Below are 72,089 nucleotides of genomic sequence, written 5' to 3' on the forward strand. Positions count from 1 at the left end.
AGTACAGTACAGTAATGGAAGTGCCCTGCTAGAATAGGGGCTCCATAACATCACCAGAGCCCCTTTAGAACCTCAACAACGGATTGCGTTGCTTGTGGGACATCTGGTGCCTAAGCTCATGCATCGCTTGGTGCTGGGTGAAGTCTATAAGACGCAATTAGCACGCATGGACAGGCAGGTGCGAGTGGAGGTTCGCCGCTGGCTCTGCCTAGCCCATGACGTGCCTTGCGCATACTTCCACTCGGCGGCAGGAGATGGTGGGCTGGGTATACCAGACTTTGTCTCGATCGTCCGGCTGAATAAGCAAGCCAGGTTCGAGAAGTTACTCACCTCGATCGACCCGGTGATTCAGGCGGCTGTCCGGGAGCCTGCAGTGATGAGCAAGCTGCACCGCTGGACTGGACCCGCATGCATGGCTGGTCGGCAGGCGGGGAACAAACTCGAACGCTATCACGCATAGAGGGCCAATCTGGTCAGCTGTGACGGAGCGGGTCTCGCTCCATCTGCTGCCATGCCTCAGGTCAGCAGATGGGTGAATAGCGGGAACCGTTTCCTGTCCGGTTCTGACAACGTGAAGGCCGTCCAAGTGAGGATTGGCGCTTTGCCCACCCCTGCCAGAGCGTCCAGAGGCCGGCCCGAGATCAAGGGCCTCTGCGACACCTGTCAGAAGCCGGGTACGCTCGGGCACATGGCACAGATGTGCCCCCGTACTCACGGCGGGAGGGTAAAGAGGCACAACATCAGTGCCTATTTGGCCGGACGATTGAGACAGAGGAGTTACGAGGCGTCCTGCGAGCCGCGCATTCCGACTGTGGGGTCCTTTAGGAAGCCGGACATCGTGGCTTCCAAAGGCACAGAGGCCTTCATAATAGACACTCAGGTCTCTGGGGTCCATTTCGCACTTTCAGCTGCACACCAATACAAGTGCGTCTATTACGGCACCCCGGAAGTCTTACAGGGCGTACGGGATTTCACCGGCAAAGGCACCTTGCATGTGACATCTGCCACATTGAATTGGCGCGGCGCACGGCGCCATGAAAGTGCGAGTGCTCTCAGAGGGTTAGGGCTGACGTACAAGGACCTTGAGGTGTGCACTGTCAAAGCCCTAACATGGACCCACTCCCTTCACAGGATGTGGTCCAAGAGTACAGGTTGATAATCGGAGCCTGCCTTGTCCATCTGGTGTCGGCCAACAGGTTGTTAGAGATCATCTCCCCCCTTTGTGTGCTTGGAGTGTGTGGGATTAGGCTGTTCTCCCGTGGCTCCAAGGGCAGGTACCAGTTCCTGAGGTCGGGTTGTCGCGACGGACGGTGGACGCCTTGGCGGGGTTGCCCATTGCTTCCGTGCGACAGGCCGTACTGGAAGGTGAGCGGTGCTGGGAAGTCACTGTGTTTTCAGTCGGTAGGTAAGGTATGTTTCGAACCATCATCTGACTGCCACCTCTAAACTTACTTCTGTCTATGCTATCAGCAATCTGATCTTTAAATCTTCCCCTTACTGTGTCCATACACTCTCCCTAAATTAACGACTTCCTTCACTATCTACATGTAGTTAAGTCGCCTACCGACAACCACCCTTGCAGTAGTATATAAAATTACAAAAAAAAAAAAAGAATGCACAGCAGTAGTTGTAGTTAGACTTTCCTGCACGTCCCATCACTAATTGGGATCTATGAAGACAAATCTAGCTTAAACGAAGGTTGGATGTATTCATGGGTTCGGCCGGTTGGTTGTAGGGTGGACACTCTCAGAACCTGCCTAGCATGAGCCCAATAGGCCTGCCTCTTGCCGTGTCCTCACTTCATGTTCTTATCAAAATCATCTACCGGAGTGCCACAAAATTGGACCACTTGCAATAACTAGGCTAGGTTTGGTTATGTTAGGTTACAAATCAAACTTAATCCAAAAGTTTTTTGTTTATTTTTTTCCTTGGGGTTAGTGGGGGTAGGAGGGCATCGTTTGGTGGATCTTACATATATCTGCTTGATATCTAATATACATTCTATTCACAGTATTTTCTAAAACCTCCGCACATTACCTGTTCTTATGTCGAAATGTGAATCGCAAATATTCTACAGACGAAAGAGCTGGTTATCTTCCTTTGGAAATGACACTTAGCATAGAGTGAATGAAAATTAATTACATCATCAGAGTCTACTGCTTGAGTTGTCTCTTGTGTTAGTGTAACTTAGATTTGTCCCTTAGTGTAACAGTATCTATCCTAACCTAACCTACCTTAGCTTAGCCAAATCGTTGAGGGATGAATCTTCAGGTGATCCAGTCATTCACTTTATGGTATAGAGTAACTGCTCTGCTCTTCACTTGAACGTGAAGTTTGAAAACTTCCAAAACATGTAAGATATGCTAAGACTACGTCAGTTTTAAAGCTAAATTCAGTCTGTACCAGTGAGACATGATTGAAAATTAAGCTAGGTATATGTGACGCCTTGAACCTCAAGTGTAATGTGATACAATTATTGCGCATCGCATTCCTCGAGTTAGATTAGTGTCTGAAGAAAGGTTTCAGTAGTCTTCTGACACCATACTGGCTCCATCGCGATCATAAATGTTCTAGTTCCACGCAGTTCCATGGCCAATAGTACGTTAACTATAAAGTGTTTATGAGATAAGTTTCAAGGACATTGTGTGTTTGTTGTGGAAAGTGGGCTTAGGGTAGCTTATGGGATAGTACAACTGCACATAACCAAGTTCTTTAACAGAAGTGAAGAAAACAAGCCATTCATCCATTCCAAATCAAATCCTAGGTGCAATATTTGATCACTTGAACTGTATGGCATCTGCAAAGTCCTTCAGCCAGCTGATGCCTTTCCGACATTATGGTACTGTTAGTACTGACTATAAAGTAGCCCAGTCTTTATCAAACATAAAGGAGTAAATTTGTAATGTAGGAGGTGAATTCTTAGATACATTCGGCACTTGGTTTTGGCTGGGATGTATATTGTTTCATATATATCGCCTAATGAGGTGGCCGAGATTAAGACATCAGTTGCCCGTGCCGTCTCAGCTAGTTAGGTAGAGGTTATCCATCAAAACTCATGGAATAATGGAATATAATGATGGCTGTGATCATTCTGATATTGCTGGCAGTGGTTGGTCAAAATTATGTCGAATAAGTCATGTTTCGTTTTCCACGATATTAGCTGAATTTCTTGACTTTTATATTATGGAAATACATGTAAAAACAAGGGATAATTACAGGAAAGTAAGAGGATAACATGTTTTATATATATGCGTGATGTAACACTGAAATTAGTACATAGGAAGTTGTGTATAGAGCCTGAGTCGTCATTAAGTTGCTACTTAGGCTGTCACGTACGACACAAACCAAAGCCACGTATGATTGATTAGCTGTACAAATGTCATGATACTGTCCTGCGAAGGTTAGGGCTACTGTCACCACTCCCGTCATGTTGGAGGTCATTAGTTTATGAGTTAGTTATTAGGTGTTTTAACCGATCACTGATGTCATGGAATCAGATGATTGCCGTACCTTATGCTCTATACAGTAAGGATTTTGGTATACCTTGTATATTGTTATTATTTAACTGTAGAGTAACGATCATGAAAACTGCAGGGATTTCCCAAACGCATAAAGAAAATTGATTAAGGAAGAATGTTTTGTCTTTTACCGAATAAAGATGCTCTTCAATTATTTTTCCTGGACACACATGCAAATGATAATCACACACACACACACACACACACACACACACACACACACACACACACACACACATACACTGTACAAGTATTACCTAAGTAAGATTATTTGCACCTAAAGCTACAGGGAAACTCCGAAAAACAGGACTAACCATTTCAATCAAAAGTAGTTGCTTGAAAACAGTTCTCTTGATTATAGCAAGTTGTCTTAGACAAAACTGATTTGTTATAACAAGTTCTGTGTGGGCAAATTAATTATGTGGTGTGATATGACATATTCGCCTACAGATTAAGTCTGTTTTACGACAGAACTATTTTAGGTGCTTTGATAAGTCTGTTACTTTTACATGGCATACAACTGGAATATTTGGAATTACATTATAAATTCCTCTTGCAATAGAAAATATGTGTGTGTATATACAACAGATGACAGCTCATGTACAGGAGACCCTGTGTCATTAATTGCAAAGTCACTGATTAACATGGGTGTTTTAAACGTCTTAAATAAAAAGTTTTAGATATTACGACGAATGTTCATAAATTTTCAGTGTCTTCAATTATATGCAGTCCTGAATGTTTTACTTAACTTTGTGAAATGAGTTAACCCACAACTTTGTGAAATGAGTTCACCCACAACTTTGTGAAATGAGTTTACCCACAACTTTGTGAAATGAGTTCACCCACAACTTTGTGAAATGAGTTTACCCACACAACTATCATAGTATCTAGTTAAACTGAGATGAGTTGCTAAAATTTTACGAAGTAGTTTTTTCAAGCAAAGCTGTTGAAACTGTTGTGACGCAGGTGCTTAACTGAACGTGTTTAAATAATCACAAATATTTAGATAAAGGAAGAATCGCGTTTCTCTCTTAATTGTAATTTGTAGATAATGCATGGGAAAACATTAGTATCACCCAAAAGCTGTCAGCATTTTTCTTTGTTTTCTTGAGGGCTAGGCTATGTTTGGTTTGTATTTTCAATGAAAACATAACCTAAACTAATCTAGATTAAAAGAACACTGAAGGGTGGATCTATTGGTGGTCTGCTACCCAGAATTTATTAGTCGGTTATACCCATCACTCGTGTAGCACATGACAGCTGCGTGGTATGTAAACTACAGTGCATTATCTTCATGAATATTGTTTCCCGTCTCCTGTTATATTTCCGTAGTCAGTTAAGATTTTTATGTATATATATGTGCTGTTCCTGAAGTGCAGTGAGGAAGCCCGATTTTGTATACGATCACCTCGAAGAAGAAGACCACGGTGGCGCCTCCAATACCTGCAGGTAGAAGCACATGATAATGGTACTGTACGTCGATAACAGTAATGATAATGATAATAACGATAATAGTAATAATCACTATCATTATCATTATTATTATCATTATTCCTGGGGATAGGGGGGAAAGAATACCTCCCACGTATTCACCGAATGTTGTAAAAGGCGACTAAAAGGGGAGGGAGCGGAGGGATGGAAATCCTCCCCTCCAGTTTTTGATTATCCGAAAGAAGGAACAGAGAAAGGGACCAAGTGAGAATATTCCCTCTAAGGCTCAGTCCTCGCTTCTTAACGCTACCTCGCTAACGCGGGAAATGGCGAACATGTATAAATGATAATGATAATAATGACAATAATAATTCCTTTTTCTCACCTTGGTTACATCCATACACATTTAGACACCCCAGTCTGAGCCTTCGAGGAGGATGAGCACTCCCCGCATGACTCGTTCTGTTTCCCCTTTTAGAAAATTAAAACACAAGGAACGAAGGATTTCTAGCCCCCCCCGCACTCGTCCCCTTTAGTCGCCTTCTACGACACGCGAGGAATGCGTGGGAAGTATTCTTTCTCCCCTGTCCACAGATGAGAAAAAAGGAGAGATAGGTAGTATGTTTGAGGAAAGGAACCTGGATGTTTTGGCTCTGAGTGAAGCGAAACTCAAGGGTAAAGAAGAGTGGTTTGGGAATGTCTTGGGAGTAAAGTCAGGGGTTGGAGAAAGGACAAGAGAAAAGGAAGGCGTAACACTACTCCTGAAGCAGTTGTGGGAGTATGTAATAGAGTGTAAGAAAGTAAACTCTAGATTGATGTGGGTAAAACTAGATGGAGAGAAATGGGTGATTATTGGTGCCTGTGCACCTGGTCATGAGAGGCAAGTGTTTTGGGAGCAGCTGAGTGAGTGTGTTAGTAGTTTTGATGCACGAGACCGGGTTATAGTGATGGGTGATCTGAATGCAAAGGTGATTAATGTGGCAGTTGAGGAAATAATTGGTATACATGGGGTGTTCAGTTTTGTAAATGGAAATTGTGAAGAGCATGTGGATTTGTTTGCTGGAAAAGGACTGGTGATCGGGAATACCTGATTTAAAAAGAGAGATATACATAAGTATACGTATGTGAGTAGGAGAGATGCCCAGAGAGCGCTAATGGACTACGTGTTAATTGATAGGCGCGCGAAAGAGAGACTTTTGGATGTTACTGTGCTGAGAGGGGCAACTGGAGGGATGTCTGATCATTATCTTGTGGAGGCGAAGATGAAGATTTGTAGAGGTTTTCAGGAAAGAAGAGAGAATGTTGGGATGAAGAGAGTGGTGAGAGTAAGTGAGCTTGAAAAGGAGACATGTGTGAGGAAGTACCAGGAGAGATTGAGTGCTGAATGGAAAAAGGTGTGAGCAAATGACGTAAGGGGAGTGGGGGAGGAATGGGATGTATTTAGAGAAGCAGTGATGGCTTGCGCAAAAGATGCATGTGGCATGAGAAAGGTGGGAGGTGGGCAGATTAAGAAGGGTAGTGAGTGGTGGGATGAAGAAGTAAGATTGTTAGTGAAAGAGAAGAGAGAGGCATTTGGACGATTTTTGCGGGGGAATAGTGCAAATGACTGAGAGATGTATAAAAGAGAGAGGCAGGAGGTCAAGAGGAAGGTGCAAGAAGTGAAAAAGAGGGCAAATGAGAGTTAGGTTGAGAGTATCGTTGAATTTATTTTAGGGAGAATAAAAAGATACTTTGTAAGGAGGTAAATAAAGTGCAAAGATAAGAGAACAAATGGGAACATCGGTGAAGTGGCAAATGGGGAGGTAATAACAAGTAGTGGTGAAGTGAGGAGATGGAGTATTTTGAAGGTTTGTTGGATGTGTTTGATGACAGAGTGGCAGATATAGAGTGTTTTGGTCGAGTTGGTGTGCTAAGTAAGAGGGTCAAGGAGAATCACGTTGTTATGAAGTTTATAACCCTACAACTGGGTAGGAATACTTGTAAACTACGTTAGTAGACTGTAGTGACTACATCATGAGAAATAACCTTACATAAATAACCCACTACAGTCAGCCAATGTAGTTTACAAGTATTCATGGGGATAGGGGAGAAAGAACACTGCCCACGTATTCCCTGCGTGTCGTAGAAGATGACTAAAAGGGATGGGAGCGGGGGGCTGGAAATCCTCCCCTCCTGTTTAGTTTTTCCCAAAGAAGGAACAGAGAAGTCGGCCGAGTGAGGATCTTCCCTAAGGCTCAGTCCCCTGTTCTGAACGCTACCTCGCTAACGCGGGAAAAGGCGAATATCTATAAAAAAAAAAAAAAAGAAAATGTATGTTGTAGCTGAAATAAGAATAAATAGTACTCGACAGTTTAAGTAAGCATCTCTGTCATCACTTTCTACCTGTGGCCAAAATCGCGAATATGCCCCACATCTGCTGGATGCTGAGGGGAGTTGGTGGGCGCTGCCCCTCCTCCTGACCGGGCGGGAGGTTGCACACTGTCCCGTTGTTCACCATCTGCCTCACCAGCTGCTGCACCCACCCTCGTTCCTGCAGCTCTTGCAACCTATGCAACAATAATATCCCTCCAAGTAGAAATACAGTTAGGTTAGGTCTTTCTGTCGACTTAGGTATGTTCAGATTACCAAAATTTCAAGCCGATTATAATCTGTTATCGTGGGTTTCAAAACTGGTGCACAAAACGTATAGAACGTAAAATCAGAGGGTGTTAGCAAGCTGAAGGACTGACTGACCAGAAGTTAAGTTTTTCTTTCAGCGGCGACTCCTTCTGCAGGACCATGGAGTATGAGTGGGTCACTATGTTCTCTCGCGGGCTGTAGAAGTCACAGCGGCCCGACACCGAAAAGCTCTTGGCCACCATCATGTCCCCAGCCAACACGTCACACAGACCTAAAGGGGCCAGACATCATCATAGCGTCACTCATTCATCGATAAGGGACGCTCTTAACCTACCGTTATTGTTACTCACCGTCAACGATAATGTAGGGTTTGTCACGCTGTCAAGGAAGCTGTTAGTCACTGCTGTCAGAATCTCAAGTCGGGATGCTCCCTTTATCTTTGACGTATTTCTTCGTACAAAAGAGTACACAGGAAAACTGATAACAGAAGTCCTGCTGCCTCATGACACGGATATGTGTCCCTTTATAATCTAACTAATCTATACTTCTATAGGCGGATGAGGTTAGGATGGCTCAGAAAGAATGCTGAAAGAAAAGAGAAGGAATTCTGCATTTACAGATAAGATTCAGTTTACCTTACCTATATCTATATCAAATGAAATAAAATTCACGGTTGACAAGCCAACACATTAAAAATCCTAACCGAAGAATGTTTTAAAAGCATTGGTTTTACAAGTATACTCTACAAGAAATGTCTCGTTTAATTTACCGTAAGAACTTATGCTGTTTTATCTTGGCCCATGTGTACGCTGCTATGTAAAGCTTAGCCAACCTCGCACTGAACACTAAGTAGCCAATTTACAAAGCCGGATTTAGAGATGTGCATGGCCTGGGGCGGACAACTTGCAGTGGACTCTAACATCAAAATATCATTCCCAAATTATCGATTGGCATAGAATGTAATGCACCTAGTAATTTCAAAGGGCCCCCTGTGTTACGGGGGCCTGGGTTATCGCCATGTGATCCTAACCTACTTAGATCCGGCCCTTACCTGAGCGATCGGTTTTTATACCTAGTTTGGAATCGGAATATGACATCGGTAATCGGTGTGATAGCTCTGAGTTGCTTAAAGCTTTCACAAAATTCAAGCCTTCACGTCGGTTACGTCGGAACAGTTTACGTTTGGGTCCGCAAGGTTCGGTGACGGTGCGAAAGACGTTATATATATATCTATATTTCATTTATTATACTTTGTCGCTGTCTCCCGCGTTTGCGAGGTAGCGCAAGGAAACAGACGAAAGAAATGGCCCCCCCCCCCCCCCATACACATGTATATACATACGTCCACACACGCAAATATACATACCTACACAGCTTTCCATGGTTTACCCCAGACGCTTCACATGCCTTGATTCAATCCACTGACAGCACGTCAACCCCGGTATACCATATCGCTCCAATTCACTCTATTCCTTGCCCTCCTTTCACCCTCCTGCATGTTCAGGCCCCGATCACACAAAATCTTTTTCACTCCATCTTTCCACCTCCAATTTGGTCTCCCTCTTCTCCTCGTTCCCTCCACCTCCGACACATATATCCTCTTGGCCAACCTCCCCCCACTCACTCTCTCCATGCGCCCAAACCACTTCAAAACACCCTCCTCCGCTCTCTCAACCACGCTCCTTCTATTTCCACACATCTCTCCCACCCCCACGCCACTCACTCGATCAAACCACCTCACACCACACAGTCCTCAAACATCCCAAACATGACAGAAGAGACGAATAAAACTATTTCTTGTTGAATAATTTTTGCTCCCGTCATTTCTAACCAATCAAGTTGAAATGAACTGTATTAACGAGAAATATCAGGATCTTGATCACATATTTGATCCGTGTCGGTTAAAAGGTATTTGAAGAAAGCAGCCAATCAGAGAGTCAGGCTAAATATCAACGGTTCCCGGTCGTTAAGAAAACAACAAAGGATCTGCTAGGCATCAAGATATGCCAGTTCATGACTTACCAGTTTTGAATACTATGGCAATGTAGCTCTTTATTCTTTTCACGTATATAAAAAAAGAAAGCTTAATTCGCATCACTTGACGGATCTAAACATTACTATGTTGTTTTCATGTGCCTGTTATGATCACTCACCTGCGAACTTGCCCTGGGCAATGTCCCTCCGGGAGGCGTAGCAGTCGGGGAAGAGTCCATCACTTCCCTTCAACAGGGTCTTGTACAGCCCCACGTCAGCCGTCTAGCCGAATTGAGGTTTGGCATGAAGGATTGAGAACAGAGAACCAGGCCAGATGAACAGAGAATCATGGGGATGAGAATTAACACGAGTAATTGGTGTGAAAAGGAGTCGCTTTTTAAAGAGGAAAATCAAGATGTGAATGAGGAACCTAAGAGAATGGAGACTTGGGATGTGAATGAGAAACGAATATGAGAGTAAGAATCAGAATGTGGATGGAGAATCCAAATGACAATGGAGAATTGAAATGAAAATGGGAATGAAGAATTGAAATAAGAGTGAACAAAAATTATAGAGGAGAATCAAAATGAGAACAAAATCAAAATGAGAATGAAGAATCAGAATGTGAATGGGAATCAAAATGAAAAACACAAATGAGGATATACTTCGGAAATCAAAATAAGAATGGAGATCAGAATGTGAAGGTGAAATTAGACTGGGTAATCAAATGACAATGGTGAATCATAAAGTGAATGGAGTATTGTGACTGAAAAAAAAGATATGGAACATGAGGGAGAGGCATGAGAACTAAACTATGGAAAAAAAAAAAAAGGGTATAAGCTGTGACACATTTCAACCCATACATCCACACTTTCTTACTTTATTTCTTCCGTAAGCCCCCTAACCTGGTTCCATGTTGCTATTATCACAGAAAACATGATTGACAGAATGCCGGTGAATGCGGTCACTTGCCGAGTTGGCTTTATGTATTTACCATATATCACAAGGACCTTGAATTGGTAGTTCTTGTGTAACGCCACTTTTTCCTAAAGATATGCATTTTTCAAAAATTCTTGGCCTGTTTTTAATCGAATACGTGACAATTGCATAACTGACCGCGCAAAACGCCATTACCAGCTTGTTTTTTTCTGTAGGTTTGTTTTGAATTGTAATGTGCACATGCGCACCAAATCCAGTCAACCTGTCCCTTCAGTAAGAAAAAGCAGCGAGACACAAGAGGACTAAGATACCAGTTTAGTAACCCCTCTTGTATATATCATCATCCGTATCCCTCCATCATGGCTTCCTCACTTCCGGTGCGACAGACGGACGCCTCAAACCTTGAAGGTATGGAGGATGATGCCACCCTGCTCAAGACGCCAGGGAATGTCGTCCTGAGACACGAGTTGCTCCACGGACGATATAGGGACGGCGACGCGCGGCACGGTGAGGGTGGCTACCAGGAGTCCGCTGTACGTGTTCATCAGCACCAGCGTCGCCAGGAACCACATGCCCATCAGCCAGCGACCCACGCCACCTCCGCTGACGCTTCTCGCTCCCCAAGCTGGCCAGTATGCAAGGTTAGTACACCCCCGTATTTTACACCATGGAAGCTATGAACCTTCCTTCATGTGTGTGTGTAAGTGTTGCAGAAAGCATTCCAAACCAAACTTGTGAGATAAAACAGGATATCATGTGTCAAAATGATACTCATTGTGTGTGTCTTACGTTATAATTGCTGCCTGAATCATCTAAGACCTGACAAAGAAAATATGTAGAAAACATCAACAGTTCATATTAATCTAACGTCATCCAGCAGCATGATTTGATATCTATGACTAAAAACAATCTATGATGATATTTCTAAACTGGATGATAGTAATTAAAGAAAAAAATATGAACGGTGACCCTATATGAAGCCACTGAAACAGTATCCATCAAGAGTTTCATTCAGCAACGTTGCGGGGCGGAATGAATCAGAACCAAGTAAACAAAACAATGCACAGTACGTGCGGTCGTGTGTGGTGATGGCCATGTTTGACTGATGCATGTTCCGCTTTTTTGGCTTCCTAGTTGGTCTTTGAAGAGCAGTGTATTTTGCATGTGGAGTGGGAATGGATAATATACTCCCGACAGAGTTTATTCCGATCAAAATGATGCAGCGTAAAACGTTAGAAGCGATTTGTCATGTTACTGCATCAACCAACTGGACACAAATGTGACTTTCCCGGGTTAATTTTAATGACGATTAGGATCATTCCTAGGATGCGTGCAGAACCGGCGGGAAAAAAAATATCTAATATCTGGTAGAGAAGACGTTGGGTCCGTGATGTCAGATTCTCATCCCCCACGGCTTAAAATGATCCCTGCTCGACCCCGGAGACATGGAAGGGTCTTGTAACAGCCAATCACGGCTGGGGCGTAGACCTCGCGGAACCAAAGCTTATCCAGTCATTACTGGGTTCGTGAGTGCAGATATCAGTAACGATCCCGAGAAAGAATCAATTGTTTGATACCAGTTACGTGATGTCAGTAAATTCTGGTTGTTACTCAACTTCCGCCTAAGTCCATATCATTGACGTGTAACAGATTGCTATATGCAAACAGCTGTCTGAAGAACATATCTTTGTCATGCATTCTTAGCGTATGTGGATATGTTTTTCACAAAAGATTTTCTTGAAAGAACAAGTAAGGGTTGAAAAATAAGTGGCGGGAAAGAGATGTACATTCATTTAATGGTTCGAAGTTTCGAAACTGTACGGCCGAAATACATGCTGTTCGCTTTGGGTCTAAACGGGCTGTTCGCTTTGGGTCTAATCCCAGTTATAACGATAAACTGAAATCTTTATGAATGGCCTTTAATCTCGGTTCACATATCTTGGGAAAACATAGTTCAGTACCACACACACACACACACACACACACACACACATATATATATATATATATATATATATATATATATATATATATATATATATATATATATATATATATATATATATTCTTTAGAGTCCACGTGGAAAGTGAAACACGATAAATTCCCAAGCGCACTTTCTAGTAATAATCACACCATTAGGGGATACACGAGAGAGAAATATAAGTCAGTTGATATACGACGAAAAGACGCCATTTGGTAAACATGCGATTGTCCAAGACAAACAACTAGCGTATTATAAGATTATGTGGACAAGAAGGTGAATTGTTTACAGATTTTATCAACAATAAAGTTATCCAATTTGTATAGACCATCATTAATATTAAGATTATAGTTCTTTGTGTATTAAGTAATAGCAGATTCAATTATATTTCTCGTGGTACTGGAGTTAGAGTTAATAGCTGAGATGGCATTACTCCAGTCAGTTCAATGATCATACTTTTTAACGAGATTAAACAAGGCATTGGATTCTCGTCCTGTGCTTATACTGTAATTATGTTGCTTAAGCCTGAAAGAAAGATCCTTTCCAGTCTGCTCAACATAAAACTTATCTCAATTTCTACATGGAACTTTATAGATGCATCCATCAGAATTTTCTGGTGAGTTCCTAATTAAGATATTCTTTATAGTATTATTGTTGCTGAAGGCAACATTTACATCATAGGATTTAAGCAACATGGGAATTAAAGTAAAATTATTATTAAAAGGGAGATCTAACAGATTCTTGGTATCAATGGGAGGTTTGGGTTCAACTCTATAAAATGATTCCTTTGCTAACTTGAGGGATTTATCAGTGAAGGATCTAGGGTACTTTAACTTAGATCCAATAGAATATATCTTTTCAAACTCATCATCAATAAACTCTGGACTACAAATACGTAATGTCCTAAGGAACATAGCTTAAAATGATGATTTAATTCTGTCATGTTGAGATGAGTAATAATGGATATGTGAGCATACATTGGTAGGTAGGTTTTCTGTATATGCTAAAGTTAACATGTTCCTTGCCTGTGGATCAAGCAATCTAAAAAATAGTAACATCCGATTATTTTCATTTTCTACTGTAAATTTGATGGAAGGTACTAAATTGTTAAGTAAGGAGAGAAATGTTTGTAAATTTTCATTTGTTGGACAAACACAAAGAACACCATCACAATCAACATACCTAAACCAAATTGCATTGGAAGGTAAGATGTCCTTTAGTAATTCTATTTCAAAAAATTCCATATAAGATTACTTAGTACAGGTGAAAGAGGGTTACCCATTGCCATAACCAATTTTTTTTAGCATAGTATTCTCCATTGAATTTAAATACACGGTCTTTTATACACAATTTTATCAGTTCAATGAAAAACCGACTTTAAAACAGGTAAATGAATATCATCCAAAACATCAAATAGATATTCTAAAAAGTTCATCAACTGGGACTTTTGTGAAATTGGGAAACATCAAAGCTAACAAGTTTTGAAATCAAAATAAACATTGATATTGTTTAGCTTGTCTAAATCTAAATTGTTCATGATATTAGAATCTTTGATATTTTACCCACTAAAAGGCAATTCAATTTGTGATGGAGCCTGCTGAACTCCTATGGGTCTTGCTTGAAAATTTTGTTAATGTGTTTTGATAAGTCCATACATATATGGCAATGAAGGGGACAAAGATGACAAATTTTTGATGAGAGAACCATTCCCTTTCAACAACTTCACTTTTTTTTTGGAATGGGAATTAAAGTAAAATTATTATTAAAAGGGAGATCTAACAGATTCTTGGTATCAATGGGAGGTTTGGGTTCAACTCTATAAAATGATTCCTTTGCTAACTTGAGGGATTTATCAGTGAAGGATCTAGGGTACTTTAACTTAGATCCAATAGAATATATCTTTTCAAACTCATCATCAATAAACTCTGGACTACAAATACGTAATGTCCTAAGGAACATAGCTTAAAATGATGATTTAATTCTGTCATGTTGAGATGAGTAATAATGGATATGTGAGCATACATTGGTAGGTAGGTTTTCTGTATATGCTAAAGTTAAACCTGTTTCCTTGCCTGTGGATCAAGCAATCTAAAAATAGTAACATCCGATTATTTTCATTTTCTACTGTAAATTTGATGGAAGGTACTAAATTGTTAAGTAAGGAGAGAAATGTTTGTAAATTTTCATTTGTTGGACAAACACAAAGAACACCATCAACATACCTAAACCAAATTGCATTGGAAGGTAAGATGTCCTTTAGTAATTCTATTTCAAAAAATTCCATATAAAGATTACTTAGTACAGGTGAAAGAGGGTTACCCATTGCCATACCAATTTTTTTAGCATAGTATTCTCCATTGAATTTAAATACACGGTCTTTTATACACAATTTTATCAGTTCAATGAAAACCGACTTTAAAACAGGTAAATGAATATCATCCAAAACATCAAATAGATATTCTAAAAAGTTCATCAACTGGGACTTTTGTGAAAATTGGGAAACATCAAAGCTAACAAGTTTGAAATCAAAATAAACATTGATATTGTTTAGCTTGTCTAAATCTAAATTGTTCATGATATTAGAATCTTTGATATTTTACCCACTAAAAGGCAATTCATTTGTGATGGAGCCTGCTGAACTCACTATGGGTCTTGCTTGAAAATTTTGTTAATGTGTTTTGATAAGTCCATACATATATGGCAATGAAGGGGACAAAGATGACAAATTTTTGATGAGAGAACCATTCCCTTTCAACAACTTCACTTTTTTTTTGGGAATGGGAATTAACTGCTTCTAGGGAATTCTTACTGAGTCTAGAATATGTTGTGTCATCATTTAAAAGATCTTTTAAATTGTATTGACTGGAATAATGCCATCTCAGTTATTAACTCTAACTCCAGTACCACGAGAAATATCATTGAATCTTCTATCATAAAATACACAAAGAATTATAATCTTGATATTAGTGATGGTCTATACAAATTGGATAACTTTATTGTTGATATGATTTGTAAACAATTCACTTTCTTGTCCACATGATAAGTTTACGTTACGCTCGTTGTCTGTCTTGGACAATCGCATGTTTACCAAATGGCGTCCTAGCTAAGTCTCTTCGTTGTATATCAACTGACTGTTATATTTCTCTCTTGTGTCTCCCCTGATGATGTGATTATTACACGAAAGTGCACTTGGGAACTTATCGTGTTTCATTTTCCCCGTGGACTCGTAGGACTACATGTACATATCAACATATGCATACATATACATACACAGACATAGACATATATTCACATGTACATATTCATAATTGCTTGCCTTCCTCTATTCCTGTCGCTATCCCGCCCCACAGGAAATAGCATCGCTATCCCCCGCTTCAGCGAGGTAGCGCCAGGAAAACAGACAAAAAGGCCACATTCGTTCACGCTCATTCCCTAGCTGCCATGCGTAATGCACCGAAACCACAGCTCCCTATCCACATCCAGTTTCTGAGAGGGAACATAAAGGAGCCAAGCAAGGAGTATTCATCCTCCTCGAAGCCTCAGGTTGGAGTGTCTAAAACGTGAGTTGATGTAACCAAGATGAGAAGCGAGGAGAGATAGGTGAATATTTGAAGTAAGGAACCTGGATAATCTGGCTGTAAGTGACACAAAGCTCAAGGGTAAAGGGGAAGAATGGTTTGGAAATGTCTTAACAGTAAAGTCAGGGATTGGTGTCAGGACAAGAGCTGAGGAAGGTGTAGCACTGCTCTTGAAGCAAGAGTGTAGGAGTGTGTGATAAAGTGTAAGGAAGTAAGTTCTGGATTGATGTAGGTAAAAACGAAAGTGGATTGTTACAGATGGGTAATTTTAAATGCTTATGCACCTGGCCATGAGAAGAAAGATCATGAAAGGCAGTGTTTTTGAAGCAGCTGAATGAGTAGGTCAGTAGTTTTGGTGCACAAGACCGGGTATTATTGATGGGTGATTTATATACGAAGGTGAGTAATTTGGCAGTCGTGGGAAAATTAATGGGCATGGGGTATTCAGTTTTATGAATGGAAATGGTGATCAACTTATAGAGTGCTGAAAAAGGACTGGTGACTGGGAATACCTGGTTTAAAAAGGGATTTTCACACGTATACGTATGTGAGTGGGAAAGATAGTCAGCGGATATTATTGGATTACATAGTAATTGAAAGGAGTGTAAAAGAGAGACTTTTAGATGTAAATGTGCTGAAAGAGAAAGCTGATGAAATGTCTGATCGCTATCTTGAGGAGGCGAGAGTGAATATTTGTAGAGGTTTTCGGAAGAAAGGAAACAACTTCGGTTAGAGGAGAATCGTGAGAGTAAGTGAGCTTGGAAAAGAAACTTATGTTAAGAAATGCAATCAGAGATTAAGTGTAGACTGGCAAAAAATTAGAGTAAATGAAGCAAGGGAAGTGAGTGGGGAATGGAAAGTATTTAGGGAGTCAGTGCTGTCGTGTGCAAGAGATGCACCTAGCATGAAGGTTGGAGATGGGTAGATTAGAAAGGGTAGTGAATGGTAGGATGAAGAAGTAAAGTTGCTAGTGAAGGGGAAAAAAAGAGGTATTTGGGCGGTAATTACAGGGAAAGAGTGCAAATGACTGGCAGGAGATCAAGTGGCGGGTGCAGGAGTTGAAAAAGAGGGCATATTAGAGTTGTGATGAGCAAGTATCAGCACGCCTGAGGTATATTAAGGTGTTTTGGAAGAAGGCAAGTAATGTGCGAAAAAAGGGGGCAAATGGAAATATCGCTGAAGGGGGCAAAAGGGAAGTAGTAACAAGTGAAGTGGAGGAGATTGATTATTTTGAAGGATTGTTGAATGTTTCTGATGATAGAGTGGTAGATATAGGGTGATTAGGTCGCGGTAGTATGCCAACTGAGAGTCCTGGTGAGTAGTTTGGTGAAGAGAGAAGAGTTGGTGAAAGCTTTATGTGCGATGAGCTAGGGCAAGGCGGTGAGAGTGGATGGTACTGCAGTCGAATTTATTAAGAAATGGTATGACTGTGTAACTGATGGGTTGGTAAGGATTTTCAATGTATGTATGAAACATGGAGAGGTGCCTGAGAATTGGGGGAATTCATGTATAGAGCCATTATATACTGGCAAGGGGGGACAAAGGTGAGTGTTCAAACTACAGGGGTATAAGTTTGTTGACTATACTTAGTAAGTTGTATTGGAGGGTATCAACTGAGAGGTGAAGGCATGTACAGAGCATCAGATTGGAGAGAAGCAGTGTGGTTTGAGAAATGGTAAAGGGTGTGTGGATCAGGTGTTTGGTTTAAAGACTGTAGGTGACAAATATTTAGGGCAACAGATTATCTGTATATGGCATTCACGGAACTGGAGAAGGCATATGATAGAGTTGATAGAGATGCTTTGTAGAAGATCTTAAGAATGTATGATGTGGAATATAAGCTGCTAGAAGCAGAGAAATTTTTAGCAGGTGTGTAAAGCCTGTGTACGAGTAGGAAGAGAGGAGAGTGAATGTTTCCCAGTGAAGTTCAGTCTGCGGCAGAGGTGTGATGCCACCATGACTGTTTAATCTGTTTATAGATGGAGAGGTGAAAGAGGTAAATGGGAGAATCTTGAAGGGAGAGGCGAGTATGCAGTCTGTAAAGTATAGAAGGTCTGATGATTCAGCATTTTTGTGGCGGATTCGATTGAAAAACTGCAGAAGTTGGTAACGGTTTGGAAGAGTGTGTGAAAGGAGAAAGATGGAAGTAGATATGGATAAAGCCAATGTTATTAGGGTTAGCAGGGTTGAGGGGCAGGTCATTGGGGTGTGAGTCTGGAGAAAACTTGGAGGAAGTGAAGTGTTTTAGCTACCTGGAAGTGGACAAGTCAATAAAGTGAAAGTTAGTCATAGGGTGGATGAGGGGGCGAAGGTTCTGGTAGTGATGAATAGTTTGTGGAAAGAGAGAACGTTATATGGGAGGGCAAAACTGGGTATGTTTGAAGGAAGAGTGGTCCCAAGAGTATTGTAAAGATGTGAGGCATCGGGTGAGGAGAGTGGATGTGTTGGATATGAAATGTTTGAGGACAATATGTGGTGTGACTGGTTTTATCAAGCAAGTAATGAAAGGGTAAGACAGAGATGTGATAATAAAAAGAGTGTAGTTAAAAGAACTGAAGAAAATGTCCTGAGGTGGTATGGACATGTAGAGAGAAGGCTTGAGGAAAGGTTGACAAAGAGGATATATGTGTCAGAAGTGGAGGGAACGAGATTTTGGTAGACTAATTTGGAGATGGAAGGATGGAGTGAGTAAGATTTTGAGCAATCCGGGCCAGAATATGCAGGAGGGTAAAAGACGTGCACGGAATGGAATGAATTGTAACGATGTGGTATGCCGGGGTCGACGTTCTGTCAGTGGGCTGAATCAGCCTATGTGTATCGTCTAGGAAAAGTCTGTGGGGCCTGGCTGTGGATAGGGAGCTGTGGTGTCGATGCATTACACTTAACATGTATGTATATATATATATATATATATATATATATATATATATATATATATATATATATATATATATATATATATATAATCACTATGTCAACGGATTCGGGATCGTATCTGCAGCTGGGAGAGGACGGGTAACACCGAGTCCTTATTTCATTCTAGGACCATCGCGATGCCGGTAACATTAGCGACGAAAATCATATTTGTGGATGCGTTATAGTTAGTGCAGATACATATAACGAAAAGGCAGTCCCAACTCTCTCAAAAATTGAAAGAAAAAACTGGCCTAGCATAATTTTCACTTAGAATATGATACCTCTCAGGATATTATCATCTTTTATATAATTGATTAAGTCATAATCATAACATTTATCATCCCAGAACTTATTAAAAACCCTGGAGCTTCAAGGGCCGTACCCAACGTGTTTTCCTGGTTTTTCAGTCAACCTGACACAATCGTGAGAGAATGTTTTTTTTTCATCTGTACGGTATTCATGGAAATGTTTTCAAGAGTAGTGTACTACAATCTTTGCGCACACACGAAAATATCCATAAGATATTCAGCATAGCATAATTCATCAAATTTTAAAAGACGTGCTTCGATGCCACGAAAATACGAATATGAAAAAAAAATTTTTTATATATATATATAATCTTTCATCTGACATGAAATACAGAATATTATTTCGGATGAATGATGTAGTGCACAATGGCATCACCTCGAAAACTGTAACGCACCTCAGTTAGACCTAGGAATATTATTAGCTTTGTACTAATGGATAAAATATATCTATACCCTATAACTGAGTCTTGTGTGGCCAAATTCCTGAAAGAATTATAGAAAAAAGTAGGGCAAGCTTGTCCTTTGGTATATTTTTCATTGTTTCTCGGAAGATTCGGAAAGGGGAAAAAAAAAAAAAAAATGGGATGGTTTAGCAGTGTTGGTCAGGCGAGACTATGCACACAATTGTTGGGATTTTGGACATTCCCAACTTCGACTAGTGTACACATTCTTGTGTCAGTGATCCATTTATTCATCTTCAAATTTTAGATTTCCAGAGAATATTCTGTTTGTCTGTGTTAACTGTAGATATGCCATATCAATGCATCTTCATGAAATGCATTAATTTGTGCTTGTGATGTTACATTCAACCATCAGAGAAACTCGCATAATTGTTTAGTGTTTGGAGAGAAATTGGCTGCGTTGCCGAAGGTATTTCTTGCCATGTTGTGTCAGTTGCAAGAGCGCATTTCCTTCAACACCTTTTCATTTAATGACTGTCATCTAACACATAAGATCGCAATAATCTGTGTATAGCCAAAACTTTCACGAGTTCCTGAAAAAAAATTATCATTCATCGTTTCCTGTTGATGTTTGACTGTCACCTGCCCTGCGTCATGTGGTATGGACATGGGGTACTCACACTCCTGCATGAGGGTTCCCCAGACATATAAGAGGATGTATATGGGCGAGGAGGCAGCCATGGTCTTCTTCTGCCCAGGGAAGATCTTGCCCTCCACACTGACTGCCACCCACACCAACAACGCCAGCACCACCGCGCACACCAGCACCATCAACCACACCTGTGAGATAGGAACCAAACGTGCTACATATAATATGGTCATCCACCACTTGCTCTGCACAACACGTAGGGAAGATCCTGTAAGTCAAGTCTTAAATCTATTCACTGAAACACTTTAGATTAAGATCCTGATTAACTTTAAGTGCTTTGTTTCATGCTTTGGAGTTATTGATATTCATCTCATGCTCCATGCTTTTGCTAAAGCTCGCTGAGCATTGAGGAATTTCCGACCGCTTATTGATCCGCTCCGTCTTTCTCATTTCACCTATATATTGCTATTTATTCTCTAGTGATTTGTGAAAGCTGGCTTAGTATTTCTTGTCGTGAACACGGGTGATTCCGCTTCCACCTTTTTTTTTATATTACTCTCAAGTATGTATGTGTGTGTGTGTGATCACCATATTGCGTGTAACAGGGAGAGTTTATATAAATATATATATATATATATATATATATATATATATATATATATATATATATATTTTTTTTTTTTTTTTTTTTTTTTTTGCTTTGTCGCTGTCTCCCGCGTTTTCGAGGTAGCGCAAGGAAACAGACGACAGAAATGGCCCAACCCACCCCCATACACATGTATATACATACGTCCACACACGCAAATATACATACCTACACATCTTTCCATAGTTTACCCCAGACGCTTCACATGCCCTGATTCAATCCACTGACAGCACGTCAACCCCGGTATACCACATCGATCCAATTCGCCCTATTCCTTGCCCTCCTTTCACCCTCCTGCATGTTCAGGCCCCGATCACACAAAATCTTTTTCACTCCATCTTTCCACCTCCAATTTGGTCTCCCACTTCTCCTCGTTCCCTCCACCTCCGACACATATATCCTCTTGGTCAATCTTTCCTCACTCATTCTCTCCATGTGCCCAAACCATTTCAAAACACCCTCTTCTGCTCTCTCAACCACGCTCTTTTTATTTCCACACATCTCTCTTACCCTTACGTTACTTACTCGATCAAACCACCTCACACCACACATTGTCCTCAAACATCTCATTTCCAGCACATCCATCCTCCTGCGCACAACTCTATCCATAGCCCACGCCTCGCAACCATACAACATTGTTGGAACCACTATTCCTTCAAATATACCCATTTTTGCTTTCCGAGATAATGTTCTCGACTTCCACACATTCTTCAAGGCTCCCAGGATTTTCGCCCCCTCCCCCATCCTATGATCCACTTTCGCTTCCATGGTTCCATCCGCTGCCAGATCCACTCCCAGATATCTAAAACACTTTACTTCCTCCAGTTTTTCTCCATTCAAACTTACCTCCCAATTGACTTGACCCTCAACCCTACTGTACCTAATAACCTTGCTCTTATTCACATTTACTCTTAACTTTCTTCTTCCACACACTTTACCAAACTCCGTCACCAGCTTCTGCAGTTTCTCACATGAATCCGCCACCAGCGCTGTATCATCAGCGAACAACAACTGACTCACTTCCCAAGCTCTCTCATCCCCAACAGACTTCATACTTGCCCCTCTTTCCAAGACTCTTGCATTTACCTCCCTAACAACCCCATCCATAAACAAATTAAACAACCATGGAGACATCACACACCCCTGCCGCAAACCTACATTCACTGAGAACCAATCACTTTCCTCTCTTCCTGCACGTACACATGCCTTACATCCTCGATAAAAACCTTTCACTGCTTCTAACAACTTGCCTCCCACACCATATATTCTTAATACCTTCCACAGAGCATCTCTATCAACTCTATCATATGCCTTCTCCAGATCCATAAATGCTACATACAAATCCATTTGCTTTTCTAAGTATTTCTCACATACATTCTTCAAAGCAAACACCTGATCCACACATCCTCTACCACTTCTGAAACCACACTGCTCTTCCCCAATCTGATGCTCTGTACATGCCTTCACCCTCTCAATCAATACCCTCCCATATAATTTACCAGGAATACTCAACAAACTTATACCTCTGTAATTTGAGCACTCACTCTTATCCCCTTTGCCTTTGTACAATGGCACTATGCACGCATTCCGCCAATCCTCAGGCACCTCACCATGAGTCATACACACATTAAATAACCTTACCAACCAGTCAACAACACAGTCACCCCCTTTTTTTAATAAATTCCACTGCAATACCATCCAAACCTGCTGCCTTGCCGGCTTTCATCTTCCGCAAAGCTTTTACTACCTCTTCTCTGTTTACCAAATCATATATATATTTTTTTTTTTTTTTTTTTTTTTTTTTATACTATTCGCTATTTCCCGCGATAGCGAGGTAGCGTTAAGAACAGAGGACTGGGCCTTTGAGGGAATATCCTCACCTGGACCTCTTCTCTGTTCCTTCTTTTGGAAAAAAAAAAAAAAAAAAAAAAAAAAAAAATGAAGAAGTAAGAGTATTAGTGAGAGAGAAGAGAGAGGCATTTGGACGATTTTTGCAGGGAAATAATGCAAATGAGTGGGAGATGTATAAAACAAAGAGGCAGGAGGTCAAGAGAAAGGTGCAAGAGGTGAAAAAGAGGGCAAATGAGAGTTGGGGTGAGAGAGTGTCATTAAATTTTAGGTAGACTAAAAAGATGTTTTGGAAGCAGGCAAATAAAGTGCGTAAGACAAGGGAACAAATGGGAACTTCAGTGAAGGGGGCTAATGGGGAGGTGATAACAAGTAGTGGTGATATGAGAAGGAGATGGAGTGAGTATTTTGAAGGTTTGTTGAATGTGTTTGATGATAAAGTGGCAGATATAGGGTGTTTTGGTCGAGGTGGTGTGCAAAGTGAGAGTGTTAGGGAAAATGATTTGGTAAACAGAGAAGAGGTAGTAAAAGCTTTGCGGAAGATGAAAGCCGGCAAGGCAGCAGGTTTGGATGGTTTGCAGTGGAATTTATTTAAAACGGGGGTGACTGTATTTTTGACTGGTTGGTAAGGTTACTTAATGTATGTATGACTCATGGTGAGGTGCCTGAGGATTGGTGGAATGCTTGCATAGTGCCATTGTGCAAAGGCAAAGGGGACAAAGGTGAGTGCTCAAATTACAGAGGTATAAGTTTGTTGAGTATTCCTGGTAAATTATATGGGAGGGTATTGATTGCGAGGGTGAAGGCATGTACAGAGCATCAGACTGGGGAGGAGCAGTGTGGTTTCAGAAGTGGTAGAGGATGTGTGGATCAGGTGTTTGCTTTGAAGAATGTATGTGAGAAGTACTTAAAAAAGCAAATGGATTTGTATGTAGCATTTATGGATCTGGAGAAGGCATATGATAGAGTTGATAGAGATGCTCTGTGGAAGGTATTAAGAATATGTGGTGTGGGAGGCAACTCGTTAGAAGCAGTGAAAAGTTTTTATCGAGGATGTAAGGCATGTGAACGTGTAGGAATAGAGGAAAGTGAATGTAGGTCTCCGGCAGGGGTGTGTGATGTCTCCATGGTTGTTTAATTTGTTTATGGATGGGTTTGTTAGGGAGGTGAATGCAAGAGTTTTGGAAAGAGGGGCAAGTATGCAGTCTGTTGTGGATGAGAGAGCTTGGGAAGGGAGTCAGTTGTTGTTCGCTGATGATACAGCGCTGGTGGCTGATTCATGTGAGAAACTGCAGAAGCTGGTGACTGAGTTTGGTAAAGTGTGTGAAAGAAGAAAGTTAAGAGTAAATGTGAATAAGAGCAAGGTAAATAGGTACAGTAGGGTTGAGGGTCAAGTCAATTGGAAGGTAAGTTTGAATGGAGAAAAACTGGAGGAAGTGTAGTGTTTTAGATATCTGGGAGTGGATTTGGCAGCGGATGGAACCATGGAAGCGGAAGTGAATCATAGAGTGGGGGAGTACGGGAAATTCTGGGAGCCTTGAAGAATGTGTGGAAGTCGAGAACATCTCATATCCAGCACATCCACCTTATCTATAGCCCAGCACATCCACCCTATCTATAGCCCAGCACATCCACCCTATCTATAGCCCACGCCTCGCAACCATATAGCATTGTCGGAACCACTATTCCTTCAAACATACCTATTTTTGCTTTTTGAGATAATGTTCTCGCTTTCCACTCATTTTTCAACGCTCCCAGAACTCTCGTCCGCTCCCACACCCTATGACTCACTTCAGCTGTCATGGTTCCATTCGCTGCCAGATCCCCTCCCAGATATCTAAAACACTTCACTTCCTCTAGTTTTTCTCCATTCAAACTTACCTCCCAATTGACTTGTCCCTCAACCCTACTGTACCTAATAACCTTGCTCTTATTCACATTTACTCTCAGCTTTCTTCTTTCACACTCTTTACAAAACTCAGTCACCAGCTTCTGCAGTTTCTCACCCGAATCAGCCTCCAAAGCTGTATAATCAGCGAACAACAAATGACTCACTCACCAAGCTCTCTCGTCTACAACAGACTGCATACTTGCCCCTCTTTCCAAAACTCTTGCATTCTCCTCCCTAACAACCCCATCCATAAACAAATAAAACAACCATGGAGACATCACGCACCCCTGCCGTAAACCTACATTCACTGAGAACCAATCACTTTCCTCTCTTCCTACTCGTACACATGCCTTACAACCTCGAAAAAACTTTTCACTGCTTCTAACAACTTGCCTCCCACACCATGTATTCTTAATACCTTCCACAGATCATCGCTATCAACTCTATCATATGCCTTCTCCAGATCCATAGATGCTACATACAAATCCATTTTCTTTACTAAGTATTTCTCACATACATTCTTCAAAGCAAACACCTGATCCACACATCCTCTACCACTTCTGAAGCCACACTGCTCTTCCCCAATCTGATGCTCTGTACATGCCTTCACCCTTTCAATCAATGCCCTCCCATATAATTTTCCAGGAATACTCAACAAACTTATACCTCTGTAATTTGGGCACTCACTTTTATCCCTTTTGCCTTTGTATAATGGCACTATGCAAGCGTTCCGCCAATCCTCAGACACCTCATCATGAATCATACATACAATAAATAGCCTTACCCACCAGTAAACAACACAGTCACCCCCTTTTTCATAAATTTCACTACAATACCATCCAAATCCGCTGCCTTGCCAACTTTCATCTTCCGCAAAGCCTTTACTACATCCTCTCTGTTAACCAAATCATTCTCCCTAACCCTCTCACTTTGCACACCACCTCGACCAAAACAACCTATATATGCCACTCTATCATCAAACATATTCAACAAACCTTCAAAATACTCACTCCATCTTCTCACATCACCACTACTTGTTATCACCTCCATATTAGCCTCCTTCACTGATGGTCCCATTTGTTCCCCTGTGTTACGCACTTTATTTACCTCCTTCCAAAACATCGTTTTATTCTCCTTAGAATATATATATATATATATATATATTTTTTTTTTTTTTTTTTTTTATACTTTGTCGCTGTCTCCCGCGTTTGCGAGGTAGCGCAAGGAAACAGACGAAAGAAATGGCCCAACCCCCCCCCCATACACATGTACATACACACGTCCACACACGCAAATATACATACCTACACAGCCTTCCATGGTTTACCCCAGACGCTTCACATGCCTTGCTTCAATCCACTGACAGCACGTCAACCCCTGTATACCACATCGACTCCAATTCACTCTATTTCTTGCCCTCCTTTCACCCTCCTGCATGTTCAGGCCCCGATCACACAAAATCTTTTTCACTCCATCTTTCCACCTCCAATTTGGTCTCCCTCTTCTCCTCGTTCCCTCCACCTCCGACACATATATCCTCTTGGTCAATCTTTCCTCACTCATTCTCTCCATGTGCCCAAACCATTTCAAAACACCCTCTTCTGCTCTCTCAACCACGCTCTTTTTATTTCCACACATCTCTCTTACCCTTACGTTACTTACTCGATCAAACCACCTCACACCACACATTGTCCTCAAACATCTCATTTCCAGCACATCCATCCTCCTGCGCACAACTCTATCCATAGCCCACGCCTCGCAACCATACAACATTGTTGGAACCACTATTCCTTCAAACATACCCATTTTTGCTTTCCGGGATAATGTTCTCGACTTCCACACATTTTTCAAGGCTCCCAAAATTTTCGCCCCCTCCCCCACCCTATGATCCACTTCCGCTTCCATGGTTACATCCGCTGACAGATCCACTCCCAGATATCTAAAACACTTCACTTCCTCCAGTTTTTCTCCATTCAAACTCACCTCCCAATTGACTTGACCCTCAACCCTACTGTACCTAATAACCTTGCTCTTATTCACATTTACTCTTAACTTTCTTCTTCCACACACTTTACCAAACTCAGTCACCAGCTTCTGCAGTTTCTCACATGAATCCGCCACCAGCGCTGTATCATCAGCGAACAACAACTGACTCACTTCCCAAGCTCTCTCATCCCCAACAGACTTCATACTTGCCCCTCTTTCCAGGACTCTTGCATTTACCTCCCTAACAACCCCATCCATAAACAAATTAAACAACCATGGAGACATCACACACCCCTGCCGCAAACCTACATTCACTGAGAACCAATCACTTTCCTCTCTTCCTACACGTACACATGCCTTACATCCTCGATAAAAACTTTTCACTGCTTCTAACAACTTGCCTCCCACACCATATATTCTTAATACCTTCCACAGAGCATCTCTATCAACTCTATCATATGCCTTCTCCAGATCCATAAATGCTACATACAAATCCATTTGCTTTTCTAAGTATTTCTCACATACATTCTTCAAAGCAAACACCTGATCCACACATCCTCTACCACTTCTGAAACCACACTGCTCTTCCCCAATCTGATGCTCTGTACATGCCTTCACCCTCTCAATCAGTACCCTCCCATATAATTTACCAGGAATACTCAACAAACTTATACCTCTGTAATTTGAGCACTCACTCTTATCCCCTTTGCCTTTGTACAATGGTACTATGCACGCATTCCGCCAATCCTCAGGCACCTCACCATGAGTCATACATACATTAAATAACCTTACCAACCAGTCAACAATACAGTCACCCCCTTTTTTAATAAATTCCACTGCAATACCATCCAAACCTGCTGCCTTGCCGGCTTTCATCTTCCGCAAAGCTTTTACTACCTCTTCTCTGTTTACCAAATCATTTTCCCTAACCCTCTCACTTTGCACACCACCTCGACCCAAACACCCTATATCGGCCACTCTGTCATCAGACACATTCAACAAACCTTCAAAATACTCATTCCATCTCCTTCTCACATCACCACTACTTGTTATCACCTCCCCATTTGCGCCCTTCACTGAAGTTCCCATTTGCTCCCTTATCTTACATACCCTATTTACCTCCTTGTATTAACTTTCTAAAATGGGAAACAGAAGAAGGAGTCACGCGGGGAGTGCTCATCCTCCTCGAAGGCTCAGAGTGGGGTGCCTAAATGTGTGTGGATGTAACCAAGATGTGAAAAAAGGAGAGATAGGTAGTATGTTTGAGGAAAGGAACCTGGATGTTTTGGCTCTGAGTGAAACGAAGCTCAAGGGTAAAGGGGAAGAGTGGTTTGGAAATGTCTGGGGAGTGAAGTCAGGGGTTAGTGAGAGGACAAGAGCAAGGGAAGGAGTAGCAATACTCCTGAAACAGGAGTTGTGGGAGTATGTGATAGAATGTAAGAAAGTAAATTCTCGATTAATATGGGTAAAATTGAAAGTTGATGGAGAGAGGTGGGTGATTATTGGTGCGTATGCACCTGGGCATGAGAAGAAAGATCATGAGAGGCAAGTGTTTTGGGAGCAGCTAAATGAGTGTGTTAGCGGTTTTGATGCACGAGACCGGGTTATAGTGATGGGTGATTTGAATGCAAAGGTGAGTAATGTGGCAGTTGAGGGAATGATTGGTATGCATGGGGTGTTCAGTGTTGTAAATGGAAATGGTGAAGAGCTTGTAGATTTATGTGCTGAAAAAGGACTGATGATTGGGAATACCTGGTTTAAAAAGCGAGATATACATAAGTATACTTATGTAAGTAGGAGAGATGGCCAGAGAGCGTTATTGGATTACGTGTTAATTGACAGGCGTGCGAAAGAGAGACTTTTGGATGTCAATGTGCTGAGAGGTGCAACTGGAGGGATGTCTGATCATTATCTTGTGGAGGCTAAGGTGAAGATTAGTATGGGTTTTCAGAAAAGAAGAGTGAATGTTGGGGTGAAGAAGGTGGTGAGAGTAAGTGAGCTTGGGAAGGAGACCTGTGTGAAGAAGTATCTGGAGAGACTGTGTACAGAATGGAAAAAGGTGAGAACAATGGAAGTAAGGGGAGTGGGGGAGGAATGGGATGTATTTAGGGAATCAGTGATGGATTGCGCAAAAGATGCTTGTGGCATGAGAAGAGTGGGAGGTGGGCTGTTTAGAAAGGGTAGTGAGTGGTGGGATGAAGAAGTAAGAGTATTAGTGAAAGAGAAGAGAGAGGCATTTGGACGTTTTTTGCAGGGAAAAAATGCAATTGAGTGGGAGAAGTATAAAAGAAAGAAACAGGAGGTCAAGAGAAAGGAGGTGCAAGAGGTGAAAAAAAGGGCAAATGAGAGTTGGGGTGAGAGACTATCAGTAAATTTTAGGGAGAATAAAAAGATATATATATATATATATATATATATATATATATATATATATATATATATATATATATATATATATATATATATATATATATAATCACTATGTCAACGGATTCGGGATCGTATCTGCAGCTGGGAGAGGACGGGTAACACCGAGTCCTTATTTCATTCTAGGACCATCGCGATGCCGGTAACATTAGCGACGAAAATCATATTTGTGGATGCGTTATAGTTAGTGCAGATACATATAACGAAAAGGCAGTCCCAACTCTCTCAAAAATTGAAAGAAAAAACTGGCCTAGCATAATTTTCACTTAGAATATGATACCTCTCAGGATATTATCATCTTTTATATAATTGATTAAGTCATAATCATAACATTTATCATCCCAGAACTTATTAAAAACCCTGGAGCTTCAAGGGCCGTACCCAACGTGTTTTCCTGGTTTTTCAGTCAACCTGACACAATCCTGAGAGAATGTTTTTTTTCATCCGTACGGTATTCATGGAAATGTTTTGAAGAGTAGCGTACTACAGTCTTTGCGCACACACGAAAATATCCATAAGATATTCAGCATAGCATAATTCATCAAATTTTAAAAGACGTGCTTCGATGCCATGAAAATACGAATATGAACCATTTTTTTTTTTATAATCTTTCATCTGACATGAAATACAGAATATTATTTCGGATGAATGATGTAGTGCACAATGGCACCACCTCGAAAACTGTAACGCACCTCAGTTAGACCTAGGAATATTATTAGCTTTGTACTAATGGAGAAAATATATCTATACCCTATAACTGAGTCTTGTGTGGCCAAATTCCTGAAAGAATTATAGAAAAAGGTAGGGCAAGCTTGTCCTTTGGTATATTTTTCACTGTTTCTCAGAAGATTCGGAAAGGGTGGGGAAAAAAAAAAAAGCTGGGATGGTTTAGCAATGTTGGTCAGGCGAGACTATGTACACAATTGTTGGGATTTTGGACATTCCCAACTTCGACTAGTGTACACATTCTTGTGTCAGTGATCCATTTATTCATCTTCAAATTTTAGATTTCCAGAGAATATTCTGTTTGTCTGTGTTAACTGTAGATATGCCATATCAGTGCATCTTCATGAAATGTATTGATTTTGTGCTTGTGATGTTACATTCAACCATCAGAGAAACTCGCATAATTGTTTAGTGTTTGGAGAGAAATTGGCTACGTTGCCGAAGGTATTTCTTGCAATGTTGTGTCAGTTGCAAGAGCGCATTTCCTTCAACACCTTTTCATTTAATGACTGTCATCTAACACATAAGATCGCAATAATCTGTGTATAGCCAAACCTTTCAAAGAGTTCCTGAAAAAAAAATTATCATTCATCGTTTCCTGTTGATGTTTTACTGTCACCTGCCCTGCGTCATGTGGTAAGGACATGGGTACTCACACTCCTGCATGAGGGTTCCCAGACATATAAGAGGATGTATATGGGCGAGGAGGCAGCCAGGTTTTCTATATATATATATATATATATATATATTTTTTTTTTTTTTTTTTTTTTATGCTTTGTCGCTGTCTCCCGCGTTTGCGAGGTAGCGCAAGGAAACAGACGAAAGAAATGGCCCAACCCCCCCCATACACATGTAATACACACGTCCACACACGCAAATATACATACCTACACAGCCTTCCATGGTTTACCCCAGACGCTTCACATGCCTTGTTCAATCCACTGACAGCACGTCAACCCCTGTATACCACATGACTCCAATTCACTCTATTTCTTGCCCTCCTTTCACCCTCCTGCATGTTCAGGCCCCGATCACACAAAATCTTTTTCACTCCATCTTTCCACCTCCAATTTGGTCTCCCTCTTCTCCTCGTTCCCTCCACCTCCGACACATATATCCTCTTGGTCAATCTTTCCTCACTCATTCTCTCCATGTGCCCAAACCATTTCAAAACACCCTCTTCTGCTCTCTCAACCACGCTCTTTTTATTTCCACACATCTCTCTTACCCTTACGTTACTTACTCGATCAAACCACCTCACACCACACATTGTCCTCAAACATCTCATTTCCAGCACATCCATCCTCCTGCGCACATCTCTATCCATAGCCCACGCCTCGCAACCATACAACATTGTTGGAACCACTATTCCCTCAAACATACCCATTTTTGCTTTCCGAGATAATATATATATATATATATATATATATATATATATATATATATATATATATATATATATATATATATATATATATATATCTTTCTTTCAAACTATTCGCCATTTCCCGCGTTAGCGAGGTAGCGTTAAGAACAGAGAACTGGGCCTTTGAGGGAATATCCTCACCTGGCCCCCTTCTCTGTTCCTTCTTTTGAAAAAATAAAAAAAAAATAATGAGAGGGGAGGATTTCCAGCCCCCCGCTAACTCCCCTTTTAGTCGCCTTCTACGACACGCAGGGAATACGTGGGAAGTATTCTTTCTCCCCTATCCCCAGGGAGGATATATCTATATATATAAATATATATATTATATTATATATATATATATGCACTGGAGTTCAACAAAGAAAGAATATATATATATATATATATATATATATATATATATATATATTTTTTTTTTTTTTTTTTTCATACTATTCGCTATTTCCCGCGATAGCGAGGTAGCGTTAAGAACAGAGGACTGGGCCTTTGAGGGAATATCCTCACCTGGACCTCTTCTCTGTTCCTTCTTTTGGAAAATTAAAAAGAAAAAAAAAAAAAGAGAGGGGAGGATTTCCAGCCCCCCGCTCCCTTCCCTTTTAGTCGCCTTCTACGACACGCAGGGAATACGTGGGAAGTATTCTTTCTCCCCTATCCCCAGGGAATATATATATATATATATATATATATATATATATATATATATATATATATATATATATATATATTTTCTTTCTTCTTTTAAACTATTCGCCATTTCCCGCGTTAGCGAGGTAGCGTTAGGAACAGAGCACTGGGCCTTTTTTGGAATATCCTCACTTGGCCCCCTCTGTTCCTTCTTTTGGAAAATTAAAAAAAAAAAAAAAAAGCGAGAGGGGAGGATTTCCAGCCCCCCGCTCCCTCCCCTTTTAGTTGCCTTCTACGACACGCAGGGAATACGTGGGAAGTATTCTTAATCCCCTATCCCCAGGGATAATATATATATATATATATATATATATATATATATATATATATATATATATATAATTCTGTTATACATAAACGCTGTTTCCGTTGTCAGCTAGGTAGCGCCAAAAATACAAACAAAAAAGCCCCGTTCGTCCACACGCAGTGTCTGTCAGGTGTAATGCATCGAAACCACAGCTCCCTGTCCACATCCAGGCCCCACAGTCCTTTCCATGGGTTACCCCAGACGCTTCACATGCTAGGTTAGGGGTTATCATAGTCTAGCGGCGTCTCGGATTTGATCCTGGCTTTTAGAGATTATTATGTTATATGGTAGTACGTGTTCATATGCACTATCTACGTATATATATATATATATATATATATATATATATATATATATATATATATATATATATATGGAGCGAAACAGACTCCGAGTGATCGGGGCCCGAACACGCAGGAGGGTGAAAGGCGTGCAAGGAATAGAGTGAACCGGAACGATGTGGCACACCAGAGTCGACGCGCTGTCAATGGACTGAACCAGGGCACGCGAAGCATCTGGGGCAAACCACGGAAAGCTCCGCGGGACCTGGATGTGGAAAGGGAGCTGTGGTTCCAGTGCACCACCACACGACAGCTAGAGACCGAGTGTGAACGAATGGGGCCCCCGTTGTCCCTTCCCAGCGCCACCCCGCATACATGAGGAGGGAGGGGGCCGCCACTCCATGCGTGGCGAGGTGGCGATGGGAATAAATAAAGGCAGATTGGGGGTGGAGGGATGGAGTGGAGGGGATTTTGTGTGATCGGGGCCTGAACGTGCAGGAGGGTGAAAGGAGGGCAGGGAATAGAGTGAATTGGAGCGATGTGGTGTGCCGGGGTTGACGTGCTGTCAGTGGATTGAATCAAGGCATGTGGGGCGTCTGGGGTAAACCATGGAAAGCTGTGTAGGTATGTATATTTGCGTGTGTGGACGTATGTATATACATGTGTATGGGGGGGGGTTGGGCCATTTCTTTCGTCTGTTTCCTTGCGCTACCTCGCAAACGCGGGAGACAGCGACAAAGTATAATAAATAAATAAATATATATATATATATATATATATATATATATATATATATATATATATATATATATATATATATATATATATATATATATGCGGAGGAGGGTGGATGTGTTGGAAATGAGATGTTTGAGGACAATATGTAGTGTGAGGTGGTTTGATCGAGTAAGTAACAATAGGGTAAGAGAGATGTGCGGTAATAAAGAGTGTGGTTGAGAGAGCAGAAGAGAGTGTTTTGAAATGGTTTGGTCACATGGAGAGAATGAGTGAGGAAAGATTGACAAAGAGGATGTATTTGTCAGAGGTGGTGGGAACGAGAAGTGGGAGACTAAATTGGAGGTGGAAAGATGGAGTGAAAAAGATTTTGAGCGATCGAGGCCTGAACTTGCAGGAGGGTGGAAGGCGTGCAAGGAATCGAATGAATTGGAACGAAGTGGTATATCGGGTTCGACGTGCAGTCAGTGGAGTGAATCGGCATGTGGAGCGTCTGGGGTAAACCATGGAAAGTTCTGTGTGGCCTGGATGTGGAAAGGGAGCTGTGGTTTCGGTGCATTATACATGACAGCTAGAGACTGAGTGTGAAGGAATGTGGCCTTTGTTGCCTTTTCCTAGCGCTACCTCGCGTACTTGCGGGGGGAGGGGGTTGTCATTTCAGGTGTGGAGGGGGTGGCGACGGGAATGAATGAAGGCAGCAAGTATGGATCATGTACATGTGTATATATGTATGTCTGTGTATGTATATATATGTATATTTTGAAATGTATAGATATGTATATGTGCGTGTGTGGACGTGTATGTATATACATGTGTATTCGGATGGTTTGGGCCTTTCTTTCGTCTGTTTCCTTGCGCTACTTCGCTAACGCGGGAGACGGCGACAAAATATAATATATATATATATATATATATATATATATATATATATATATATATATATATATATTTATATATATTTTTTTTTCATACTATTCGCCATTTCCCGCGTTTGCGAGGTAGCGTTAAGAACAGAGGACTGGGCCTCTGAGGGAAAATCACCACCTGGCCCCCCTCTCCGTTCCTTCCTTTGGAAAATAAAAAAAAAAACGAGAGGGGAGGATTTCCAGCCACCCGCTCCCTCACCTTTTAGTCGCCTTCTACGACACGCAGGGAATACGTAGGAAGTATTCTTTCTCCCCTATCCCCAGGGATATATATATATATATATATATATATATATATATATATATATATATATATATATATATATATATATATATAATTGAGTGGGAGATGTATAAAAGAAAGAGACAGGAGGTCAAGAGAAAGGTGCAAGAGGTGAAAAAGAGGGCAAATGAGAGTTGGGGTGAGAGAGTATCATTAAATTTTAGGGAGAATAAAAAGATGTTCTGGAAGGAGGTAAATAAAGTGCGTAAGACAAGGGAGCAAATGGGAACTTCAGTGAAGGGCGCAAATGGGGAGGTGATAACAAGTAGTGGTGATGTGAGAAGGAGATGGAGTGAGTATTTTGAAGGTTTGTTGAATGTCTTTGATGATAGAGTGGCAGATATAGGGTGTTTTGGTCGAGGTGGTGTGCAAAGTGAGAGGGTTAGGGAAAATGATTTGGTAAAGAGAGAAGAGGTAGTAAAAGCTTTGCGGAAGATGAAAGCCGGCAAGGCAGCAGGTTTGGATGGTATTGCAGTGGAATTTATTAAAAAAGGGGGTGACTGTATTATTGACTGGTTGGTAAGGTTATTTAATGTATGTATGACTCATGGTGAGGTGCCTGAGGATTGGCGGAATGCGTGCATAGTGCCATTGTACAAAGGCAAAGGGGATAAGAGTGAGTGCTCAAATTACAGAAGTATAAGTTTGTTGAGTATTCCTGGTAAATTTTACGGGAGGGTATTGATTGAGAGGGTGAAGGCATGTACAGAGCATCAGATTGGGGAAGCGCAGTGTGGTTTCAGAAGTGTTAGAGGATGTGTGGATCAGGTGTTTGCTTTGAAGAATGTATGTGAGAAATACTTAGAAAAGCAAATGGATTTGTATGTAGCATTTATGGATCTGGAGAAGGGATATGATAGAGTTGATAGAGATGCTCTGTGGAAGGTATTAAGAATATATGGTGTGGGAGGCAAGTTGTTAGAAGCAGTGAAAAGTTTTTATCGAGGATGTAAGGCATGTGTACGTGTAGGAAGAGAGGAAAGTGATTGGTTCTCAGTAAATGTAGGTTTGCGGCAGGGGTGTGTGATGTCTCCATGGTTGTTTAATTTGTTTATGGATGGGGTTGTTAGGGAGGTGAATGCAAGAGTTTTGGAAAGAGGGGCAAGTATGAAGTCTGTTGGGGATGAGAGAGCTTGGGAAGTGAGTCAGTTGTTGTTCGCTGATGATACAGCGCTGGTGGCTGATTCATGTGAGAAACTGCAGAAGCTGGTGACTGAGTTTGGTAAAGTGTGTGAAAGAAGAAAGTTAAGAGTAAATGTGAATAAGAGCAAGGTTATTAGGTACAGTAGGGTTGAGGGTCAAGTCAATTAGGAGGTAAGTTTGAATGGAGAAAAACTGGAGGAAGTGAAGTGTTTTAGATATCTGGGAGTGGATCTGGCAGCGGATGGAACCATGGAAGCGGAAGTGGATCATAGGGTGGGGAGGGGGCGAAAGTTCTGGGAGCCTTGAAGAATGTGTGGAAGTCGAGAACATTATCTCGGAAAGCAAAAATGGGTATGTTTGAAGGAATAGTGGTTCCAACAATGTTGTATGGTTGCGAGGCGTGGGCTATGGATAGAGTTGTGCGCAGGAGGATGGATGTGCTGGAAATGAGATGTTTGAGGACAATGTGTGGTGTGAGGTGGTTTGATCGAGTAAGTAACGTAATGGTAAGAGAGATGTGTGGAAATAAAAAGAGCGTGGTTGAGAGAGCAGAAGAGGGTGTTTTGAAATGGTTTGGGCACATGGAGAGAATGAGTGAGGAAAGATTGACCAAGAGGATATATGTGTCGGAGGTGGAGGGAACGAGGAGAAGTGGGAGACCAAATTGGAGGTGGAAAGATGGAGTGAAAAAGATTTTGTGTGATCGGGGCCTGAACATGCAGGAGGGTGAAAGGAAGGCAAGGAGTTGAGTGAATTGGATCTATGTGGTATACCGGGGTTGACGTGTTGTCAGTGGATTGAATCAGGGCATGTGAAGCGTCTGGGGTAAACCATGGAAAGCTGTGTAGGTATGTATATTTGCGTGTGTGGATGTATGTATATACATGTGTATGGGGGTGGGTTGGGCCATTTCTTTCGTCTGTTTCCTTGCGCTACCTCGCAAACGCGGGAGACAGCGACAAAAAAAAAAAAAAAAATATATATATATATATATATATATATATGCATATTATTTATTATACTTATTCGCCGTGACCTTTGTTAGCGAGGTAGCACAAGGAAACAGAGGGAAGAATGGCCCAACCCACCCACATACACATGTATATGCATAAACGCCCACACACGCACATGTACATACCTATACGTTACAACGTATACATACATACACACAGACATATACATATATACACATATACATATTCATACTTGCTGCCTTTCTCCATTCTCTTCGCTACCCCGCCACACATGAAATCGCCCTCTACACCCCGCGATGTAGCGCTAGGAAAACACACAGGAGGCCACATTCGTTCACCCTCAGTCTCTAGCTGTCATGTGTAATGCACCCAAACCACAGCTCCCTTTCCACATCCAGACCCCACAACACTTTCCTTGCTGTACCTCCGACGCTTCCCATGCCCAGGTTCAATCCATTGACAGCGCGTCGACCCCGGTATACCACATCGTTCCAATTCACTCTATTCCTTGCACGCCTTTCACCCTCCTGTATGTTCAGACCCCGATTGCTCAAAATCTTTTTCACTCCATCCTTCCACCTTCAATTTGGTCTCCCACTTCTCGTTCCCTCCACCTCTGACACATATATCCTCTTTGTCAATCTTTCTTCACTCATTTTCTCCATATGACCAAACCATTTCAAAACACCCTCTTCTGCTCTCCCAACCACACTCATCTTTATTACCACACATCTCTCTTACCATTTCATCACGTACTCGTTGAAACCACCTCACACCACGTATTGTCTTCAAACATTTCATTTCCATCACATCCACCCTCTTCCGTAGAACTTTTGGGGTGGATGAACAGCTTGGTTGACAGTAGACCGAGTGCGGCAGCCAGGGTTGAAACCATGCATTCGACGCTTGGAGCCCGTGAATGCGCCACAGTCAGGAACGCTAGCCTCTGCACCATGGAAGTTGCCCCGTCTCTTATCCTCGCATGTATGGTACCATGTCTTTACTCTCATGTAAGCACACACACACACACACACACACACACACACACACACACACACACACCAGCCTAAGCCAGGTGCGTATTTATTGGCCAGCCTCGAGGGGGGGAGGGTGAGGGTGGGTATAGACACGTGGGTTGGGTTTACACCGACTGCCACCGCCAGGATTCGAACCCATGCGGGTCCGACCCTGGGCTGGTTCGTGATCACTCATGGTCAGTAACGGTAACCGCTACATCACGGAGGCCCTTATGTTTGTGGGTATATACCTTAAATCTAATGATAACGATATTGTCATAACGTGAAAATATCACGGTCATCTATAGGAGAGAGGGAAATAGGTAAATGTGTTGGCTTCGTCAAGTAAATGATGCTGCCTTGTTAATGCATGGAAGCTTTGTAGACGGAGGTCCACAGTGGATGGAGGCATACTATTTAACCTGGTTGGTGGGGTCATAACCATGACCAGATCCTAGACCAAGGCACCTTGAGAAGGTCAACTCACCAGCGGGTGGTAGAGCCTGACGAAGTCGCTGAGGTCGGAGGAACCCCTGGGTCTTGGCAGGTACACACGGTGAGGGAGCATGAAGATGGTGGCTGGAAAGTCGACCACTTGGGTGCGCGAGTAGGACACAGCGAACGGGCCGAGCGCCATGTCCACCTCCTGTCCAGGTGAGGTGAAATCTCTACTAGTGCATGAGGCACACCTCACATTGTGCTGACGTATCCTAACAAAACAAGAAGTATGGTTGACATATTCTGAAACACTTCGTACAAAAACAGAGGAGGAAAATTACGACTTCCTTTGGGATTTGATTATGCAGATGTCCATCTCAAATTTTGTCTTCTTGTGTAATAACTCTCTGGAATTGCACCATCTGCCACAACATGAAAAGCGGGAGTTGAACGACCTTCACTTGCTCACCACTGCACTGGAGGCAACAGCTGTAAGTGGATCATCCATTGATGCAAGGGTTATTGCAGCCGTGAATCGCCACTGGATCAGCCCCAAATGGGAAAACGGCTTCTGAGTCACCTACAGCAAAACACACTACTAGAAGTCTTACCACTTTGATAAACCACCGGAAGACGTACCACTAGATATCACCACTTGAAGACACTAGCAGAATCGCCCGCCTCTGGAAGATTTGCTTCTGAAACACCCCACACTGTAAGACATGCTGCTGGAGGACACTATTGAAAGTCCTACAGCTGAAAGATTCGCCACTGGAAGACTCATTACTGGAAGACCTGTCACTCTAAAACATACATTTGAGTAGACTCATCTCTGGAAGACCTACCACTGTAAGGCCTGGTATTGGAAGACCAGCCCCTTGATTGCACAACACTGGAAGGTACCTGCCACTAGAGAGACCCACCGCTTGGAACACCCTCTGCTGGAAGACCAACCGCTGGAGGACCAGCCACTGGAATACTCACTACTGAAAGACCTTCCTCAACAACACCAGATATACTGTAGGACTCACCACTTGGTGGACAGCTTGACCAGTGACAGACCAACCGTTGGAGTACTCACAACTGGAAGGCCAGCTCCTGGAAAGAGCCACAAGTGAAGAGCCCACCCACCTGCCGCTGGATCATGCCCAGCATGCCGTTCCAGGTGCCGTTCGGGAGCTCCACACCCCAGAGCCCGTCTGGAGGTCGGAGGATTTCAAACCTAGACCGAAAATAAAGATAAGAACATTTTAACACACACACACACACACACACACACACACACACACACACATGAATGTGGTCTTCAAAATACTAACGAAAATAGCTGAAAAACAAAGGAATTCATGAATGGCAGGAACTATATGTGGAACTGTGTTATCTTTAATCACTGGACATGTCTACCAAGATGAGATTGTATGATGGTGAATATGTTTGCTGAGGTTGTCAGAATGATTATTGCGCAGTAACAGAGAACGCAAACTACTGCTGAGACTTGAGGTGAATTACAGCTGCGGTAAGACAAATGGCTCATGACATTTAAGACCCTTGGAAGTGGCAAGTAATGAACAAGGGGAAGTGAAGAAACGGACCATATTCTGAGTACAGCATTAGGGGTAACATGCTGCAGAAGGGAAGGCTTTGTAGTTGACATCATTTTGAAACTGAAAATACACAAACATTTGAAGATCATAAGGTCGGCGAAATATATTATGGTCAATGTTTTCAGTTGCCTTTAGATACATGGACATCAAGATGCCCAGGAAGATATATATACGAAGTATTTTCGAACTAAGGTGGGATATACTGAAGCAGTTTCGTCTCATTACTTAGAGCATCACGTGGAACCGATGAAGTGGAAGAATACAATGAGACATGATGCCAAAGTCGAGTGGAAAGAGCTGCAATGAGATTCATACATACTGAAGGAAAGGATTACAGGTGGCATGACTATGACAATAAAGCCTTAGGGCATACGACATTTTTAGCAGAGAAGTGTCCATCAGAACCAGAAAAGAATCCTTAAAAAAAATAACAACGGAAACGTAAATTAGTAGTTTAGATTTAAGTAAATATAGGCTCAACAACAGATTGGTAAGAGAACATAGGCTCTGTAATAAATTGGTGGGAAGAGGGACATAGGTTCAGCATTAGAATGGTGGGTAAGAGGGACAGGCTCAGCAGTAGAATGGTGGGTAAGAGGAACATAGAGTCAGCAATAGATTGGTTGGTAAGAGGAACACAGGTTCAACAATAGATTAGTGGGTAAAAGGGACATAACAGTAGAATGATGGGTAAGACGAACACAGGTTCAACAATAGATTAGTGGGTAAAAGGGACATAACAGTAAAATGATAAGTAAGACGAACACAGGCTCAGCAATAGATTAGTGAGTAACAGGAACATAACAGTAGAATGATGGGTAAGACGAACACAGGCTCAGCAATAGATTAGTGAGTAACAGGAACATAACAGTAGAATGATGGGTAAGACGAACACAGGCTCAGCAATAGATTAGTGAGTAACAGGAACATAACAGTAGAATGATGGGTAAGACGAACACAGGCTCAGCAATAGATTAGTGAGTAACAGGAACATAACAGTAGAATGATGGGTAAGACGAACACAGGCTCAGCAATAGATTAGTGGGTAACAGGGACATAACAGTAGAATGATGGGTAAGACGAACACAGGCTCAGCAATAGAGCGGCGGGTAAGAGGAACAAGCCAAGCCAAGATGAAGTCCATGCGGATAATTGTAGGAAGATTAAGAAGCCTAGTCACCAATGGATGACTGTAGTAGTGTAGCAGATGGTTTACTTCCGCCCTCCGTGTGTGTGTGTGTGGAGGTGATGACAACATACATATACCTGAGGTTCATCCGGGACACGATCATAAGCAGGAGATCCCACATGATGCCGGAGTACAAGGTGGCCCCGGACTCGTCCCTGCCAATCAGGAAGTACGGCTGCCACTGACGGATAACAACAAGAACAACAGTGTTACTCTCAGCCTTCTCACTAACCTTAGCTCTGAAAGAAGCTAGATGGCAGATAAGATGGAGTAACTTGAAACAACTGATCGAAAGCTAAAAGATATACGACCAGAGATCAAAAAGTGGGAATCCTCAAATTACCCAAATCGAAGAGCAAGTGTCATCATCATGACCAGGCTTCCAACTGGACATACTCATCTCGTCCATACCCACTTGAAGTCAAGTGGTGAAGAAAGACAGGTTCCCTGTTGTCAGTCCTGTCAGTCTGATTTGACATTAGAATACATTCTTAATGGAATGTGTTCTTTTTAATCGAGAACAGAGAACATATTCATTACATGGTAGGTCCATGAATGAATTGCTCGGTGACAACTGCCATATTGACAGGATATTAAATTCTTTAAAGCAAATTTTATGAATTGTAACGATTTATATATATATATATATATATATATATATATATATATATATATATATATATATATATATATATATATATATATATATATATTGGAAAAGATCACAATTTTGCGTGTGATCAAGATATTCCTATGAGTCCACGGGGAAAATGAAACACGTTAAGTTCCCAAGTGCACTTTCGTGTAATAATCACATCATCAGGGGAGACACAAGAGAGAAATATAGGTCAGTTGATATACATCGAAGGGACGAAGCTAGGGCGCCATTTGGTAAACATGTGATTGTCCAAAACATAAAACGAGGTTCATAAACTTATCATTTTACAAATTTTATCAGCAACAAAGTTATCTAATTTGTATAGACCATCTTTAATATCTAATATTAAGATTATAATTCTTTGTGTATTCAATAATAGAAGATTCAATGATATTTCTCATGGTAATAGAGTTAGAGTTGATAACTGAGATGGCATTACTCCAGTCAGTACAATGATCATAGTTTTTAACGTGATTAAACAAGGCATTAGATTCTTGTCCCGTTCTTATACTATATTTATGTTGCTTAAGTCTAACAGAAAGATCCTTACCAGTCTGACCAACATAAGATTTATCACAATTTCTACATGGCACTTTATAGATACATCCATAAGAATTTGCTGGTGAATTCCTGATTAAGATATTTTTTATAGTATGATTGTTGCTAAAGGCAACATTTACATTAAAGGATTTAAGCAACATGGGAAGTAAAGTGAAATTATTATAAAAAGGGAGAACTAAAAGATTCTTGGTGTCAATGAGAGGTTTGGGTTCAACTCTATAAAATGATTTCTTTGCTAACTTAAGGGATTTATCAATGAAAGATCTAGGGTACTTTAACTTAGATCCAATAGAATATATCTTCTCAAACTCATCATCAATAAACTCTGGACTGCAAATACGCAATGCCCTAAGGAACATAGATTGAAATGATGATAATTTAACTCTGTCATGTTGAGATGAGTAATAATGGATATATGAGCATAAATTGGTGGGTTTTCTGTATATGCTAAAACTTGTTTCCTTGCCTATGGATCGTGCAATCTAAAAATGGTAACATACGATTATTTTCGTTTTCTACAGTAAATTTGATGGAAGGTACTAAATTGTTAAGTAAGGGGAGAAATATTTGTAAATGTTCTTTTGTTGGCCAAACACAAAGAACATCATCTACATACCTAAACCAAATTAGAAGGTAAGATATCCTTTAGTAATTTTGTTTCAAAAAATTCCATATAAAGATTACTTAGTACAGGTGAAAGAGGGTTACCCATTGCTATACCGAAATTTTTGAGCATAATCTCCATTGAATTGAAATACACAGTCTTTTATACACAATTTTATCAGTTCAATAAAAACAGACTATGAAACAGGTAAGTGAATATCATCCATAGGCAAGGAAACAAGTTTCATTTTACTTCCCATTGTTGCTTAAATCCTTTAATGTAAATGTTGCCTTCAGCAACAATAATACTATAAAGAATATCTTAATCAGGAATTCACCAGAAAATTCTCTTGGATGCATCTATAAAGTGCCATGTGGAAATTGTGATAAGTTTTATGTTGGTCAGACTGGTAAGGATCTCTCTGTAGACTTAAGCAAGATAAATATAGTATAAGCACGGGACAAGAATCAAATGCCTTGTTTAATCACGTTAAAAACTATGATCATTGTATTGACTGGAGTAATGCCATCTCAGTTATTAACTCTAACTCTATTACCAAGAGAAATACCATTGAATCATCTATTATTAAATACACAAAGAATTATAATCTTAATATTAGTGATGGTCTATACAAATTAGATAACTTTATTGTTGATAAGATTTGTAAAATGATAAGTTTATGAACGCTCGTTGAGTTATACGACAAAGTAAACGTCTGTATGAAGTGTATTTTGCTGAAAATAGCAGAAGAGACCAAAAGGAGTTTTACACTTGTGTTAGAAGCAAGAGAATCATCGCCCAGTCAATCGGTCCATTATTTACAGAAAACGGTGACTTTGCGAAGCCTTGAAAATATTAGATAATTTTTTCTGTGTTTACGATCGAAGACACAACCCATGTCCCGGATCAAGTTTCATTGATAGGAGAGGTGAACGTTCCTCAACAAATTAACAGAAAAGCAAAAGGCACACTTTCACCAATGAACGGAATGAAGATGAAATAAGAACGGTAGACCCTGATAAGATTTATCCGAGAACAATGAAATAGGTAAAAAATGATTTAGTTAAACCCTTGACTGCCCTTTTCAATAAGTCACCTGTTACAGGATAAGTTCCAGATGTTCGCCAATGTAACATCGATATTAAAAAAAAAAAAAAAAGAAAAGGTAATTAGTCACTGCCGGTAGTTATAGTCCAGTTAGCTTAACGTCTGTTGTTGGAAAACTTATGGAAACCATCATTCGAGATAGAATTGTAAGCCATTTAGAAGACCACCAATTTTGACGAAATCACTCCTTTGACAGATCTGTTTGATTTCATTTATGATATAATCAACATGTACGACGAAAGTAAAGCGGGTGACGTTATCTATCTAGATTTTCAAAAAGCTTTCGATAAGGATCTGTATCAAAGATTACAAGCAAAAATTAAGTCATATCACATTGATGAGGTTGTACTTCAGTAGATAGGACATTGGTTAATTGGCCGTAAGCAGAGAATAGCGATTAATGGTCAAGCTTCAAAATGGTTAGACATAACAAGGGGAATGCCACAAGGATCACCAGTCTTGTGACCGGTTCTCTTTCTCATATATATTTGATAATGTTGATAATGGGTTCCAACGCAAGGTATCAATATTCGCTGACGATACAAAGCTGGGAAGTAAATCTACAAATGAACTTGAACGTCTTCACCTTCAAGCTGACTTAGATAAACTGATGATATGAACTTATGAGTGAAAAATGAATTTTGATGTCGATAAATGTAGTTTTACACATTGGTAGTAAACCGAAAAGGCAAACTGCAATATGAATTTTGTTGAAGTGCAAAAGATAGATGAGGAAAAAAGACTTTGGTATAATAATCTCTGGTGATCTAAAACCAAGTAAGCAATGAGAAAAGTAGAGTGGTTGAAAGCAGTACTATAGATACGTTTAAGAAAAGACTTGATGAATACCTCGCTTTAAGTCCACGACTTTCAGTATTTGCGCTTCCACAGTTAGAATGACATTTTGCAGGTAATTCTCTTTGAATTACCTGAATGGCTTCTAACATTTACCACGCTGATCTGCGAGTATCTGATATTTCCCACTGTCACAAACAGCCATTAAAAGATCCAATGGTCTGTTGCTGTTTGAATTCCTTTGTATTCTTGGATTAGCAGAAGGCGCTCAAGCCATCCCATAAAAGGGGGCTCGTGAAGTAACTGGACTTCCAGATTTGGCATAAGGGTCAGACTCCTTGTGGGTGGAAGATAACAAGAGGACGTCATTCAGAGGGGCCTTCCTTTGTAGGGTTGTGGTATTCGGTAGCTTGACCGCAGATGGATCAGTCATAGGACGTGTTGTTATTTACGATCTGTGCTAATGGCTTACCAGAAGGGAGTGGATACGTGTTCGAGTTGTGTGTTGCGGATGGTTCCAAAGTCGTGTGGAAAAAGACATAGCTACAGTTGCGTCTACTACTTGGTCAGGTACATAGTTCATGAAGTTCAGTCCAAGCAACTTCGAGGTAGTAAAGGTGGGACTTAGTAAAGAAAAGGTCTAGATATAACTATGACATGGTAGTAAAGAAGTTACAAGAGGGACTAGAGCGTTGATACAGTACCCAACCTACCCTCAAAACACATTAGGGTGATTGCTGAGGTGGCAAATTATCTGCTGGTGAATATCGAGATCGCATTCAAGCACAGGGAACTACACAGCTTCGATAAGACCTAAATTATTAGAATACGTATCTTAAGTTTGGTCACCAAATCTAAACGTAAAGATCTAAAGAGATATAAGAAAGTTCAGTCACTGGGGGAAGGTTAGAAGACATATGTTACCCACAATCAAAAATCATAATTAAGGGGAGATGTGATTATAATACTCAAATTAATTTTTGTCTAATCAAAGCGATAACATCGACAGTTGGTAGTGATCTGAAAGATGTAAGGAAATAACAACAACGGATCATAGCAAGAAACTACATTAAAAACTTGATAACAAAGATGTTGATGAGTGGAATGAATCAAGTGTTGCAACTGTGGATGCAGCCAGTGTTGATGCAAATGTACGATCGTATAGAAAGTTTCAAGAGATGGGGCCCCACGAGTGTACAACTCCCTGATCGCACTGTATAAAACGGGGATTGCAAATAGATGAACACACACACACACACACACACACACACACACACACACACACACACACACACACACCAAGCGTCGAAGACTCAGTCAAAAACAGGATTGTATTCATCATTAATCACTACCGTTTCTGCTGCGATTCTTATTACAGTCCGATTGTCTGCTGGCACACTCAGTTCTGCTGCTGCTACAAGTCTTAATGTTGGTGCTTCTGCAGGCGCTGCGGTAGCTCCTGGTGGGGGTGACGGCGGCGGTGTTGGCGAAGGTCTTGCTGGTGTTCTTAAAGCCATTGCTCCTGTTGCTGCCTCACGCGTTGGCTGGGCCACTTGAGCGTCTGTTGGCGCTCCCAACAGCGACACCTCAGCTACCACCAGCACCGCCACGACCAACCCGGACATCATCACGTCACCTGCAACACAGGTACCACGTCACCTGCAACACAGGTACCACGTCACCTGCAATACAGGTATCACGTCGCCTGCAACACAGGTACCACGTCTCCTGCCACACAGCTACCACGTTATCTACAACATAGCTACCACGTCACCTGCAACACTGCTACCACGTCACCTGCAACACAGGTACCACGTCACCTGCAATACAGGTATCACGTCGCCTGCAACACAGGTACCACGTCTCCTGCCACACAGCTACCACGTTATCTACAACATAGCTACCACGTCACCTGCAACACTGCTACCACGTCACCTGCAACACAGGTACCACGTCACCTGCAATACAGGTATCACGTCGCCTGCAACACAGGTACCACGTCTCCTGCCACACAGCTACCACGTTATCTACAACATAGCTACCACGTCACCTGCAACACTGCTACCACGTCACCTGCAACACAGGTACCACGTCACCTGCAATACAGGTATCACGTCGCCTGCAACACAGGTACCACGTCTCCTGCCACACAGCTACCACGTTATCTACAACATAGCTACCACGTCACCTGCAACACTGCTACCACGTCATCTGCAACACAGATACCATGTCACCTGGAAAACAAGTACCACGTCACCTGCAGCACAGATACCTGGTCCCCTGCAACACAGGTACCACGTCACCTGGAAAACAAGTACCGCGTCACTTGCAACTCAGATGCCAATTCCCCTGCAACACAGGTACCACGTCACTTGGAAAACAAGCACACGTCTCATGCAAATCAAATACCATGTCACCTGCAACACAGGTACCACCTCACCTGGAAAACAAGTACCACGTCTCATGCAAATCAGATACCATGTCACCTGCAACACAGGTACCACGTCACTTGGAACACAGGTACCACATTACCTGGAAAACAGATACCATGTCACCTGCAACACAGGTACCACGTCACCTGGAAAACAAGTACCACGTCACCTGCAACACAGGTACCACATCACCTGCAACACAGGTACCACGTCACCTGCAACACAGGTACCACGTCGCATGCAACACAGGTACAGCATCCACAACACTGGTTCTGCTTCTACGAGAGAGGTGTCCTCCTTACCTGTGGCAACGCTGGAGGTCAGTGTGGTCAGCGACCGTCCTCCATGTCGTCTCCACGCACACTGGCGCTTCCCTTTAAACAAGCTCATGATCATATCGTATGAAGTCTTCCCTCCGGGAGACACCATGACTGCTTCATGGAATATTAACTTCTTATCGACCCTGAAGTACCACCTGTGACTTAGGGTTAATTGCGCAGATGGCATTGAATATTTAAAGATAATGTGCTCGCCATCAATTTCTGCGTTTCCATGGAGGGCATTAGATTTCACGAAGGTAAAGGTACAATTACTCCTTGATTTAACACGGACTCGAGCCTGTGAGGTAAAGCAGGTGTATATTAGGGCTCCCTGAAATTAAGACAGAATCGTGAAGGGTAGAATTTGAACTCGCACCTCAAACACAACTTAGTGCTGGATAATGCTCTCTACTCCTTTACGTTCGGAAGACTATGAGCATGGGAAGGGCGCTAACTCCTTATCTTGAGGATAGTAGAGCATTAGATGTAGCTCTGACACCTGCTCGAAGGCTGAACTTCCATTCCAGAGCAAAAAGAGGATAAATGTCCAATGGCGCTACATTTTATAATATGCACTGCACGACGCGTAACGCCTAAATGTATTCATAAGATGGGCGGATATTCTTGGCTGCCTGTGTGCCACCTGATGTGTTTTGTAGCAAGGAAAAGACGATAGATTTATTCTTCTTCGTCTAGACCAAAGGTTCCTAAGCTTATTATTTATGTGGACCACTTGGAGACACCCGCTGTATCTGTTAACCACCTTTAGGATATATTCCATATCATAACGGGTCTGAAGTCATAATCAAAAACAAATAATACCTAAACCTTGCTGTAGATGGTCCTGATACAGAAATATGTAACATACAACTATTTCATTATATATATATATATATATATATATATATATATATATATATTTATTTTTTATTTATATTTTTTTATTATACTTTGTCGCTGTCTCCCGCGTTTGCGAGGTAGCGCAAGGAAACAGACGAAAGAAATGGCCCAACCCACCCCCATACACATGTATATACATACGTCCACACACGCAAATATACATACCTACACAGCTTTCCATGATTTACCCCAGACGCTTCACATGCCTTGATTCAATCCACTGACAGCACGTCAACCCCGGTATACCACATCGATCCAATTCACTCTATTCTTTGCCCTCCTTTCACCCTCCTGCATGTTCAGGCCCCGATCACACAAAATCTTTTTCACTCCATCTTTCCACCTCCAATTTGGTCTCCCACTTCTCCTCGATGCCTCCACCTCCGACACATATATCCTCTTGGTCAATCTTTCCTCACTCATTCTCTCCATGTGCCCAAACCATTTCAAAACACCCTCTTCTGCTCTCTCAACCACGCTCTTTTTATTTCCACACATCTCTCTTACCCTTACGTTACTTACTCGATCAAACCACCTCACACCACACATTGTCTTCAAACATCTCATTTCTAGCACATCCATCCTCCTGCACACAACTCTATCCATAGCCCACGCCTCGCAACCATACAACATTGTTGGAACCACTATTCCTTCAAACATACCCATTTTTGCTTTCCGAGATAAAGTTCTCGACTTCCACACATTCTTCAAGGCTCCCAGAATTTTCGCCCCCTCCCCCACCCTATGATCCACTTCCGCTTCCATGGTTCCATCCGCTGCCAGATCCACTCCCAGATATCTAAAACACTTTACTTCCTCCAGTTTTTCTCCATTCAAACTTACCTCCCAATTGACTTGACCCTCAACCCTACTGTACGTAATAACCTTGCTCTTATTCACATTTACTCTTAACTTTCTTCTTTCACACAATTTACCAAACTCAGTCACCAGCTTCTGCAGTTTCTCACATGAATCAGCCACCAGCGCTGTATCATCAGCGAACAACTGACTCACTTCCCAAGCTCTCTCATCCCCAACAGACTTCATACTTGCCCCTCTTTCCAAAACTCTTGCATTTACCTCCCTAACAACCCCATCCATAAACAAATTAAACAACCATGGAGACATCACACACCCCTGCCGCAAACGTACATTCACTGAGAACCAATCACTTTCCTCTCTTCCTACACGTATACATGCCTTACATCCTCGATAAAAACTTTTTACTGCTTCTAACAACTTGCCTCCCTCCGGAGCTAATGTGGAAGACCAGCGGGCAGATAAAGCATATATATATATATATATATATATATATATATATATATATATATATATATATATATATATATATATATATATATATATATTTTTTTTTTTTTTTTTCATTTATTATACTTTGTCGCTGTCTCCCGCGTTTGCGAGGTAGCGCAAGGAAACAGACGAAAGAAATGGCCCAACCCCCCCCCCATACACATGTATATACATACGTCCACACACGCAAATATACATACCTACACAGCTTTCCATGGTTTACCCCAGACGCTTCACATGCCTTGATTCAATCCACTGACAGCACGTCAACCCCGGTATACTACATCGCTCCAATTCACTCTATTCCTTGCCCTCCTTTCACCCTCCTGCATGTTCAGGCCCCGATCACACAAAATCTTTTTCACTCCATCTTTCCACCTCCAATTTGGTCTCCCTCTTCTCCTCGTTCCCTCCACCTCCGACACATATATCCTCTTGGTCAATCTTTCCTCACTCATTCTCTCCATGTGCCCAAACCACTTCAAAACACCCTCTTCTGCTCTCTCAACCACGCTCTTTTTATTTCCACACATCTCTCTTACCCTTACGTTACTCACTCGATCCAACCACCTCACACCACACATTGTCCTCAAACATCTCATTTCCAGCACATCCATCCTCCTGCGCACAACTCTATCCATAGCCCACGCCTCGCAACCATACAACATTGTTGGAACCACTATTCCTTCAAACATACCCATTTTTGCTTTCCGAGATAATGTTCTCGACTTCCACACATTCTTCAAGGCCCCCAGAATTTTCGCCCCCTCCCCCACCCTATGATCCACTTCCGCTTCCATGGTTCCATCCGCTGCCAGATCCACTCCCAGATATCTAAAACACTTCACTTCCTCCAGTTTTTCTCCATTCAAACTCACCTCCCAATTGACTTGACCCTCAACCCTACTGTACCTAATAACCTTGCTCTTATTCACATTTACTCTTAACTTTCTTCTTTCACACACTTTACCAAACTCAGTCACCAGCTTCTGCAGTTTCTCACATGAATCAGCCACCAGCGCTGTATCATCAGCGAACAACAACTGACTCACTTCCCAAGCTCTCTCATCCCCAACAGACTTCATACTTGCCCCTCTTTCCAAAACTCTTGCATTTACCTCCCTAACAACCCCATCCATAAACAAATTAAACAACCATGGAGACATCACACACCCCTGCCGCAAACCTACATTCACTGAGAACCAATCACTTTCCTCTCTTCCTACACGTACACATGCCTTACATCCTCGATAAAAACTTTTCACTGCTTCTAACAACTTTCCTCCCACACCATATATTCTTAATACCTTCCACAGAGCATCTCTATCAACTCTATCATATGCCTTCTCCAGATCCATAAATGCTACATACAAATCCATTTGCTTTTCTAAGTAATTCTCACATACATTCTTCAAAGCAAACACCTGTTTTTTTTTTTTTTTTTGCTTTGTCGCTGTCTCCCACGTTTGCGAGGTAGCGCAAGTAAACATTCGAAAGAAATGGCCCAACCCACCACCACACACATGTATATACATACACGTCCACACACGCAAATATACATACCTATACATCTCAATGTACACATATATATACACACACAGACATATACATATATACACATGTACATAACTCATACTGTCTGCGTTTATTTATTCCCATCGCCACCTCGCCACACATGGAACAACATCCCCCTCCCCCCTCATGTGTGCGATCTAGCGCTAGGAAAAGACAACAAAGGCAACATTTGTTCACACTCAGTCTCTAGCTGTCATGTAATAATGCCCGAAACCACAGCTCCCTTTTCACATCCAGGCCCCACAGAACTTTCCATGGTTTACCCCAGACGCTTCACATGCCCTGATTCAATCCAATGACAGCACGTCGACCCCGGTATACCACATCGATCGAATTCACTCTATTCCTTGCCCTCCTTTCACCCTCCTGCATGTTCAGGCCCCGATCACTCAAAATCTTTTTCACTCCATCTTTCCACCTCCAATTTGGTCTTCCACTTCTCGTTCCCTCCACCTCCGACACATATATCCTCTTGGTCAATCTTTCCTCACTCATTCTTTCCATGTGACCAAACCATTTCAAAACACCCTCTTCTGCTCTCTCAACCACGCTCTTTTTATTTCCATACATGTCTCTTACCGTTACATTACTTACTCGATCAAACCACCTCACACCACATATTGTCCTCAGACGTCTCATTTCCAGCACATCCACCCTCCTGCGCACAACTCTATCTATAGCCCACGCCTCGCAACCATACAACATTGCTGGAACCACTATTCCTTCAAACATACCCATTTTTGCTTTCTGAGATGATGTTCTCGACTTCCACACATTCTTCAAGGCTCCCAGGATTTTCGCCCCGTCACTCACCCTATGATTCATTTCCGCTTCCATGGTTCCATCCGCTGCCAGGTCCACTCCCATATATCTAAAACACTTTACTTCCTCCAGTTTTTCTCCATTCAAACTTACCTCCCAGTTGACCTGACCCTCAACCCTACTGTACCTAATAACCTTGCTCTTATTCACATTTACTCTTAACTTTCTTCTTTCACACACTTTACCAATCTCAGTCACCAGCTTCTGCAGTTTCTCACATGAATCAGCCACCAGCGCTGTATCATCAGCGAACAACAACTGACTATCTTCCTCACACAAGTTTCCTTCCCAAGCTCACTTACTCTCACCACTATCTTCATCCCAACATTCTTTCTTCTTTTCTGAAAACCTCTACAAATTTCTTCACCTTCGCCTCCACAAGATAATGATCAGACATCCTTCCAGTTGCACGTCTCAGCACATTAACATCCAAAAGTCTCCCTTTCGCGCGCCTATCAATTAACACGTAATCCAATAACGCTCTCTGGCCATCTCTCCTACATACATACGTATACTTATGTATATCTCGCTTTTTAAACCAGGTATTCCCAATCACCAGTCCTTTTTCAGCACATAAATCTACCAGCTCTTCACCATTTCCATTTACAACACTGAACACCCCATGTACACCATTTATTCCCTCAACTGCCACATTAGTCACCTTTGCATTCAAATCACCCATCACTATAACCCGGTCTCGTGCATCAAAACTACTAACCACTGACTTTACACCCAAGACATTCGCAAACCACTCTTCCCCTTAACCCTTGAGCTTCGTTTCACTCAGAGCCAAAACATCCAGGTTCCTTTCCTCAAACATACTACCTATCTCTCCTTTTTTCTCATCTTGGTTACATCCACACACATTTAGACACCCCAATCTGAACCTTCGAGGAGGATGAGCACTCCCCGCGTCACTATTTCTGTTTCCCCTTTTAGAAAGTTAAAATACATGGAGGGGAGGGTGTCTAGCCCCCCGCTCCCGTCCCCTTTACTCGCCTTTAAAGACACTCGGGGATTCCGAGGGAAGTATTCTTCTCCCTATTCCCAGGCTGGTTGGTGACGGAAACGGATGAAGACAGCAAGTATGAATATGTAAATGTGTATATATGTCTATGTCTGTGTATATATATATATATATATATATATATATATATATATATATATATATATATATATATATATATATATATATATATATATATATATATATGTATGTTTACGGTGAAATGTATATATATGTATATGTGCGTGTGTGGGTGTTTATGTATATGCATGTGCATGTGGCTGGCTTGGGCTATACCTTGTCTGTTTCCCTGCGCTTCCTCGCTTCCGCGGAGACGGTCGTTAAGTATAATATATAAATAATGAATAAATACATATAATCATTTAAAGAGGGAAGTCAGCACCACAAGTAAAGCATCCTCCTCGAAGGCTCAGAGTGGGGTGCCTAAATGTGTGTGGATGTAACCAAGATGTGAAGACCCTTACTGGAAAAACAATCACTCTTGAAGTAGAACCTTCAGACACAATTGAAAATGTGAAGGAAAATAGTGAAATTGGAGAAAAATGTAGCTTAGACATTGAAGCTTATTGATACAGTGGTTAAATTGATGAGAACTGCTATTGACGTTTGTGTAAATAGATTATACATTTCCTTTTTTCCATAGCCAGAGGTTGAACCATTATGTGACATTAATTTTTTTCATTCATTTCAAGCTAGAAGTTTCAGTTTTCTAAATTGTTTCTTATATTTCTCATATGTATATATATGTATGTGTGTGTGTGTGTGTATATGTGCGTATGTATGTGTATGTGTGTGTATGTGTATATGTATATATATATATGTATATTATCCCTGGGGATAGGGGTGAAAGAATACTTCCCACGTATTCCTCGCGTGTCGTAGAAAGCGACTAGAGGGGACGGGAGCGGGGGGCCAGAAATCCTCCCCTCCTTGTATTAACTTTCTAAAATGGGAAACAGAAGAAGGAGTCACGCGGGGAGTGCTCATCCTCCTCGAAGGCTCAGAGAGGGGTGCCTAAATGTGTGTGGATGTAACCAAGATGTGAAAAAAGGAGAGATAGGTAGTATGTTTGAGGAAAGGAACCTGGATGTTTTGGCTCTGAGTGAAACGAAGCTCAAGGGTAAAGGGGAAGAGTGGTTTGGGAATGTCTGGGGAGTAAAGTCAGGGGTTAGTGAGAGGACAAGAGCAAGGGAAGGAGTAGCAATACTCCTGAAACAGGAGTTGTGGGAGTATGTGATAGAGTGTAAGAAAGTAAATTCTCGATTAATATGGGTAAAACTGAAAGTTGATGGAGAGAGGTGGGTGATTATTGGTGCATATGCACCTGGGCATGAGAAGAAAGATCAAGAGAGGCAAGTGTTTTGGGAGCAGCTGAATGAGTGTGTTAGTGGTTTTGATGCACGAGACCGGGTCATAGTGATGGGTGATTTGAATGCAAAGGTGAGTAATGTGGCAGTTGAGGGAATAATTGGTATACATGGGGTGTTCAGTGTTGTAAATGGAAATGGTGAAGAGCTTGTAGATTTATGTGCTGAAAAAGGACTGATGATTGGGAATACCTGGTTTAAAAAGCGAGATATACATAAGTATACTTATGTAAGTAGGAGAGATGGCCAGAGAGCGTTATTGGATTACGTGTTAATTGACAGGCGTGCGAAAGAGAGACTTTTGGATGTTAATGTGCTGAGAGGTGCAACTGGAGGGATGTCTGATCATTATCTTGTGGAGGCTAAGGTGAAGATTTGTATGGGTTTTCAGAAAAGAAGAGTGAATGTTGGGGTGAAGAGGGTGGTGAGAGTAAGTGAGCTTGAGAAGGAGACTTGTGTGAGGAAGTACCAGGAGAGACTGAGTACAGAATGGAAAAAGGTGAGAACAATGGAAGTAAGGGGAGTGGGGGAGGAATGGGATGTATTTAGGGAATCAGTGATGGATTGCGCAAAAGATGCTTGTGGCATGAGAAGAGTGGGAGGTGGGTTGATTAGAAAGGGTAGTGAGTGGTGGGATGAAGAAGTAAGAGTATTAGTGAAAGAGAAGAGAGAGGCATTTGGACGATTTTTGCAGGGAAAAAATGAAATTGAGTGGGAGATGTATAAAAGAAAGAGACAGGAGGTCAAGAGAAAGGTGCAAGAGGTGAAAAAAAAGGGCAAATGAGAGTTGGGGTGAGAGAGTATCATTAAATTTTAGGGAGAATAAAAAGATGTTCTGGAAGGAGGTAAATAAAGTGCGTAAGACAAGGGAGCAAATGGGAACTTCAGTGAAGGGCGCAAATGGGGAGGTGATAACAAGTAGTGGTGATGTGAGAAGGAGATGGAGTGAGTATTTTGAAGGTTTGTTGAATGTGTTTGATGATAGAGTGGCAGATATAGGGTGTTTTGGTCGAGGTGGTGTGCAAAGTGCGAGGGTTAGGGAAAATGAGTTGGTAAACAGAGAAGAGGTAGTGAAAGCTTTGCGGAAGATGAAAGCCGGCAAGGCAGCAGGTTTGGATGGTATTGCAGTGGAATTTATTAAAAAAGGGGGTGACTGTATTGTTGACTGGTTGGTAAGGTTATTTAATGTATGTATGACTCATGGTGAGGTGCCTGAGGATTGGCGGAATGCGTGCATAGTGCCATTGTACAAAGGCAAAGGGGATAAGAGTGAGTGCTCAAATTACAGAGGTATAAGTTTGTTGAGTATTCCTGGTAAATTATATGGGAGGGTATTGATTGAGAGGGTGAAGGCATGTACAGAGCATCAGATTGGGGAAGAGCAGTGTGGTTTCAGAAGTGGTAGAGGATGTGTGGATCAGGTGTTTGCTTTGAAGAATGTATGTGAGAAATACTTAGAAAAGCAAATGGATTTGTATGTAGCATTTATGGATCTGGAGAAGGCATATGATAGAGTTGATAGAGATGCTCTGTGGAAGGTATTAAGAATATATGGTGTGGGAGGAAAGTTGTTAGAAGCAGTGAAAAGTTTTTATCGAGGATGTAAGGCATGTGTACGTGTAGGAAGAGAGGAAAGTGATTGGTTCTCAGTGAATGTAGGTTTGCGGCAGGGGTGTGTGATGTCTCCATGGTTGTTTAATTTGTTTATGGATGGGGTTGTTAGGGAGGTAAATGCAAGAGTTTTGGAAAGAGGGGCAAGTATGAAGTCTGTTGGGGATGAGAGAGCTTGGGAAGTGAGTCAGTTGTTGTTCGCTGATGATACAGCGCTGGTGGCTGATTCATGTGAGAAACTGCAGAAGCTGGTGACTGAGTTTGGAAAAGTGTGTGGAAGAAGAAAGTTAAGAGTAAATGTGAATAAGAGCAAGGTTATTAGGTACAGTAGGGTTGAGGGTCAAGTCAATTGGGAAGTGAGTTTGAATGGAGAAAAACTGGAGGAAGTGAAGTGTTTTAGATATCTGGGAGTGGATCTGGCAGCGGATGGAACCATGGAAGCGGAAGTGGATCATAGGGTGGGGGAGGGGGCGAAAATCCTGGGGGCCTTGAAGAATGTGTGGAAGTCGAGAACATTATCTCGGAAAGCAAAAATGGGTATGTTTGAAGGAATAGTGGTTCCAACAATGTTGTATGGTTGCGAGGCGTGGGCTATGGATAGAGTTGTGCGCAGGAGGATGGATGTGCTGGAAATGAGATGTTTGAGGACAATGTGTGGTGTGAGGTGGTTTGATCGAGTGAGTAACGTAAGGGTAAGAGAGATGTGTGGAAATAAAAAGAGCGTGGTTGAGAGAGCAGAAGAAGGTGTTTTGAAGTGGTTTGGTCACATGGAGAGGATGAGTGAGGAAAGATTGACCAAGAGGATATATGTGTCGGAGGTGGAGGGAACAAGGAGAAGAGGGAGACCAAATTGGAGGTGGAAAGATGGAGTGAAAAAGATTTTGTGTGATCGGGGCCTGAACATGCAGGAGGGTGAAAGGAGGGCAAGGAATAGAGTGAATTGGAGCGATGTGGTATACCGGGGTTGACGTGCTGTCAGTGGATTGAATCAAGGCATGTGAAGCGTCTGGGGTAAACCATGGAAAGCTGTGTAGGTATGTATATTTGCGTGTGTGGACGTATGTATATACATGTGTATGGGGGGGGGGGGCCATTTCTTTCGTCTGTTTCCTTGCGCTACCTCGCAAACGCGGGAGACAGCGACAAAGTATAATAAAAGAAATAATAAATATATATATGCATCAGCCTTCACTTCTGCCTGCAGTAGCATGCTTTCTGACATGTTTCATGAGCTCCTCTTCGCCAACGGAACTACCTTGGCCCACCAGTGATGCTACTACGTTTGTGAATCGGGAACCATTGCAACATAAACCTCGCCAGGTGGTAGAGTGACCCACAGTGTATCGAGACAGACTTCCCCAGAACTTTTTTTTAAAGGGGAAGTAAATGTTTATAGTTCTGTTACTGGAGTGATAGTTTTCATACATGGTGCTTTGACAAGAAAATAGTGAAATTGGAAAAAATGTAGCTTAGACATTGAAGCTTATTGATACAGTGGTTAAATTGATGAGAACTACTATTGACGTTTGTGTAAATAAATTAAACATTTCCTTTCCATAGCCAAAGATTGAACCATTATGTGACATTCATTTTTTCATTTCATTTCAAGCTAGAAGTTTCAGTTTTCTAAATTGTTTCTTACATTTTTCACATGTATATATATGTATGTGTGTGTGTGTGTGTATATGTGCGTGTGTGTGTGTATGTGTGTGTGTGTGTATATATATATGTATATTATCCCTGGGGATAGGGGTGAAAGAATACTTCCCACGCATTCCTCGCGTGTCGTAGAAAGCGACTAGAGGGGACGGGAACGGGGTGCCAGAAATCCTCCCCTCCTTGTATTTTTTTTTAACTTTCTAAAATGGGAAACAGAAGAAGGAGTCACGCGGGGAGTGCTCATCCTCCTCGAAGGCTCAGATTGGGGTGCCTAAATGTGTGTGGATGTAACCAAGATGTGAAAAAAGGAGAGATAGGTAGTATGTTTGAGGAAAGGAACCTGGATGTTTTGGCTCTGAGTGAAACGAAGCTCAAGAGTAAAGGGGAAGAGTGGTTTGGGAATGTCTGGGGAGTAAAGTCAGGGGTTAGTGAGAGGACAAGAAGTAGCAGTACTCCTGAAACAGGAGTTGTGGAAGTATGTGATAGAATGTAAGAAAGTAAATTCTCGATTAATATGGGTAAAACTGAAAGTTGATGGAGAGAGATGGGTGATTATTGGTGCATATGCACCTGGGCATGAGAAGAAAGATCATGAGAGGCAAGTGTTTTGGGAGCAGCTGAATGAGTGTGTTAGTGGTTTTGATGCACGAGACCGGGTTATAGTGTTGGGTGATTTGAATGCAAAGGTTAGTAATGTGGCAGTTGAGGGAATAATTGGTATACATGGGGTGTTCAGTGTTGTAAATGGAAATGGTGAAGAGCTTGTAGATTTATGTGCTGAAAAAGGACTGATGATTGGGAATACCTGGTTTAAAAAGCGAGATATACATAAGTATACGTATGTAAGTAGGAGAGATGGCCAGAGAGCGTTATTGGATTACGTGTTAATTGACAGGCGCGCGAAAGAGAGACTTTTGGATGTTAATGTGCTGAGAGGTGCAACTGGAGGGATGTCTGATCATTATCTTGTGGAGGCTAAGGTGAAGATTTGTATGGGTTTTCAGAAAAGAAGAGTGAATGTTGGGGTGAAGATAGTGGTGAGAGTAAGTGAGCTTGGGAAGGAGACTTGTGTGAGGAAGTACCAGGAGAGACTGAGTACAGAATGGAAAAAGGTGAGAACAATGGCAGTAAGGGGAGTGGGGGAGGAATGGAATGTATTTAGGGAATCAGTGATGGATTGCGCAAAAGATGCTTGTGGCATGAGAAGAGTGGGAGGTGGGTTGATTAGAAAGGGTAGTGAGTGGTGGGATGAAGAAGTAAGAGAATTAGTGAAAGAGAAGAGTGAGGCATTTGGACGATTTTTGTAGGGAAAAAATGAAATTGAGTGGGAGACGTATAAAAGAAAGAGACAGGAGGTCAAGAGAAAGGTGCAAGAGGTGAAAAAAAGGGCAAATTAGAGTTAGGGTGAGAGAGTATCATTAAATTTTAGGGAGAATAAAAAGATGTTCTGGAAGGAGGTAAATAAAGTGCGTAAGACAAGGGAGCAAATGGGAACTTCAGTGAAGGGCGCAAATGGGGAGGTGATAACAAGTAGTGGTGATGTGAGGAGATGGAGTGAGTATTTTGAAGGTTTGTTGAATGTGTTTGATGATAGAGTGGCAGATATAGGGTGTTTTGGTCGAGGTGGTGTGCAAAGTGCGAGGGTTAGGGAAAATGATTTGGTAAACAGAGAAGAGGTAGTAAAAGCTTTGCGGAAGATGAAAGCCGGCAAGGCAGCAGGTTTGGATGGTATTGCAGTGGAATTTATTAAAAAAGTGGGCGACTGTATTGTTGACTGGTTGGTAAGGTTATTTAATGTATGTATGACTCATGGTGAGGTGCCTGAGGATTGGCGGAATGCGTGCATAGTGCCATTGTACAAAGGCAAAGGGGATAAGAGTGAGTGCTAAAATTACAGAGGTATAAGTTTGTTGAGTATTCCTGGCAAATTATATGGGAGGGTATTGATTGAGAGGGTGAAGGCATGTACAGAGCATCAGATTGGGGAAGAGCAGTGTGGTTTCAGAAGTGGTAGAGGATGTGTGGATCAGGTGTTTGCTTTGAAGAATGTATGTGAGAAATACTTAGAAAAGCAAATGGATTTGTATGTAGCATTTATGGATCTGGAGAAGGCATATGATAGAGTTGATAGAGATGCTCTGTGGAAGGTATTAAGAATATATGGTGTGGGAGGCAAGTTGTTAGAAGCAGTGAAAAGTTTTTATCGAGGATGTAAGGCATGTGTACGTGTAGGAAGAGAGGAAAGTGATTGGTTCTCAGTGAATGTAGGTTTGCGGCAGAGGTGTGTGATGTCTCCATGGTTGTTTAATTTGTTTATGGATGGGGTTGTTAGGGAGGTGAATGCAAGAGTTTTGGAAAGAGGGGCAAGTATGAAGTCTGTTGGGGATGAGAGAGCTTGGGAAGTGAGTCAGTTGTTGTTCGCTGATGATACAGCGCTGGTGGCTGATTCATGTGAGAAACTGCAGAAGCTGGTGACTGAGTTTGGTAAAGTGTGTGAAAGAAGAAAGTTAAGAGTAAATGTGAATAAGAGCAAGGTTATTAGGTACAGTAGGGTTGAGGGTCAATTCAACTGGGAGGTGAGTTTGAATGGAGAAAAACTGGAGGAAGTGAAGTGTTTTAGATATCTGGGAGTGGATCTGGCAGCGGATGGAACCATGGAAGCGGAAGTGGATCATAGGGTGGGGGATGGGGCGAAAATTCTGGGAGCCTTGAAGAATGTGTGGAAGTCGAGAACATTATCTCGGAAAGCAAAAATGGGTATGTTTGGAGGAATAGTGGTTCCAACAATGTTGTATGGTTGCGAGGCGTGGACTATGGATAGAGTTGTGCGCAGGAGGATGGATGTGCTGGAAATGAGATGTTTGAGGACAATGTGTGGTGTGAGGTGGTTTGATCGAGTAAGTAACGTAAGGGTAAGAGAGATGTGTGGAAATAAAAAGAGCGTGGTTGAGAGAGCAGAAGAGGGTGTTTTGAAATGGTTTTGTCACATGGAGAGAATGAGTGAGGAAAGATTGACCTAGAGGATATATGTGTCGGAGGTGGAGGGAACGAGGAGAAGAGGGAGACCAAATTGGAGGTGGAAAGATGGAGTGAAAAAGATTTTGTGTGATCGGGGCCTGAACATGCAGGAGGGTGAAAGGAGGGTAAAGAATAGAGTGAATTGGAGCGATGTGGTATACCGGGGTTGACGTGCTGTCAGTGGATTGAATCAAGGCATGTGTATGGGTGTGGATTGGGCCATTTCTTTCGTCTGTTTCCTTGCGCTACCTCGCAAACGCGGGAGACAGCGACAAAGCAAAAATATATATATATATATATATATATATATATATATATATATATATATATATATATATATATATATATATATCCAATTCACTCTATTCCTTGCCCTCCTTTCACCCTCCTGCATGTTCAGGCCCCGATCACACAAAATCTTTTTCACTCCATCTTTCCACCTCCAATTTGGTCTCCCACTTCTCGTTCCCTCCACCTCCGACACATATATCCTCTTGGTCAATCTTTCCTCACTCATTCTCTCCATGTGCTCAAACCATTTCAAAACACCCTCTTCTGCTCTCTCAACCACACTCTTTTTATTTCCACACATCTCTCTTACCCTTACGTTACTTACTTGATCAAACCACCTCACACCACACATTGTCCTCAAACATCTCATTTCCAGCACATCCATCCTCCTGCGCACAACTTTATCCATAGCCCACGCCTCGCAACCATACAACATTGTTGGAACCACTATTCCTTCAAACATACCCATTTTTGCTTTCCGAGATAAAGTTCTCGACTTCTACACATTCTTCAAGGCTCCCAGAATTTTCGCCCCCTCCCCTACCCTATGATCCACTTCCGCTTCCATGGTTCCATCCGCTGCCAGATCCACTCCCAGATATCTAAAACACTTTACTTCCTCCAGTTTTTCTCCATTCAAACTTACCTCCCAATTGACTTGACCCTCAACCCTACTGTACCTAATAACCTTGCTCTTATTCACATTTACTCTTAACTTTCTTCTTTCACACACTTTACCAAACTCAGTCACCAGCTTCTGCAGTTTCTCACATGAATCAGCCACCAGCTGATATATATATATATATATATATATATATATATATATATATATATATATATATATATATATATATATATATATATATATATATTTGCTTTGTCGCTGTCTCCCGTGTTTGCGAGGTAGCGCAAGGAAACAGACGAAAGAAATGGCCCAACCCACCCCCATACCCATGTATATACATACGTCCACACACGCAAATATACATACCTACACAGCTTTCCATGGTTTACCCCAGACGCTTCACATGCCCCGATTCAATCCACTGACAGCACGTCAACCCCGGTATACCACATCGCTCCAATTCACTCTATTCCTTGCCCTCCTTTCACCCTCCTGCATGTTCAGGCCCCGATCACACAAATATGATATATGATATATTTTATTATCTATATTATACTTTGTCGCTGTCTCCCGCGTTAGCGAGGTAGCTCAAGGAAACAGGCGAAGGAATGGCCCAACCCACCCACATACACATGTATATACATACATGTCCACACACGCATATATACGTAACTGTACATTTCAACATATATATATATATATATATATATATATATATATATATATATATATATATATATATATATATATATATATATATATATGTTTACATACACAGACATATACTTATATACACATGTACATAATTCATACTTGCTGCCTTTATCTATTCCCGTCGCGACCCCGCCGCACATGAAATGAAAACCCCCTCCCCCCGCACGTGTGCGAGGTAGCGCTAGGAAAAGACAACAGAGGCCACATTCGTTCACACTCAGTCTCTAGCTGTAATATATAATGCACCGAATCCACAGTTCTCTTTTCACATCCAGACCCCACAAAACTTTCCATGGTTTACCCCAGACGCTTCACATGCCTTGGTTCAATCCATTGACAGCATGTCGACCCTGGTATACCACATCGTTCCAAGTCACTCTATTCCTTGCACGCCTTTCACCCTCCTGCATGTTCAGGCCCCGATCACTCAGAATTTTTTTCACTCCATCTTTCCACCTCCAATTTAGTCTCTTACTTCTCCTCGTTTCCTCCACCTCTGACACATATATCCTCTTCGTCAATCTTTTCTCACTCATTCTCTCCATGTGTCCAAACCATTTCAAAGCACCTTTTTCTGCTTTCTCAACCACACTCTTTTTGTTACCACACATCTCTCTTACCCTTTCATTATTTACTCGATCAAACCACCTCACACCACATATTGTCCTCAAACATTTCATTTCCAACACATCCACCCTCCTTCACACAACCCTATCTATAGCCCACGCCTCGCAACCATATTCTTGGAACCTCTGTTCCTTCAAACATACCTTTTTTGCTTGTCGAGATAATATTCTCGCCTTCCACACATTTTTCAGCGCTCTCAGAACTGTCGCCCCCTCCCCCACCCTGTGTGCGAAGTGAGATGGTCAGGGAGAATGGTTTGGTAAACAGAGAAGAGGTAGTGAAAGCTTTGCGGAAGATAAAAGCCGGCAGAGCGGCGGGTTTAGATAGTATTGCAATGAAATTCATTAAAAAATGGTATGACTGTAATGTTGATTGGTTGTTAAGGATACTCATTGTATGTATGGATCATTGTGAAGTGCCTGAGGATTGGCGGAATTCATGCTTCTATGGTTCCATCCGCTGTCAAATCCACTCCCAGATATCTAAAACATTTCACTTCCCCCAGTTTTTCTCCATTCAAACTTACCTCCCAATTAACTTGCTCTTATTCACATTTACTCTCAGCTTTCTTCTTTCACACACATTACCAAACTGTCACCAACTTCTGCAGTTTCTCACTCGAATCAGCCACCAACGCTGTATCATATATATATATATATATATATATATATATATATATATATATATATATATATATATATATATATATATATATATATATATATATGAATGTCACATAATGGTTCAACCGCTGGCTATGGAAAAGGGAAATGTATAATTTATTTACACAAACGTCAAAAGTAGTTTTCATCAATTTAACCACTGTATCATACTGCCTGGTCCGCTTCTCTTATCATGAAACTGGAATATTGGCTTATGATGTTTCTCAATTGCCTTCGTTACACAAAGTACAACCATATCTTGGATACATAAGGGTAGGTAGTTGGTCATCCGCCATAATAAAGCCTTGACAGACCAAAAGTTTATCTGGACCTTAATTTTTCCAGTACATTCATGAAAAACACCTTTTTGCTTTCCATCTCTATCACTTTGAAAAATGCTCCCTTTGTTCACATTTCAATGAAAGAATAAGCTTCAATGTCTAAGCTACATTCTTTTCCAATTTCACTATTTTCTTGTCAGAGCACCATGTATGAAAACTATCACTCCAGTAACACAACTATAAACATTTACTTCCCCTTTAAAAAAAGTTCTGGGGAAGTCTGTCTCGATACACTGCGGGTCACTCTACCACCTGGCGAGGTTTGTGTTGCAATGGTTCTTAATTCACAAAAGTAGTAGCATCACTGATGGGCGGAAGAACATTCTTGTAACCAAAGCGAGGATCACAGTCCGTGCAACTACTTGTACCACCACGTCCAAGTATGTGCACCCGAAGCGGTTCCGTGCGCTCAGCTATTTCACCCCCCACATCAAGGTCTTCTGACGTCATCACTGTCACTTCTTTATGCAAATGCACAATACCAATAATATTCTGTGGTCCACGTTGGCTGCGTCTGAATCATCTTTATTGGAATGTGTGAAATGCATCCATGAGTCACTTTATTAAGGGTGTCAGCGAACTTAAATCTTAATTCACTTGATTTGTTGTACACAATATCAATTTGTGGCCACCATGGTAACCGTGGCTGTGTTATTATTCTGTAGAGAGAGCTGACCAAAACAAAGTGATAAGGTGATGGTGAGGTGGGATTCAAACAAACTTTGAGAGCCTCATTGTTGTGTGGAAGGATGCGAAAAAGTGAGACAAAGCAATCTATCATGAGGTCTACATCTTGACATATGTCAGATTGGCCTCGAGAAAATGGTTTAACGATGTTGAAGAGCAAATTGTTGAGTTCACTAATAACACTCTGCACTAATGCAAAGACCACATTGTTAGAATCGTTGATATTAATGTAAGTTGCAATCTTGCACAATTTAACACATGTATCAGCTGCTGCTTCTGTGAGATGTTTACTAATGTTGTGAGGAATTAGAGCTTTCTTTAGCTGGTCAATAAACTTCTTATTCTTGAAATGTCTCTGAGAGCAAGGAGCACCAGCATCTGCATTCACAATTTCTTCTAATACTTTAGGTGAAAGGACTAAAAGCATTATCTGAAGGGGCCAAAGTTTCAGTTTTGTAAATTATTTCTTACATTTTTCATACGTATATATATATATATATATATATATATATATATATGTGTGTGTGTGTGTGTGTGTGTATATGTGTGTGTATATGTGTGTGTATATGTGTGTGTATGTGTGTATATGTGTGTATATATATATATATATATATATATATATATATATATATATATATATATATATATATATATATATATATATATATATTATCCCTGGGGATAGGGGTGAAAGAATACTTCCCACGCATTCGTCACGTGTCGTAGAAGGCGACTAGAGGGGACGGGAGCGGGGGGGCCAGAAATCCTCCCCTCCTTGTATTTTAACTTTCTAAAAATGGGAAACAGAAGGAGTCACGCAGGGAGTCCTCATCCTCCTCGTAGACTCAGATTGGTATGTCTAAATGTGTGTGGATGTAACCAAGATGTGAAAAAAGGAGAGATAGGTAGTATGTTTGAGGAAAGGAACCCGGATGTTTTGGCTCTGAGTGAAATGAAGCTCAAGGGTAAAGGGGAAGAGTGGTTTGGGAATGTCTTGGGAGTAAAGTCAAGGGTTAGTGAGAGGACAAGAGCAAGGGAAGGAGTAGCAGTAGTCCTGAAACAGGAGTTGTGGGAGTATGTGATAGAATATAAGAAAGTAAATTCTCGATTAACATGGGTAAAACAAAGTTCATGGAGAGAGATGGGTGATTATTGGTGCATATGCACCTGGGCATGAGAAGAAAGATCATGAGAGGCAAGTGTTTTGGGAGCAGCTGAATGAGTGTGTTAGTGGTTTTGATGCACAAGACCGGGTTATAGTGTTGGGTGATTTGAATGCAAAGGTTAGTAATGTGGCAGTTGAGGGAATAATTGGTATACATGGGGTGTTCAGTGTTGTAAATGGAAATGGTGAAGAGCTTGTAGATTTACGTGCTGAAAAAGGACTGGTGATTGGGAATACCTGGTTTAAAAAGCGAGATATGCATAAGTATACGTATGTAAATAGGAGAGATGGCCAGAGAGCGTTATTGGATTACGTGTTAATTGACAGGCGCGCGAAAGAGCGACTTTTGGATGTTAATGTGCTGAGAGGTGCAACTGGAGGGATGTCTGATCATTATCTTGTGGAGGCTAAGGTGAAGATTTGTATGGGTTTTCAGAAAAGAAGAGTGAATGTTGGGGTGAAGAGGGTGGTGAGAGTAAATGAGCTTGGGAAGGAGACTTGTGTAAGGAAGTACCAGGAGAGACTGAGTACAGAATGGAAAATGGTGAGAACAATGGAAGTAAGGGGAGTGGGGGAGGAATGGGATGTATTTAGGGAATCAGTGATGGATTGCGCAAAAGATGCTTGTGGCATGAGAAGAGTGGGAGATGGGTTGATTAGAAAGAGTAGTGAGTGGTGGGATGAAGAAGTAAGATTATTAGTGAAAGAGAAGAGAGAGGCATTTGGACGATTTTTGCAGGGAAAAAATGCAATTGAGTGGGAGATGTATAAAAGAAAGAGACAGGAGGTCAAGAGAAAGGTGCAAGAGGTGAAAAAGAGGGCAAATGAGAGTTGGGGTGAGAGAGTATCATTAAATTTTAGGGAGAATAAAAAGATGTTCTGGAAGGAGGTAAATAAAGTGCGTAAGACAAGGGAGCAAATGGGAACTTCAGTGAAGGGGGCTAATGAGGAGGTGATAACAAGTAGTGGTGATGTGAGAAGGAGATGGAGTGAGTATTTTGAAGGTTTGTTGAATGTATTTGATGATAGAGTGGCAGATATAGGTTGTTTTGGTAGTAAAAGAGGTAGTAAAAGCTTTGCGGAAGATGAAAGCCGGCAAGGCAGCAGGTTTGGATGGTATTGCAGTGGAATCTATTAAAAAAAGGAGGTGACTGTATTGTTGACTGGTTGGTAAGGTTATTTAATGTATGTATGACTCATGGTGAGGTGCCTGAGGATTGGCGGAATGCGTGCATAGTGCCATTGTACAAAGGCAAAGGGGATAAGAGTAAGTGCTCAAATTACAGAGGTATAAGTTTGTTGAGTATTCCTGGTAAATTATATGGGAGGGTATTGATTGAGAGGGTGAAGGCATGTACAGAGCATCAGATTGGGGAAGAGCAGTGTGGTTTCAGAAGTGGTAGAGGATGTGTGGATCAGGTGTTTGCATTGAAGAATGTATGTGAGAAATACCTAGAAAAGCAAATGGATTTGTATGTAGCATTTATGGATCTGGAGAAGGCATATGATAGAGTTGATAGAGATGCTCTGTGGAAGGTATTAAGAATATATGGTGTGGGAGGCAAGTTGTTAGAAGCAGTGAAAAGTTTTTATCGAGGATGTAAGGCATGTGTACGTGTAGGAAGAGAGGAAAGTGATTGGTTCTCAGTGAATGTAGGTTTGCGGCAGGGGTGTGTGATGTCTCCATGGTTGTTTAATTTGTTTATGGATGGGGTTGTTAGGGAGGTGAATGCAAGAGTTTTGGAAAGAGGGGCAAGTATGAAGTCTGTTGTGGATGAGAGAGCTTGGGAAGTGAGTCAGTTGTTGTTCGCTGATGATACAGCGCTGGTGGCTGATTCATGTGAGAAACTGCAGAAGCTGGTGACTGAGTTTGGTAAAGTGTGTGAAGAAGAAAGTTAAGAGTAAATGTGAATAAGAGCAAGGTTATTAGGTACAGTAGGGTTGAGGGTCAAGTCAATTGGGAGGTGAGTTTGAATGGAGAAAAACTGGAGGAAGTAAAGTGTTTTAGATATCTGGGAGTCGATCTGGCAGCGGATGGAACCATGGAAGCGGAAGTGGATCATAGGGTGGGGGAGTCGGCGAAAATCTGGGAGCCTTGAAGAATGTGTGGAAGTCGAGAACATTATCTCGGAAAGCAAAAATGGGTATGTTTGAAGGAATAGTGGTTCCAACAATGTTGTATGGTTGCGAGGCGTGGGCTATGGATAGAGTTGTGCGCAGGAGGGTGGATGTGCTGGAAATGAGATGTTTGAGGACAATGTGTGGTGTGAGGTGGTTTGATCGAGTAAGTAATGTAAGGGTAAGAGAGATGTGTGGAAATAAAAAGAGCGTGGTTGAGAGAGCAGAAGAGGGTGTTTTGAAATGGTTTGGGCACATGGAGAGAATGAGTGAGGAAAGATTGACCAAGAGGATATATGTGTCGGAGGTGGAGGGAACGAGGAGAAGTGGGAGACCAAATTGGAGGTTGAAAGATGGAGTGAAAAAGATTTTGTGTGATCGGGGCCTGAACATGCAGGAGGGTGAAAGGCGGGCAAGGAATAGAGTGAATTGGATCGATGTGGTATACCGGGGTTGACGTGCTGTCAGTGGATTGAATCAGGGCATGTGAAGCGTCTGGGGTAAACCATGGAAAGTTCTGTGGGGCCTGGATGTGGAAAGGAAGCTGTGGTTTCGGGCATTATTGCATGACAGCTAGAGACTGAGTGTGAACGAATGGGGCCTTTGTTGTCTTTTCCTTGCGCTAGATCGCACACATGAGGGGGGAGGGGGATGGTATTCCATGTGTGGCGAGGTGGCGATGGAAATGAATAAAGGCAGACAGTGTGAATTGTGTGCAGGGGTATATATGTATGTGTCTGTGTGTGTATATATATGTGTACATTGAGATGTATAGGTATGTATATTTGCGTGTGTGGACGTGTATGTATATACATGTGTATAGGGGTGGGTTGGGCCATTTCTTTCGTCTGTTTCCTTGCGCTACCTCGCAAACGCGGGAGACAGCGACAAAGCAAAATGATAATAATAATAGAAAAAAAAAAAAAAAAAAAAAATATATATATATATATATATATATATATATATATATATATATATATATATATATATATATATATATATATATATATATTATACCTTGGGGATAGGGAGAAAGAATACTTTCCGCGTGTCGTAGAAGGCGATTAAAGGGGGCGGGAGTGGAGGACTAGACCCCTCCCCCCTACTTGTATCTAAATATCTAAAATGGGAAACAGAAGAAGGATTCATGCAGGGAGTGGTCATCCTCGCCGAGGGCTCAGATTAGGGTGTCTAAATGTGTGCGGATGTAACTAAGATGAGAGAAAAGGATGGATACTATGCCTCAGGAAAGGAACCTAGATATTTTGGCTCTGATTGAAATGAAGTTCAAGGGTAAAGGGGAAAAGTGGTTTGGGAATGTCTTGGGTGTAAAGTCAAGGGTTGTGGAGAGGACAAGAGCAAAGGAAGGAGTAGCACTCCTGAAGCAGGAGTTGTGGGAGTATGTGACGTTGTAAGAAAGTAAACCCTAGATTAATATGGATAAAACTGAAAGTGAATGGAGAGAGATGGGTGATTATTGGTGCCTATGCACCTGGTCATGAAGAGAAAGATGGGAGGCAAGTGTTTTAGGAACAACTGATTGAGTGTGTTAGCAGCTTTGATGCACGAGACCGGGTTATAGTGATGGGTGATTTGAATGCAAAGCTGAGTAAAGTGGCAGTTGAGGGTATGATTGGTGTACATGGAGTGTTCAGTGTTGTAAATGGAAATGGTGATGAGTTTGTGGGTTTGTGTGCTGAAAAAGGACTGGTGATTGGGAATACCTGGTTTAAAAAGAGAGAGATACGTACTTATATGTATGTGCGTAGTAGAGATAGCCAAAGGGCTTTATTGGATTACGTGTTAATCGATAGGCGTGTGGAGACGAAGGTGAAGATTTGGAAAGTTTTTCAGAAAAGAGAGAATGTCGGGGAGAAGAGAGTGGTGAGAGTAAGTGAGCTTGGAAAGGAGACTCGTGTCAGGAACTATCAGGAGAGATTGAGTGCAGAATGGAAAAGGGTGAGAGCAAATGACGTAAGTGGAGTGGGGGAGGAATGGGGAAGCAGTGATGGCTCGCGCAAAAGATGCATGCGGCATTAGAGAGGTAGGAGGTGGGCAGAATAGAAAGGGTAATGAGTGGTGAGATGAAGAAGTAAGATTGTTAGTGAAAGAGAAGAGAGAGGCGTTTGGACGGTTCTTGCGGAGAAGTAGTACAAATGACTGGGGAATGTATAAATGAAAGCGGCAAGAGGCCAAGAGAAAGGTGCATTGGGTGAAAAGAGGGCAAATGAGAGCTGGGATGAGAAAGTATCATTAGATTTTAGGGAGAATAAAATGATGTTTTCGAAGAAGGTAAATAAAGTGTGTAAGACAAGAAAACAAAAAGGAACATCGGTGAAGGGGGCAAATTGGGAGGTGATACAAGTAGGGATGAAGTGAGAGGGAGATGGAGTGAGTATTTTGAAGGTTTGTTGAATTTGTTTAATGATAGAGTGGCAGATATTGGGTGTTTTGGTTGAGGTGGTGTGTGAAGTGAGATGGTCAGGAAGAATGGTTTGGTAAACAGAGAAGAGGTAGTGAAAGCTTTGCGGAAGATGAAAACCAGTAAGGCGGCGGGTTTAGATGGTATTGCAGTGAAATTCATTAAAAAAGGGGATGACTGTGATGTTGATTGTTTGGTAAGAATTCTCACTGTATGTATGGATCATTGTGACGTGGCTGAGGATTGGCGGAATGCTTGCATAGTGCTATTGTATAAAGGCAAAGGGGATAAAGGTGAGTGTTCAAATTACAGAGGCATAAGTTTGCTGAGTATTCCTAGGAAATTATATGAAAGGGTATTGATTGAGAGAGTAAAGGCATGTACACAGTATCAGATTGGGGAAGAGCAGTGTGGTTTCAGAAATGGTAGAGGATGTGTGGATCAGGTTCTTGCTTTGAAGAATGTATGTGAGAAATACTTAGAAAAACAGATGGATTTGTATTTAGCATTTATGGATCTGGAAAAGGCATATGATAGAGTTGATAGAGATGCTTTCTGGAAAGTTTTAAGAGTATAAGGTGTGGAAGGAAAGTTGCTGGAAGCAGTGAAAAGTTTTTATCGAGGATGTAAGGCATGTGTACGAGTAGGAAGAGAGGAAAGTGATTGGTACCCAGTGAATGTCGGTTTGCGGCAGGGATGCGTGATGTCTCCATGGTTGTATAATTTGTTTATGGATGGGGTGGTTAGGGAGGTGAATGCGAGTGTTTTGGAGAGAGGGGCAAGTATTTAGTCTGTTGTGGATGAGAGCGCTTGGAAAGTGAGTCAGTTCGCTGATGATACAGAACTAGTGGCTGATACGGGTGAAAAACTGCAGAAGTTGGTGGCTGAGTTTGGTAAAGTGTGCGAAAGAAGAAAGTTGAGAGTAAATGTGAATAAGAGCAAGGTTAAGTTCAGTAGGGTTTGAGGGACAAGTTAATTGGAAGGTAAGTTCGAATGGAGAAAAACTGGAGGAAGTGAAGATATCTGGGAGTGGACTTAGCAGCGGATGGAACTATGGAAGAGGAAGTGAATCACAGGGTGGGGGAGGCGGCGAAGGTTCTGGGAGCGTTGAAGAATGTGTGGAAGGCAAGAACGTTATCTCGGAGAGAAAAAATGGGTATGTTTGAAGGAATAGTGGTTCCAACAATGTTATATGGTTGCAAGGCATGGCCTATAGATAGGGTTGTGCAGAGGAGGGTGGATGTGTTAGAAATGAAATATTTGAGGAGAGTATGTGGTGTGAAGTGGTTTGATCGAGTAAGTAATGAAAGGGCAAGAGAGATGTGTGGTTGAGAGAGCAGAACAGGGTGAGTTGAAGTGGTTTGGACTCGTGGAGAGAATGAGCGAGGAAAGATTGAGAAAGAGGATATATGTGTCAGAGGTGGAGGTAAAAGGAGACGCGGAAGACCAAATTGGAGGTGGAAGGATGGAGTGAAAAATATTTTGAGTGATCGGGGCCTGAACATACAGGAGGGTGAAAGGCGTGCAAGGAATAGAGTGAATTGGAACGATTTGGTATACCGGGGTCGACGTCTTGTTCATGGATTGATGCAAGGCATGTGAAGCGTCTGGGGTAAACCATGGAAAGTTTTGTGGGGCCTGGATGTGGAAAGGTAGCTGTGGTTTTGGTACATTATACATGACAGCTAGAGACTGAGTGTGAACGAATGTGGCTTTTTTTTTTTTTTTTGCGCTGGATTGGAGGTGGGGTAGGGGGGTGCTGATTCGTGTGTGGCGGGGTGGCGACGAGAACGGGTGAAGGCAGCAAGTATGGATATGTACATGT

At 41.7% G+C, this 72,089-nt stretch overlaps 1 protein-coding gene across 1 annotated transcript; it reads right to left on the reverse strand.

The window, feature by feature from the left end:
* Window positions 1-4,110: 4,110 nt before the first annotated feature.
* LOC139762797 (glutamate receptor ionotropic, kainate glr-3-like) lies at window positions 4,111-48,149 on the reverse strand. The gene is made up of 11 exons (XM_071687956.1): window positions 47,305-48,149; window positions 45,923-46,206; window positions 40,923-41,026; window positions 39,184-39,274; window positions 38,102-38,260; window positions 20,347-20,506; window positions 10,883-11,106; window positions 9,722-9,824; window positions 7,683-7,839; window positions 7,332-7,495; window positions 4,111-4,961 (listed from the first exon to the last, which is right to left on the reverse strand). Exons 1-11 carry the CDS (start codon window positions 47,507-47,509, stop codon window positions 4,864-4,866), a joined length of 1,749 nt encoding a protein of 582 aa, XP_071544057.1. The 5' UTR covers window positions 47,510-48,149; the 3' UTR covers window positions 4,111-4,863.
* Window positions 48,150-72,089: the final 23,940 nt, after the last annotated feature.

Source organism: Panulirus ornatus, chromosome 3, assembly GCF_036320965.1.
Source record: "Panulirus ornatus isolate Po-2019 chromosome 3, ASM3632096v1, whole genome shotgun sequence".
In the NCBI taxonomy this organism is placed as follows: Eukaryota; Metazoa; Arthropoda; class Malacostraca; order Decapoda; family Palinuridae; genus Panulirus; species Panulirus ornatus.

Bases quoted from the DNA above. Each gene is read 5' to 3' on its own strand.
- LOC139762797 (XM_071687956.1), bottom strand. From the start codon at position 47,509: ATGCCATCTGCGCAATTAACCCTAAGTCACAGGTGGTACTTCAGGGTC. The intron at 46,207-47,304 runs GTAAGGAGGACA...CCTGTGTTGCAG, and splicing joins GACCTCCAGCGTTGCCACAG to GTGACGTGATGATGTCCGGG. The intron at 4,962-7,331 runs GTAGAAAGTGAT...TTCTACCTGCAG, and splicing joins ATTCGCGATTTTGGCCACAG to GTATTGGAGGCGCCACCGTG.